Source organism: Labeo rohita, chromosome 20, assembly GCF_022985175.1.
Source record: "Labeo rohita strain BAU-BD-2019 chromosome 20, IGBB_LRoh.1.0, whole genome shotgun sequence".
NCBI lineage: Eukaryota > Metazoa > Chordata > Actinopteri > Cypriniformes > Cyprinidae > Labeo > Labeo rohita.
The window spans coordinates 2,190,807-2,251,754 of record NC_066888.1 but is presented as its reverse complement, the minus strand read 5'-3'; the positions used below and the strand labels follow the sequence as shown (position 1 = coordinate 2,251,754).

Sequence of the window (60,948 nt, the reverse complement as noted above, 5' to 3'; positions counted from 1 at the left end):
TGCCATAGTGACAGCAAGAATCTAGTGGACTGCCAAGTCGCTTTCACTCCAAGATAGTGAAATCGTAGGGCTGCTGCTTCAAGCGTTCAACATAGTTTATAATGCACATGGCAAAAAAACACTGTTAAAAAGAACCTTTGATTAAGTAGATGTACTGTGAAAACAACACTGTAATTCATATTTTCCATGATTAGTTACAAGTGCAATCATAACTGTGTTTCAACAGTTCTTCAAGTATACTAATTATTTAATATGCAAAGATGTTACCCAACCACAGCAGTCTTAAAGGAGACACACCTCTTAAAACAGTGGACAAACACCAGGGGGTCAAAAACAGGGTAGAAAATGGGCATTTATTTCTTTTTATCTTTTCTAATGGAGCTATAAAAAAAGATGCAAATACAATTCATGACCCCCTTAACCACCTAACATTATGGGACTGATACTCAATGCCATTATTAACAGGGTGAAAAGTGGTGATGATTCTAGTGGCCCTAGTTAGTTAAATGTTTTCGTAAAGTGAATCCTAATTCCTAAAGTTGGCGGTAGTGATAGCGCCTGGGCCCAAGCTCGCTGCTAGAAGCTATAGTTGCACTCTGGATTACATCAGTTAACGGCAAAAATAAATGTACGGAGTTGAGAAAAGTGGTTGTCATCTCCTCTGAAAAACTGGAACAGGTCTTTCTAACAAAAAAATTGCAGGCACATTTGATTTATGCTAGACCAGGGGTGTCCAAACTTAGTCCTGGAGGGCCACTTAGTGAACTTGTTTCATAATGAAAAAATGTTATTGAACTGAACCAACAATGACCTCTCTGGAACTGAGTAATGACACCATTGTCTTGCCATAGCTGATTTACAGCAGAATTGTCTCATTTTGGTTTGCATCATTGATTATAATATTTTCCTGTTAAACACTTTGAAGTTGATTGAAATTTTCCATATTGAATAGAGTGCTTTTTGAATAAAGGTGACTTGTCTTAAGTAAATCTTAAGTATGTACAACACAAGTTTTAAATTGTAGCACATAATGAATAATTTGGTGATAAAATTTTTCTGTAACTTCTGGTAAATCAATAAGTGTACTGTTGAGTCTCCACAATAGAGCTTTGATAGTGACTGAAGCACAATGTACAGTTAGGGGCATGATAATAAAACAGACAGGTCATTAGACACATTTTGAAACAATCCAATATTCAAATCAAGCTTGCTTAAACCCACTCTTGTTGGCTTTGTTAGTAATTTATTCCTCCCCAAATTTATCTGTTAGTGCTGGGCTTCTGCTGGTTTCTCTGGGGCTTACAACAGATATGCTGCATTAAGTTTTGTCCTTGTATATTTATTGCTTTTTCAGATATTTTGATGTAATGGACAAAATATTTAAAAAAAAAAAAGAGACAAAGGAAGATATTAACATGTTAAAACATTAAAGCATAACAGTTAAAATAAAGCATTTTCCAAACTATGGATAAACCCTGGATTTAATATAACACTGTAAATGCCTGGAACAGCCAATATTGACTGAACCACTTTACAACTTTACAGCTAGTATATTTCAGAAACATAGCATAGCATTCCCCCCCTCTCATGTATATTACAGCAATGTAATCTGGTCATCACTTCTTCCTTTTGACACTCTTAAGCTTTTTGGCATTTCCGAACTTTCTCTTGTTGAACATGGCCTTTTTCCGTCTGAGAGTTTTGACATCTCTCCCTTGGATCCAGTCATTCCGCTGAACTTCCCACTTCAGCTGCTTCACGTCTGATTGAAAAGACACAGGAAAATGAGGAAAGATTTCACTCCACAAAACCATCATGAGGCTATTGCACAGTTTGGAATAATGAAATATATAATTAATTATTATTGTGTATGAACTAATTTTTCTATTGGAAAATAAAACAAATCTATTTTCAGCACTCACTAGCTTTGTCCGTATTGGCCATGGCATTCATATCACAGTTGTCAAACTTCAAGTTTGTGTTTTCTTCCAGCAAACAGCCAAACTGTTTAAAAAGACAGAAGAAAGACATTTTCTATTCATTCACAGGCAATATAAGGTACTGTACGTGCAAACGTGTAATTTACTGAGAATTATTCACAAATGTACAATTTGGGCCAGTTTTACTAAACAGGGCAAATTAGAGCAAGAGCGCAATTCTAAAACGGCATTGATGAGAGGTGAAATGTCTGTAGGTGATTTACTAACAATGCGCAAATTAAAAGAATAGACGCAACATCTCATTTACATATCAACCAACACAATATACCAAGCACAGCACAAATTAGCATAGTCGCAAATAATGAATAAGAAAATAAAGAAGCCACTGTACAACGAAAAACAGAGTAAAAACAAATGTTAGTAAAACACATTGCGTGATTCATTTGAATACTCCCCTCCCATAAATTTTGCATCTGAAAGGGAAACTCCTACAAATGCATATTCAATAAGGTCAGGTTATTTATAAAAAAAAAAAAAAAAAAACAACAAAAAAATTCTTCAAAAAAATTCCAATTCTTCACTGCGCATCTTTAGTAAAACCTGACAGTACATTATACACAGTACAAGTATTGTTTTATTTTAATTATTTATAATTTGATTTTTATTTAATGTTTGAGAAATCTGAAATAATTTGAAAATGAATTATTAAAAATTAGTGTGTAAAATAAACATACTTATACTTAGATGACAACTTCCTGATTCTATAATTCTATTACAGTATTTTTCACAAATAAAGAAATATTCAGAATGAATAAAGAGGACGAATGTGAGCTATATGTGAGCATATATAAAATAAATGTCTTGAACATATAGGCCAAACAGAAAAACGTCTTGGCCAATGCCGATATTTGAAAAATATTAGCCTATATATTGGCTTTGGCGATATATCAGTTGACCAACTGGCGCAATCTGTTAGTAAAACGGGCCCTTCCTGTAAATTTGCTCATTGAAATACAGCATGCTTTTGAAGGAACATGGAAACTTAAGACTGTAAACTGACTGCAAAAATGGGCTTGGTGTAATTCAGTATTACACAAAGTCGTTTAGTATTTATAAAATACTATAGTGTTTTGAATAATGTATAAAGTGTAAAAATCGTCTCATTCAACCCATAAATCATCTACCTCTTCAGCTGATGCAAACACTGATTTGTCCTCCGTTTTTCCTTTCTTTTTCTTCTTTGCAGGTTGAGGACCTTTTGGGATGATGGGTGCACACACACACACACACAACAAAAAAGGAAACAGAATTGATTCAGTTGATTGGGGAAATTTAAGGGTGAATCTTACAAAAACACTCTAAATAATGAAAAAAAATTCCAAAGTCAATTTTTAGGGGTAGCCAACTCTGCTTCTTGAGTGCTACCATTCTGCAGAGTTTAAAGGAGAAGTACACTTCCAGAACAAAATTTTACAGATAATGTACTCACCCCCTTGTCATCCAAGATGTTCATGTCTTTCTTTCTTTAGTTGTAAAGAAATTGTGTTTTTTGAGGAAAACATTTAAGCATTTTTCTCCATACAAGGGACTTCTATGGTGCCCTGAACTTCCAAAATGCAGTTTAAATGCGGCTTCAAACGATCCCAGCTGAGGAAGAAGAGTCTTAACTAGCAAAACTATTATTTTTATTTTCATAAAAATAATACAATTTATATACCTTTTAATGTCAAATGTTAATGTCCTGTTTTACTCTGCCTGAACTCTGTTTTTGTTCATGACAGTTAGGGTATGTCAAAAAAGTCCCATCTCATGTTCTCGCTCAACTTCAAAATCGTCATATATCGCTGTTTTACCTTTTTTGTTAAATGTGTTTTGAGTTTTTCGACATACCCGAACTGTCTTGAGCCAGAATACACAGAGTTCAGGCAGAGCAAGACAAGACGAGTGTTTGAGATTAAAACGTATTGAAATTTTATTTTTTTTAAATGAAAATAACAGATCGTTTCGATAGATAAGACCCTTCTTCCTCGGCTGGGATCGTTTACAACCGCATTTGGAATCATTTGAAGCCACAGCTAAACTATATTTTGGAATTTCAAAATCAGGGCACCATATCAGTCCATTATATGGAGAAAAATGCTGAAATGTTTCCCTCAATTTCTTTACGACTGAAGAATGAAAGACATGAACATTTTGGATGATAAGGGGGTAAGTATCTGTGAATTTTTGTTCTGGAAGTGGACTTCTCCTTTAACTCCAACACTAATCAAACACACCTGAACCAGTTAACCAAGGTGTTTATATGGAGTAAAGCCAAGTTATGTCATCTACACATTACCACACATTCTACTTTCTTGACTTTTGCTGCCTTCTTGGTCATGTCTTTATTAGAAAGCCTTTGATTTGAATGTGGTCTTAAAAAGATTTCGTAACATTCACCTAAAGCCATTCTTTACTCTGCAGTTTACTAGATGAACTCCAGTAATCCAGCTGCTTCAAATGGCCTTTTTTCCTTAGGTTATTTTCTTCCCCAAGGAAATCATTTCCATTTCTCATTCTGTGTTATCTTTGAAATTACGAAGGCATATTTATTTTCAACTCTGATCATGAAAACTGCAAAGATTTGACACACCTGCATCGTCATCATCATCTACGTCTTCATCTTCTAAGTCTACGAACTGTCCACCTTCGTCCTCAAGTTCGTCAAGTTCAAAGTCTCCATCCATGCTGCCCAGAGAGACCTCCTCATCATCAAGATCATCATCATCATCATCATCATCATCATCATCAGAATCAGAATCTTCTCCATCCTGATCACGACCTTTCTTAGACTTGGGCTTCACATTGCTGCAACAACAAAGATAGTTTGGCCACTTTAACTGCTAATAATATTACCAGATACAAATTTTAAAATAATTTACACAGATTTAATTGATTCACTGTTAAATCAAGACCTCACCACAGCGCGCAACTTCATACAATACTTCCATTGAGAGACCACCCTAGAATGTCACAGACCCAACTAATCCAATACTAATACCAAATGTTTGATCTATGAAGTGACACCACCAAACATTATAAAAAAAAAAACAAAAAAACTTAAGAGCAAAAGTATTTAATTACTTTTAACAGAACAATATATGATTGGGCAATATATAGAGTTTGCATAAAATATTTTTATAAATGATACCAGATGAGGCAGTACCATTTATATTGAGCCACAAAAAAAAACCAAAAAAACAAAACAAAACACAACAACACATACTTCAGGTATCATGGAATAAAGGAGTTAAAAAAAAAAAAAAAAAAAATAATTTAAAAACTCTGACTTCATTCTCACAATTCCGAGATTATATCCCACAGTTCTAATAAAGAAAAAACAACTGGTCATTCTCTTTTTTCCCCTCGGCTCAGAATTGGAGTTCATCCCACACTTCTGGCTTTTTTCCCTCAGAACTGACAAATTCACTACTTTTGAGTTAAATCGAGTTATAAAGTCCAAATTAGGAGATATAAACTTGCATTTGCGAGAAAAAAAGTCATAATTTTGAGGTAAAATAAATAAATGTTATGTAAAAATGTTAATAGTAATAGGTTTAAATAATATTTCATGCTGTAACTGTAGGGCTAATACAATACATTCCCTATGAACAGCATATGTGAATATTATGTAGACCTAATTGTTTAAATCAAATTTATGCTTTAAAAGTAGAGTAATCATAGCAGCTTTCATCCATAGTATGTTTGTTTAAACATCTGCATTTAGCTTCAAATGGCGTCTTTGATGGCAGTATTTGATAAAAATTATTTGCATTCCGATTTTGGCATCAAAAGGCACAATTTTTTTTTTTCTTGTTCTGTGGATTTTACACAATTACCTCTACTGGTTACCAGTGTTTTTCTGCAACCACTGCAAGTGACGTAACTGTGACGTCTACTCCAAACTGGTCTATAGGAACATACCTTGCTCTGTCTAATGCTCTGACAGATAGTTTTGCTGACAAATGTAATTTCACTAGAAATAATGCATCAAAAGGGTCTTTAATTTTAACTGATCCCTGCCCCCCTTTTTTTTCTTTTCTTACATGCTAGCACCTTATCAACTAGCTTTTACCAGGCTTGCAATTACAATACCACACATGATAAAGTTGCAAGTCTAATAGTGTAAACAGTGCTGGACATACCCTGCAAAGTCCAAGTCATCATCGTCGAACTCCATGAAATAGCTGTCTCCTTCATGAGCATCTAGGAGACAAAATTTTGGTCAGTTTTCTCACAAGAAAATGTGAGAAAAAGATAAATTGTGTCAATTTTAGAGCCTACCAAGCACTCTCTCAAATTCATCATCGTCAATGTCTTCCACGCTCTCGTTATCCTCGTTTTTGTTCGTTTTTTTCCGCCGATTCTCTGTATCTCGCTTCTTAAAGTACCTGAGTGACACATAACAGTGTATTTACATTATTTTAGTCCTTTCTTGAATGACAATAGTAATTTGTATTTGATTGATAATTCTACCAACCTGTAGAAGAACACCTCATCCACAGGTATTTGACTCTCCTCTTTGGCCAGATATTCCTCACAGTTTACTGCACAAAATAAATAAATAAATAAATAACAGAAAGAAAAAAAGCTGTTCTGTTGTTCTTTCTCATAGCCTGTTATAAAACCAATAGTTCTGGCTCTAAAATGTTACAGAACAAGTTGTTGATCTACCAATAATGTCCAACCCACTCCCTTACCCCCATTTTATGATGCCTTCATCACCTTTTTACGATTTGGTTGCCTGCACTTTCAATGGATGGACAGAAAGCTCTCATCTTTCATTACAAATTCGAGAAAAAAACAAAAAACAAAAACATAACCATAGCCATAAGTCTTATGGGTTTGGAACAATTTGAGGGTAAATAAATTATGACAATTTTAATTTTTAAGTAAACTAATCCTTCACATTTAAAGATCTATCTTTTAGTCTAAGCTGTTTTCAGTCGATGCCTGAATTAAGTTATTTGTTGCACTCCTCCCATCCAATAACTGTGCTTTTGATAAGAATCAAAGTCTCAGCTTTCAGATTCGGTTAATTTTATTGAAAAATTCAAACAATAAATACTGTTTTAGCATTCTTTAATGTGGCATTACAGATGTGGCATTATAGCCGCACCGGTTTAAGCAGCAGCGCAGAGCACACATCAACCAATCATCTCTTACTCTTCACCTCCTAACTCTTTACTAGTTACAGCACAAAATATGAGAAACAAATGTTGTATGTCAAATGCGACCCTGGACCACAAAACCAGTCATAAGGGTCAATTTTTTGAAATTGAGATTTATATATATATATCATTTGAAAGCTGAATAAATAAGCTTTATAGGATAGAACAATATTTGGACGAGATACAACTATTTGAAAATCTGGAATCTGAGGGTGCAAAAAATAAAAAATAAAAAATAAAAATAAAAATAAAAATAAAAATAAAAATAAAAATTCTAAATACTGATAAAAATCACCTTTAAAGTTGTCCAAATGAAGTTTTTAGCAATTCATATTACTAATCAAAAATTAAGTTTTGATATATACGGTAGGAAATTTACAAAATATCTTCATGAAACATTATCTTCACTTAATATCCTAATGATTTTTGGCATAAAAGATGATCATTTTGACCCATACAACGTATTTTTGGCTATTGCTACAAATACACCTGTGCTACTTAAGACTGGTTTTGTGGTTCAGGGTCACAAATAATACAGTACAACTTACTGAAATGCATCATGTAATCATTTAATCTGTGTTTTAACCACAAAAATACAGCTTGTGAACAACAAAATGTCATATAAAGCGACATTTATCTTGGGAAAAATATCCAGTGTTCATAGTTCTGTTAGCTGGAAAAAAGATCTCTAGATCTCTAGCTTATTTACTTGACTTCTTAATTACTGATGCAGTAAACAATCTGTCAAGTTTTTATGAAAAGATTTGCACACAAGATTTGCAGCTTTGTTTTTGTTTTTTTCATTGAAACATTTCAGCTGTCAAGTTTTCAAAATTCATAACATTTCATATTAAATTAGAAAATATTGGGAAATAACAGAACACAATGCCTAAAATTTTTGCTCATCTGATAGAACGACATGTAAATTTTGTGCATGTATGGTATAATAGTCAATAACTGTACCCCTGTGACTACACACCAGCTGAATTCTATAATAATGCAACAGTTACGCCAAATAACACTTTTTGGGCACAACACACAACAGGACTCACCAGGTAATGACTGAATATTGTTGAACGTCCTCCTGTGTTTGGGCTGCATCACTGTGGCATCTGTGTTTTCTAGAATATAAAAAATAAACTGAGCAAAATAAATGAAGTCCTCAGTTCAAGAGCACTAAGTGTAATTTTGCAGTTTGCTTACGTTTTCCCTTTGTTTGCTTTGGATTCCTAAATACAAACCGATCTAAGAATCGGATAAGTGTGAAGTCCTGCAGTGGATCCCCTGTGTACTGGATGAACTCTCCCTGTGGGTCAAATGAACAATAATAACAATAACAATAACAACAATAATAATAATAACAAAGTTTGTCAAGACAAACGTCTGAAAAAAATCTGAAATTGCTTAAAAAGTTGAAGGTTGCGGATTTCAAAGTCATGCTGTCTAAACCTCATTTCTGGTTTTCTAACAGGATTAAGCCCTGTTTACACCAAGACAAATGTTTGTTTCGATCAAAATTTTAATCAGAATAAAAAGCTGTTAATGCACCTGTTCACATAAACACTGTTCGTTTAACAGAGAAGAGAAAACTATGACAGGCAATTGTCTCATTACTCATCTTGAATAATTACTAGTGGTACATCAATTAGGAAATTCGAGGCTTACACCAATCACCATTATTTTAGCACCAAGATCAGCCAATGCTGATTGATCAGTGAATTCCTAATTAGTTCATTTTACTAGAGCTACTATATTAACCGTACAATTAGTTTGAGCTGTGAAATCATTTGAATGAATTACATTTAATATATTAAATATGATCATTATAAGCAAGTAAAACTACAGGCAGTCATGTGCCATATTATCTGAGATAACATACAGATTTGCTAGCCAAGTTTAATATCTCATATTCCATCAAGATCTCTTCGTACTGTTACCTTGTTTTAAGGTTTGTTATAATCTGAAACATCTGCTATTTATTAGTAAGACAAAATTACTTTGCAATTGATCAATGTTTTGATTTCTCTTGTATTAGACAGAAAGTGGCAAAACAAACAAGTTTGAATCGACATGAGGGTGAGTACATTTTCATTTTAGGTGAACTATTGGCAAAAAACAAAGACTGTATTACTAACAACAGCAGCATAAAACAATGTCTGAATAGCCATCTGACTACTGGTTTACCAAAAAACTTTTGCTGCTTTAGTCGTTTCAGAGGTTAGTCAGGTTACGGTTTTAAAGGAAAAGTACAAAAGACATTTTTGTGTGTGTGTGCAATGATTAATTGTGCAAAATAAGACCAGGAGTGTGTAACAAGATATAGTACCATTTTGTAACAAGTGAATAGTACCGTTTTGACCTCTGAGGCTGAATTTAAACAAGAGAAAGTTGTTACCTGCAATAAAGTCTTCGCAAAAAGAGCCACGGAGGGATGAAAATGAAAGGACAACTGAAAAAAGAACATGGCGTCAGCGCACAGATCGCAGTAACAATGAGAAGAATGGAAAGACAGTAATAGCCTTAGTACCTTCTGCAGTTCCCAGAGGGCCGTGTGATCAGCCCCGCAGTATAAAGGGTTTCTGTTCATGGGGTCATAAGTCACCTTATTTAAACTACCTGAAGAAATGAAAGGTTTGCAATAAAGAAAAAAGGTTTATACAAAAATGCATGTGGAGGCAGCTTTATGAAATGAATAGGCCTGTCACAGTAACACAGACAATAAATTGCACCAGAAATAATTGAGATAAACAACATTACTGTTATTTTAAGACCATTTTATGTCATGAATATAATGACAATGTAACAGCATAAGAAATCAAGTTCACCCTTTCAAAGTAAAATGAATTTTTAATTCTTAAGTAAATTCAGACATTGAAATCGTAACGTCAAAGAAGTAAATATTTAAATTAGTGGCATCAAAATCAGCATGTTAGGCGATTAATTTTTTCACTTTAGCGCAATTAACGCAGGGGCGGGGCTAAGTTTGTCCACCCCACTCATAACTGCTAAAGAACTGTGTTTATTTAGAAGCGTAATATCTTTATGAGCACATCAGAAGGAAGACTTTTTAGACACATCAGCACCAGGTGTGAATTATGACATGAAATTAAAAAGAGGAAAATTCTGTAGCTTAAAGCTTTATCTTTATTTAATTTAGAATTTACGGTTTGATAACTATTAAATTAGGCTTATTTATTAAAATTATCTATATTTTTTCCCCTTTTCTATATTTTGCTAAAGGGCATTTATTATTGAAGATTGTTTTAAGTTCACTTAAATTAGAAATTATTTTTTAAAGTCTAATAAATATTAAATTGATGGCTCTCAATTATAATGTAATGCTGAATGGCTATAGTCAATGGTTAAATATTAGAAAAATAAAATAAAATAAAAAATCATAGTGACATCAGTTGGTATCAAAGTTACTTGCCTTCGGTCATAGAAAAAGATGGCATTAAACAAATATTAAAAATATAGTTTTAATGTTTCTACATTAATTTGAAGATTGAATGTGAAATTATTGCAATATAAAAGTATAATTAAAAACTTTAATATCATGTGGGATTCATCGCGATTAATTTCAGAAAAAATGTGCGATTAATTAGTAAAATGACACCACTAATTTAAATCTATGTATGGGCAGGGGTACCTATGTACTCAAGTACTTGGAAGTGCCAAAAATGATCGATCAGGAAAATGTTGAAATATATAAACATGACTGGCTAAAACGTTGGTGACATTCCTTTTCATGTAAACAAACACAAATTCAAACACAAATTTAAAAAAATACATTTCTAAAGTAATTATTCTGACAAGCATATATAAACGAGGCTCACCTTCTATGTTTTGATGATGTACCCATGATGCAGTGGGCTTGGTCTGGCATTGTTTCACGCTCTGTGTTTTTTCATCTTTGACTGCATCCACAAATTTCTCCTCGTCATCATCGACATCCTCTTCGAGGTCCTGATACACCTCTTCCTCCTCATCCTGCAGAGAGACTTTTTGTTAGAAGAAGCAAGAAACAAAACAAGAGCTTGTCCATATCTAAAGTTAGCTAAATAAGCATCAACACAGTGGTACACAAGTAAGCAGATAAGACCTTTTTTTTTTTTTTTTTTTTTGTTATAGATGTCAATGCAGGGGAGGCTGAATAAACAGCTTTTATGAGGAAACAGCTTATTGCTTAACAAGCTGGTACCCTGTCTGCTAATCTTCAAAGTGTTTTCAGAGGTAGAGTTTACAACAAAAAATGCTCTTTCATTAGAGGAGTTTCACAGAATTTTGCTTACAGCAATAGTCATTTTTATGGTATCCACAAACTGTGACTGATTGTAGTAGAATTCCAAAAGCAATTTAATGACTAAAGTTAAGGCTATAATGCCATTGTTTTACAAAGCACAGTTGACCGTCACACTTTCTCTAATAGTAGAGGTTGTCATCTCCTCATATAAAAAAGAACATCTCTGACTAAGTACAACACAATGCGCAGGTTGTGAGGGTACGTGTAGACTTACCGCTTCCTCCTGTAGCAGTAACTTGAGGCCTGGCTTGTTCTTCATCACCTCCGACACAAGGAATAAAGCACCACATGCAAAGGCAGGGGTCTGTTCACAACTGACCTGAAGTAACCTTTTCACAAATGCCTTCACCCGTCTCACCACTATATCAGCTTTTAGAGACTTATATAAGAGGTTAAGAAACATGCTCTTTCTTGAGCTTGACGATAACCCCGGATCCAACAATTTTCTGTGTAAAACAAACAAATTAAGACATTAATTATAATGCTGTCTGTGCTGCTTTTCCAGTGAATATGAAGACTTTTTTTACTTAAACAGGGTAGGTCATACATTCACCTGTAAAACAGGTTTTTATATACATTTTTTGAAACTTTCAATACATAAGTATTGAAATTTATATAGGACTGTCAAACGATTAATCATGATTAATCACATACAAAATAAAAGTTTGAGTTTGCCTAATTAATGTGTGCGTACTGTGTTTAATTATTATGTATATATAAATACAAACACATTAATGTATATATTTAAGAAATATTTAAAAGTATTTATGACAATTTTTATATACTTTATAGTACATATAAATAAAAATATTTTGTACATAACATATTTCTCTTAAATATATACATTAATTTGTGTGTATTTATATATACCAGGGCTGTCAAACTATTTATCACGATTAATTGCATACAAAGTTTTGCCTAATATGTGTGTACTGTGTGTAATTATTATGTGTATATATATTATATATATATTATACACACACACAAATTAATGTACATACTTAAGAGAAATATGTTATGTACAAAATATTTTTATTTATATATAATATAAATTCTATAAGAATTATCATAAATACATGTAAACATTTCTTAAATATATACATGAATGTGCTTGTATTTATATATACACACAATAATTACAGTATACACACACACATATACAGGGGTTGGACAATAAAACTGAAACACCTGTTTTTTTAAAAAACAATTAGTACGTTGTTGAGCCTTTTTGTGCCCAATGCAGCATCATTTCATCCTGGGAATAACAAATATAAGTCCTGCACAGTAGCCAGAAGGATTTTAAGCTATTCTCCTCTTGCAAAAAAAAAGAAAAAAAAAGTGGCCAGGTCACTACGTGATGCTGGCGTAGGACTTTTCCTAACTCGCTCTTCCAAAACATCCCTCAATAATATTCAGATCTGGTGACTGTGCAGGCCATGGGAGAGGTTCATCTTCACTTTCATGTTCATCAAACCACTCTGTCACCAGCCTTGTTGTGTGTATTGGTGCATTAACATCCTGATACAAGGCACTACTTTCAGGGTACAATGTTTGATCCATTGGGTGCACATAGTCAACCTTCACTCTCTGCTCTTACTGGTGCAGTGTGCAATCAGTGAAGATAGGCCACCAGGCTGTGCAAACATATCCATGAAACCTCCAACACTATATTGGCCAGTGTTTCAGTTTCATTGTCCAACCCCTGTATATATTAGGCAAACTCAAACTTTCATTTTGTATGCGATTAATCGTTCAACAGCCCTAAAGAGTGGGGGGGAAAAAAAAAAGAACAAATAAGGCAGGGGTTCTATTTATCCTCAGCTAGCTTCCTGTCAATTTTTACTGTCCTATCTATAATAATAATAAAAAAAAAAAAATATATATATATATATATATATATATATATATATATATATATATTGCAGAAAACAACCCCCAACCCAAAAAAAGGAATAACGCAATGTCTGAAATGCATGTTTTGGTGCACTTCCTCACAACACATTCCTGAAGGATCACATTATATGAATGGGCAGCGAGTAGGCAGCGCTTCAATACATGTTCAATATGACCACACACAGTTTTGTCTACTTCCATATGTAGTACCAACTCAATACTAAAATAAGAATCATTTTAATGTTAGTTTCCTTCAGCAGTATTGATTCCATTTAAAGATTTTACTTTCCCCTGTACATTCCATTTTTTTCCCTTTCAAACTGAGAATCATTACTAGTGTTTTACTAGAATTGATACGGACTACTGAAATGTTAGTAAACTGACAAAGTGTACATAAAATGAAACTGTGCAACTACTAATAAAAAGTTGATTTAGGTAATTTTTGTAATTCATCAGAAAAACGAAGAGTGTTGGTTTACCTGTAGAGTGCTACATAATAGCGATCTGAAACGGTCTGTTGGGAGTCCATGACCTGAAAGAGCAACATAAGGGCTTGGACAGCAGTGTTGAATTTGACAATGTGCACCACTTTAAAAAGCGTGTCCAGCTGTTTGCACACATCATCATCCCCAGTCTTTGCATATGGATATGCTCTGTTCACTCCTGTCAGCAGAGCGCTGAGCATTTTAGACTCAATATCCTTCTTCTTAACACATGCGTTGAAAAACGTGATGTAGATGGTGATAAGTTTGGCAGCCAAGTCAGCTTCGTCATGGCTCAGAATGACTTGGTTTAGGAAACATGCGGCATAGTATTGGGCTTTGGAACTGATATTGGGTCTGAACATGAGGCGCTCAACCTCACAGCACAGCACTGTCTTCATGTTGGGGTGTTTGTGAAGAACCGTTTCCAGCAGGTGCGAGGCTTTGGAAGCAATTTTGTATTCAGGATCCCCCAATTTGTTGACAATCTGTATAAGAAGCACTTTCTCCTGCTCTGGCTGACTGCACAGCAGCTCGTAGGCAGTGGTAAGCGCACGCATTTTGGTAGCCTGAACCGTATCGTGAGCTAGTTCGTCTAGTGCGGCAACAAATTCTGCTACCCGAAGTTTCAGCTGGTGCTCGAAGTACCATAGGATGAGCCTGCGATCCCGGGTGTCTCTATTTCCACTGGCTTTTTCCTCCAGCTGCTCAAAAGGATGCTGGGAGAAAGTGTGAAGCTTGCGGTGATTTGGAAGAAGGTCAGTAAGCAGCAGGTCCTTAAGGGTATCCGAGGCCATGAGGCCTTGTTTGCGACTTCCTTTCTTTTTCACCATAGACACAAGGTTCTCAATGTGCTCGAGACTGTGAACCGGAGCATCCTGAATTAGCACAGTCATAGCTGCCATCCTATCGGTCAAGGTTCCTGTGGACACTACACTCTTCATCCAGGCAGAGTTGGCGCCCTTCTGGAAGTTCTTCTTGTTCTTGTAAAGGGCAATTTCATTCTCATAAAGTTTCTGAGCCAAAGCCTTGTACTGCAAGACCAGTGACTCGTCCTGAGCCACAGACGTGCTCTCTGAGGTGTACTCTATATCGAACCACTTCCCCCCAAGTTTGATTAGCAGAGTTTGTCGTGAAATAAACTCAAACACGTTTATGTGTTTCTGTTTGGCCTTCTTTCCAGTAGCACGGCCAATCTCTGTAGACTGAACAAGGGTTTTCATACAGGGTTTAACAGTATTTTTCACATCAGACTGTGAATCCTCTTTTGTTTTGGAGCTTTTCGCCTTTTTTTTCTCCTTTTTCGATGGCTCTGAGGATGTTTCATCCTGTTCATCTTGAATGATTTGTTGCTCTGCATAAGCACGGATGCCCAGCTTTGTTATGAAACCTTCCAGCTCTCCCTCCTCCAGATCATCAATTGTATTTTTCTTTCCACCATTGATGAGCTCGGCAGAGTCATCGATGCAGGCCAGCATGACATAATCTGCCTGTGACAAGACAACAACATGATTTATCAGACAAAAAAATAAACATATCACCACAGTACTTGTAATTAGTGGTGGCAAAAAAAAAAAAATCCTTGAAAAACAAAGAATTTCAAAGCAGATGAAACAGAAACACGCATAAAGATAATAATACCACTGTTTTCACTAGAAAAACTATGCACTAAATGACAACTATGCACTAAACTACAAAATGACTGGATTATGTTAACTAGATATTGATTTATATGCCCTTGCTTAATGTTTGAGTGGATTAATTACTGTTTAGTGTGAAATTGAATGAAAAGATTTTTTTACACCGTTTGTATAGCAAACATTTGTGTACGAAACGTAAAAGTACAAAAATGCATCACTTGAGTTCAGCACAAATCTCTCAATCAATCTAAATGTATTTTTACATTTAGATTGAGTTTCACATTCATTTAGAGGTTTCTTCAAAATGAAGCACGTTTTAATGTTTTAGGGGTTGATCTTTTGCAATATGGATGTCACTGTCTTTGGAAACTTTTCACTAGGGATGCACCATGCACGATATTATCACAGATATCAGAAATGGCCGATAATGGCTTTAAATGAAGAATTCAGATGCAAAACCCTCTAAATTCTATCTGAAATTTTCATCTAAAATGAGAACGTCAGCAGCACCACATGTATGCGCCTTGGTACTCTCAATAATGGCATATTTTTCTTAGATATTTGTCTTTTTTTTTTTTGCACAAAAAAAAGTATTCTCGTAGCTTCATAAAATTACGGTTGAACCACTTTCCACGGTACCTTTCTGAGCCTTGAACATGGTAGGACCCTTGCTGTCCATGGAGAACCAGAAAACTCTTTGATTTCATCAAAAATATCTTAATTTGTGTTCCAAAGATCTGAGTACTCTACAATCTCTGCTGCACACAGGTGTGCTGTGCAAATTACTATATATGGAGTTCCAATTATTTTAGGATTCATCATAGTCACATCAGATTATTTTATAATTTTCCAATGATTTTATTGTTCTATTTTTTGTAATTAAAAGGTTACTAACAAACACGCACCTTTACTATTAGTTTGTAACTGAACAACTCACTAGATTTTGACTAAGAAGCTCTGTCTAACTAACTAAATACATACATACGCCCACACACACATACATATATACACTACCAGTCAAAAGTTGTTGAACAGTAAGATTTTTAATGTTTTTTAAAGAAGTCTCTTCTGCTCACCAAGCCTTCATTTATTTGACCCAAAGTACAGCAAAACAGTACAATTTTGAAATATTTTTACTATTTTTCTATTTCTATTTGAATATTTTAAAATGTAATTTATGTGATTTCAAGGCTGCATTTTTTACTCCAGTCACATGATCCTTCAGAAATCATTCTAATATTCTAATTTGCTGCTCAAAAAACATTTATTATTATTATTATTATTATTATTATTATGCTAAAAACAGCTGAGTAGAAGAACAGTTTAGAAGTAGTTCAGATAAACAGGAATTAATTATACTGACTCCAAGCTTTTGAATAGCTTTCATATAGTGTTACAAAAGCTTTTTATTACAGATAAATACTGATCTTTGATTTTTTTCATCATCTATTCATCAAAGAATCCTGAAAAAAGTACTCAGCTGTTTTAAGTATTAATAATAACAATAATAAAAATTTTAATTGAGCAGAACATCAGCATATTAGAATGATTTCTGAAGGATCATGTGACACTAAAGACTGGAGTAATGAAGCTGAAAATTCAGCTTTGATCACAGGAATAAATTACATTTTAAAATACATTCAAAGAGAAAACAGTTATTTTAAATAGTACAATCTTACTGTTAAAAAAAATTACTAGTAGCGTAACGTTATGTGTGTGTAATAAAAGACATGAGTTATTTCTATCCCTGTTTCCCTCTCCACGTCTTGCTTGTACGTCATTCATGCTATAAAACAATTAAATATGCCCCGAAAATGTCAGTCGTGTTCTTTGAAGAATAACCCTTTGTATACGTTCTTGTATAAGTTTTATGAAAAATCAAATGAAAAAGGAAAAAGGCAGCTGAAGTGCCTATTGTTGAAAAACACAATTCATCTACAAATATATACATGAGAGGATTTACAATAAATGTTCGCAGATTGTCCCTTATGTGCAGTTCTGTTCCAATCTAATGATTAAATGAAGACTGACACGTGTGGACGAGACACGTTAAAAACTCACTTTTGTCCCGCCCAAACGCAATACATCCTCCAGTGTGAGCTCGCCTTCATTTTTGTCATTCTCCTTAGTCTGATCGCAGTCTTCATTATCAAAATCACTGTCACTGTTAGTGTCCATGCTGTTGCTGTGCTCCTCCATGATGCTTAAATGCATGTTTCCGCAGCCCCACGTGCACACAGGAACCAGAAGATAAAATAAAAGTCTCTACTTGCTGCTGTAGTTGCTGTTGCTGTAGTAGTTTCTTCTTTCCTAGGTTGTCCTGGCGGTTGCGAACGAGCTAAGAGGTGCATACCGCCATCTACCGTAGAGACCTGTGAATATAAAGGCTGCTTCTTCTACTTTTTTTGAAAACCCTAATGAATTTTGATGCTCTATGCACTGTTTTCCTTGTTTCTGGATCAATATTTAAGATGCTGGATATTTTAACAAATGGCTGACATCCTGTGATCCTTTCTGTTTTCTGTCCTTTCTTGTTCTACAATTTTTGCTTTATGATAGTCGTTACAAACTTTTATGCTTCCCCATGATGCGTAATGTAGAATTAGTTTTGAGTATTTCAAGTGTGAAAATGATCACTCCCTCTCTACTGATGGTTTTACTTAATTTTATGTTCCTTTGTTATAAACGATTTGTCTTGTCTGGCATGTATCTCAGTACTTTTGTCGTTCGTTATTACAAGCTTGTATAATTAGGCTAATCATCAATTTCTTATTTATTATAATGGACTACGGCTCAGTTATTTCCGGTTATGTACATTTTCAGTGTGTTGTAATCATCTAGTTGACTTAAACGCCTAATAAAATAAGACTTCGCGTGATGATTTCAAAATCCGAAAATATTCAAAGACAGGAGAAGACATAATTCTGATCATTACTGTGTACATAATTTTCCAAACTCAACGGAACGTTAAGTTTTAATCCAACATAACCCGATCTAAGAAAGCGGTGGCTGCAATCATAATGTGATTGTTTCACTACAGGGTGTCAGTGCTCTACACTAATGGCCTAATCGCGACGCTGCAGTGTTTGTGAGATCTGATGAGTAAGATCATAATGAACCTTTATTTATCTGTATTAAATATAATAATAACAATATATTATATTAAAATAAATCTTTATTTTTTGAAAACTGGTTTTCAGCAGGCATAATACGGATTAGTCAATTATTAAATCAAGAAGGTATGTTACTCACTTACAGTTTCTAGCTGTCCATGGAATTGCAGTAACACCAAAAGAGTTTTCTGTTCCCCCTTTGCATTTGATCTGTTTAATACCAATATTGGTAAACTTTGTTTTGACCCTGGAAGTACAAATGTTAATACAACGATTCGTTCTTTACTTCAAAAAGATATTGTTTCTACTCCAAACTGTATAATTTATTGGAACAAATCCTTGTTTGTAAATGAAGTGAAGGAAGTAACCTTAAAAATTTTACACAGATACTATCCAGTAAATAATTTTCTAGTTAAATTTAAAAATGATATTGATTTGAATTGTTCCTTTTGTAATATGATGACTGAAACTTTGTTTCATTTATTTTGGCATTGCTCTCATGTAAAAAAAAAAAAAAAAAAAAAATGAGAGCTTACTAGATTTATAATTGATAACATTGGCCCAACTTTTTCTTTGTGTTTAGGACATGTTTTATTTGGTTTTACTAAAAAAGGTGAACTCCACTTTCAGAACAACAATTTACAAAAAATGTACTTACCCCCTTATCATCCAAGATGTTCATGTCTTTCTGTCTTCAGTCATGAAGAAATTATGGTTTTTGAGGAAAACATTTCAGGATTTTTCTCCATATATAATGGACTTCATTGGTGCCCCGATTTTGAACTTCCAAAATGTAGTTTAAATGCACCTTCAAAGGGCTCTAAATGATCCCAGCCAAGGAAGAAGGGTCTTATCAAGTGAAACTGTCAGTCATTTTTTTTGGAAATTAAAAATTTGTTTACTTTTTAAGCACAAAAGTTTGTGTAGCACAGGCTCTGGGATGCGCGTCTTATCTAGTGAAACGATTGGATATTTTCATTAAAATAATAAAATTTAAATACTTTTTAATCTCAAATGCTTATCTTGTTTCACTCAGCCTGAACTCTGTGTATTCTGGCTCAAGACTACAGTTAGGGTATGTCGAAAAACTCCAATCGTATTTTCTCCCTAAACTTCAAAAATCATTTCAAAATCATCCTGCATCACTGCAGACGTACCAACCCAGTCTTTGCAAAGTGAATATTCAAAGAAGATCAAACAGCCCTAACAAAAAATGTAAAACAGCGTTACAGGGCGATATTGAAGTCGCCCTTGGCTGGGATTTGGGATCGTTTGAAACCGCATTTAAACAGTATTTTGGAAGTTGAAACTCTCCACTATATGGAGAAAAATCCTGAAATGTTTTCCTCAAAAAACATAATTTCTTTACGACTGAGAAAAGAAAGACATGAACATCTTGGATGAAAGGGGGTGAGTACATTATCTGTCATTTTTGTTCTGGAAGTGGACTTCTCTTTAAAATTAAGCAACCAAACAAGAAATAAACAAGCAGCGCCTGAACTGAGTACTCAATCAATTAGTAACTATAGAAACGAAACAGGCAATATATAATGTGTGTGTGGCCCAGACACACACAAATGCTAGTGCGATTATAGATAGTCCAGTGCTCTTTTGGCTGAGTTCTGGGGCTGGAGCGGACTCTGGAAAACTTTCAAAAACACGTTGATAATAGAAACTTTTGGCACTCTCCAGACAAATGTAGATATACAGGTGCACCTCAATAAATTAGAATGTCATGGAAAATTTCATTTATTTAAGTAATTTAACTCAAATTGTGAAACTTGTGTATTAAATAAATTCAGTGCACACAGACTGTAGTTGTTTAAGTCTTTGGTTCTTTTAATTGTGATGATTTTGATTCTCTATGGGGTTCAGGTCTGGTGAGTTTGCTGGCCAGTCAAGCACACAAACACCATGGTCATTTAACCAACTTTTGGTGCTTTTGGCAGTGTGGGCAGGTGCCAAATCCTGCTGGAAAATGAAGTCAGCTTCTTTAAAAAGCTGGTCAGCAGAAGGAAGCATGAAGTCCTCTAAAATTTCTTGGTAAACGGGTGCAGTGACTTTCATTTTCAAAAAACACAGTGGACCAACACCAGCAGATGACACTGCACCCCAAATCATCAAAGACTGTGGAAACTTAACACTGGAGTTCAAGCAACCTATGAGCTATGAGCTTCTCCACTCTTCCTCCAGACTCTAGGACCTTGGTTTCCAAATGAAATACAAAACTTGCTCTCACCTGAAAAGACGACTTTGGACCACTGGGCATCAGTCCATTTCTTCTTCTACTTAGCCCAGGTAAGATGCCTCTGACGTCATCTGTGGTTCAGGAGTGGCTTAACAAGAGGAATACGACAACTGTAGCCAAATTCCTTGACACGTCTGTGTGTGGTGGCTCTTGATGCCTTGACCCCAGCCTCAGTCCATTCCTTGTGAAGTTCACCCAAATTCTTGAATCAATTTTGCTTGACAAGCCTCTCAAGGCTGCGGTTCTCTCGGTTGGTTGTGCTTCTTTTTCTTCCACAATTTTTCCTTCCACTCAACTTTCTGTTAACATGGTTGGACACAGCACTCTGTGAACAGCCAGCTTCTTTGACAATGAATGTTTGTGGCTTACCCTCCTTGTAAAGGGTGTCAGGGTGTAAAGGGTGATTGTCTTTTGGACAACTGTCAGATCTGCAGTCTTCCCCATGATTGTGTAGCCTAGTGAACCAAACTGAGAGACCATTTTGAAGGCTCAGGAAACTTTTGCAGGTGTTTTGAGTTGATTAGCTGATTGGCATGTTACCATATTCTAATTTGTTGAGATAGTGAATTCATCACAATTAAAAGAACCAAAGGCTTAAACTACTTCAGTCTGTGTGCACTGAATTTATTTAATAAACGAATTTCACAATTTGAGTTGAATTACTGAAATAAATTAACTTTTCCATGACATTCTAATTTATTGAGATGCACCTGTATTTTATTGGCTGTTTTTTTCTTTAAGTAATAAATGGAAAGCAAAGTTATGCAGTCTCTTTTGTTGTATATCACAACAGGCTTTGTTTCCGAAATCAGCTCATTTTGTTTGTCAAATGATGCCCAAGTGCCACCAACAGGCCTATCATGTGAACTGTGAGTAGTACAAGTCCAACACTCAAAGGACTTATTATACTTATTATATACCATTTTACTATAGTAATATAAAGCAAAATGATTTTTTTTTTCCATTTGAGCTCTTGCCCCTGAGAAATTACTACTACTAGTGTACTACTAGGTACTAGTGTTTGAGGCTGGATCCTGTCATTCTCTGCAACCTTTGGAGATGTGGAAAACTTTGTCTTCACTAAACTCTTTCTCTGTTTAAACATCAACTTTGATACCTGATCTTCATTGTGCATATTGGTCTGATCTCTTTATGGGGTCAAGGTGTGTTCTCCAACAGCTTATTTTGCTCTTTCTTTTTGTCTGTATACATGTGTGCGAACTTGATCTTCGGAGAACTTTGGGTGCGGCAGCTATACATTCAGATACTGCTTTATGGAGTCATTGTTGTATTGAATAGCACAGTTGGGCCACAGGGTTCGATTCAAAGTTCACTCCCTTTGAAAGAATGATTTTACCTTTAAAAGGTTAAAGGAAGTGGCTGTACAAAAGGAAGTACATAGTAAAATAAGCCAGTGTTTTAGAAAAGATTTTCTCAGCTCATGGGTTTGCAAACACCAAAGTCACCTGTTGGGTGGGTTAGCAGACAGAAAACCTTGTGTAGTAGTTAAGAGCTGAATCCTGGCAGGAAGCAAGACATGACTGCATTGTTTTCTTGAGCAAGGCACTTAACCTAAGGCTATTCAGTGTTTAGTTAATTTCTAACAACATGGAAAATCATGGAAATATTTTTTTCCTTGCCATGTGATGGGTAAAACACTTTGATTGCTTGGTTTCTTCAATACTCATTCAGGTGGACTGTTTTTTGTACACAAGTTACCATTAAATTCAAAACAACCATTTTTACTTTACTGATGATATCACTTGTTCAGACTTGGTGAGGTCACATGACAACGTAGCATGCCATGGTCTCGTGTGTTTGTGTTACATTTTAGTAAACTGTATTTTAGTAGATTTTTTAGATATACTGATTAACAATCAATAATTACCACTCATTTCTGGGGAAATGTAAGACAAAGAGACAAAATTCAAATTTCATTCACATTTATTTTGCTTTTAGTGTGCTCACATAAAATTTAGAACACCTTCAGCAGAGAAGTTTATTATCAATTTTGTAAGCAAAGTTACATTCAATCTCTAACGTAAAAGCTTCTCCAATATTTACAAAAGAAAGAGACAAGATGCTACACAAACATTGCATCTGATAGGTTCCTTAATTTTGTCAAAAGACCACTGAAAAAGCATCATCTGTTGTAATCAAAAACCACAGTATAAACAGGAATACGTGTCACAGCTTGGTTTGAGTTAAAAAAAAATGCTCTGATGGTCTGAGGATGATTTACAAAAACAGACTTGGTGATAGAAGAGCTGCATGTGCTTCTTAAGATCAAGATATCATTTGTACAATAATCACAGTTAAAACACCCCTTCTATACATACTTACACTTTAATAAGCTCATAGAACCAGCAATACACCATAAAGCATATGCAAATTGTTTTCCTACTGAATTCACAGAGTGTTACAGCTAAAAAAAAGTGTTTAAAGTTCCCAGGACCTTTAAAATTGCTGTTTTAAACTTGGCATTATAAATTAAATTGGTTTGTTATTAGAAAAAAAAAAACACTTTAGTGTTGTAAACTGTAGTGGATGAATTGGTCGTTCTGTTTTTGTGTACACTACTACGTGGTAGTCTGTGGCACAGCGCTAAGTCATCAAGGTGCCAAAATGTAAAAACTCCTATTCCCAATCCCCGCACCCCTTCCACAGGCATGTCTATACATGTTTACATTGTTTTGTATAAAAATGCAAAAATAAAAACAACAAACAAATAAAAAACCGTTAATACTGATGCAAAAAAATATATGAAAGACAAATTCTACATTTTCTGTATTTTTCAACTTAGCCACCCATTTTCACAGCTCCAGGAATAACCACAAGGGCAGAGTGAGATTTGGGGAGAGGGTAAATATAAAAAAGTAAAGACAAAAAAGATTTAAAATATTCCTTGTTGCAAGTTCTCCAACATCTCATAACCTGGGACCACTCCACTGCACAACAGGGAAATATGCCTTGATTATCTTTTTTTTTCTCTCTTTTTTTTTTTTTTTTTAATCTGCACTGTGCACATTACTCTGTGGCAGATTCTGCTTGGACCTCTGGACTGGATTCTGTTTCCTGAACAGTAGGAGCAGATTCCTCTGCTACAGGTGCTTCATCCTTAGAAGGAGCGGGCTCTGTCTCCGCTGCTGACTCTGCAGGTTTCTCCTCCTCTTTGGACTCCTCGCTGGCAGGACTGACAGCCTTGGGCTCCTCTGCTGGTTTCTCCTCTGGTTTGGATTCGGCCTCCTCTGCCGGTATGGCGTTCTCTTCTGACACACCTCCCTCAGCAGCTTCAGCTCCCTCAGTTTTGGCCTCCTCGCCGCCATCTCCATCACCTGTCTCCTTCTTGGTTTTCTTAAAAGAGAAGCCACTTAACTTGAAAGACTTCTTAAAAGAGAAGCGCTTCTTCTTCTTCTTAGGTGTCTCGTTGCTTGTGGACGGAGTTGCGCCATCCTCAGCTTTCGCGGCTTCCTCTTCAGTGGGTGCACTCACTTCTGTGTTCGCTTTATCTTCCTCCACAGCCTCCTTTTCAGCTGGAGCTGCCTCAGCCTTCTCCCCCTCCTCAGCTGCTGCGCTGCCATTAGCCTGAACCTCTTCTTTCTGCTCAGCTGCAGCTGGAGATGCATCTCCATTCACCTTCATGTGGCCATTTTCCTGAAGTAAAACACAGACCATCATTACACAAACATTATTAAGCTTTAGCACCACCAAGACAGTACACAGGGCAGGGTGCACTCTATGTACTGAAAGGGGATTGATTCCATTTTATCGACATATGATCAAGAAAGACCATCATCGTACGCGACGCACAGCCACCAGTGGGCGTCGTTTGTCCATTAACCCTTCGAAAGAACCGACGCGCCAAAAAAGCAAACGCAAACTGATCAGCACGTAATTATTGAACCTCATCACGCACACCACAACAAACCTGTAAAAACACAGACTGTATCAATGGCCGTTACTGCACAGCTTAACGTAATAATGAATACAACCGTTTTAGTTGCTGTTATGTGGTTTCCGCCAGTGGATGAGTTCCATTGTGATACTAAAGCGTCTTTCGAGCATCTGTGACTAAAGGCGTGGCGAGCCATTGTTACTCCAACAATCAACCCCCACTTCTCCCTGAAAGATCATTTTCAAGACGGCAGAAACAGAAATGCTAATACAAACGAAATAATTCTCCGCATCTCTTGGTTTGTTTAGATAAATCATCTTACTAATCATAATTCTCCACTAATACCCAACGCTCATCAATTCTAAACAAAGGCTTGTCTAAAAAAAAAAACAACAACGCCAAAATTTAAATTTTTAGAAAATATTTATAGAAATATCTGAATAACATTAAACATATTTTACAGTCATAATTATATATAATAACGTTACTCGGCCTGGAAACTGACAAAGCATCTGGGGTGCAAAAATGGTTTAATTCGTGTGGTTGCTGGATGCGGGGCGCCAGCAGAACTCCGCGTGAGTATTCGCATAACAAACACCATACATGAATTACTTATCTTAATAAATTCCTGGGTTTTTTACCTGCCCGTTAGCTTTGGAGGGTGAAGCTGCAGCCTCTCCTGGTTTTTCTGCAGCCGTTTCTCCTTTTCCAGCTGTCTTAGAGAATTGCGCTCCCATGCTTTCACTCCAACAAAGAGCTCAACAGATCACTATACAGAACAAAGAGCAACAAGCCTCTTTCTTAGAATAAAACACCCGGCCAGCGAGAGCACCAAAAGCAACGATCAAATCCAATCTCTGAAAAGAAAACAGTCGGAGAAACCCTGGAAAACGCAAGTAAAATTTTTAATTCCCAAATTTGTGCCCGTGACACCTAGACAGCTCAGAAAATGGAGAAATTTCCCTGGTTACTAATAAGATGCGAAGTCCAACGCCCAACTGCCCCGATGAATGGGCATTCCACCCGATGACGTCACTCACAGCCGTCGTCTACCAATTAGAATAGAGTCTTGGAGAGAGAGGGCGCAACTTAAATCTAAACCAGCCAATCAAAGCCGACCGTGTGAGTGTGGGCGCGTCTTAAAAGTCTGAAGCAAACAATAGCAGGGGGCAGATGGTTGTAAATATAAAAACGCTCAACTGAATAATTTTAAAAAATTCTTATTTTTCAAATCGCGTGTCCTATGAAGGGTCGCGGGAATGTTGAGCTTATCTCAGCATCACAAATAGGGTCTCATTTCTCATTAGGTTTTTATCAAAACTATTTTAAACTTAATTTGTACATAAATAATGAAGCAACTTTTTTATACTCGTAGTTTTTGTGGGATATATACATGCAAGTTTATTTATATAGCACATTTCATACACAAACGTAATTCAAAGTGCTTTACATAAAAGGAAGTAGAATAATCATAAAACAATAATAAAAACAATAATTCACAGAGAAGCAGTAGAATAATCATAAAAACAACAATAAAACAAACAAAAAAATTAAACTTTTAAAATGATTTAAAAATTGATTTAATAATTATAATAATAATAATTTAATAATAATTAATTAATATAAATATAAAAATAAAATTTAAGACAGTTAAAAAGGAAAAGGGTTATACATAGTGCAAGTATGCAGTGAGTATATGGAATGAAAGTCTGAATATATGGAAAGAAAGTATGAATATATAAAATGAATGTCTGAATATATGGAATAAAAGTTAGAATATATAGAATGAAAGTCAGAATATTTGGAATGAAAGTCAGAATATATATAGAATCAAAGTCTAAATATATAGAATAAAAGTCTGAATATATGGAATAAATGTCTGAATATATAAAATAAATGTCTGAATTTATGGAACGAAACTTGTAGCTATTGAAGGGAATCTGATGCACTAAGAATGTTGCAATAATGGAAATATGATCCTCAAGATGTAGACTCCAAACTGCACTGTAAAAAAAAAAAAAAAAAAAAAAGAAAATCTTTCAAAAAGTTGTTTCAGTTGTTTTTTACCCTAATGCCTTAAAAACCTTTTGTTTAGTCAACTTGAAATTTTAAGTTACTTAATGTTAATTTAAGTGACAATTGGAATATTTTAATATATTCCAAATATTCTGACTTTCATTCTATATATTCTGACTTTTATTCCATATATTTAGAATTTCATATAATCAGACTTTGATTCTATATATATTCTGACTTTCATTCCATATATTCAGAATTTAATTCCATACACTCAAACTTCTTATTATAAATATATAATATATATACAACAATATACAAACAAAACAAATACAACAATACAAAACAATGCATAATAAAATTAAAAAATAAAATAAGGAAAGCAATAAAATCACATATCCATAAACAAGTACAAATAATTATAAATTATTCAAAAGAATATATTCAAGGCTTTAAAGAATTTTTTTCTTTGATATTTTTTGTTTCTTTTAATGTATAAAGGTAGTGAATTTCTATTTTAAAATGAGTAAAATTAGTTTTTTTCACTGCCCATTTACATTTGTGAGTAAAGAATTTTCCGTATATAATGAGTAAACACACAATATACCAAATTTGAAGTCAACAGTATACTCATAAAAAACAAAACATCCTTTTCTTTGAGTTGCAATTCAACATTAGTACTTTGTTTAGTGATACAAAAATGTCTAGAGGTCTTAAAGGTTTTTTTCCAGTTGACATCTTGAAATTGTGATCTCCAAAAACCAATGGCTAAAGGAACACTGGAAATTTGGCAAATCTTTCTAAGATAATTATTATTACATTTTTTTTCTTTTATATTTATACCTTCCAATTAAAGACCGAAATCTAAATTTGTATGTGACTGTTGAATGTGTACTGATTGGTTCTAAAAATACATCTCCAGTGCTAACTCTCTGTAGGCTTGCTGTAGCCTCACATTTAAACTTTCTAAATGACAGAAAAATAAAGAGAAACTATTTCAGCACAAAGAAAGTAAAAATCACTAAATTGCCCAAAATAATGTTATTTGTCCATATCGTAACCACTTGTGGACTTTATCATGGTCTCCAGGGGGGCTCCATTTGCAGTATGCCATGGCTTAAAAAAGTTACAGGACAACATCTTTGTGTGTGCAGAATGCTTTTAATCATGGATTTTTTTCTCCCATTATAAATATAAAATATAAATATAAAATATTATAAATATAAAAATTCCCATTATAAATAAAGTACACATCTGTCAACAAGTATTCTTTTTGTTCATTTTGAAAGTTACACAGTGTTGTTCATGTAAATAATTTGCATGTTTGACACTACATGAAAAAAGGGGGGGCAGTACAATATGTAGTTTAATAAATAAGAAATATTTTTCACTCGTTTTGATGGTACGTCAATGGAGCACAGATAACACTTCACTTGAGATCTTGCTAGCTGGTTTTTATAGTATATACAAAGACAGCAAATGGAAACAATCATTTCTTTTCCCACTGGATACTGAAGAACCAGGAGTGGTACAGTTTCCATGGTGATGCCTCAGACAGGGCTAGAAAGAAATAAAGACAGAATTAGGGAGAAAGAGAAATACTGTCTGAAATGGGTTGAATTTTATAGGTAATTTTCGACTTACATTTTGCTGTGGCTCCTCAAGCACAACTGATTCTAATTTGGTACCACTTGCATTGTCATCTGAACCAGTTGTAATGAATGAACTAAATGTCAACCATCTAAAACTTTTTAAACAAGATTTCTGTGAATCTGGCTATTTGTTGGCTAAGAAAAGATATTTCACCAGAAAAATATTTTAAGTAAAAAAAAAAATGACGGAAATGGTAAGGCATTTTGGTGAAATCCTCGTTACCACGGTACATGGTTTCTATAAATATCAGTACCAATGTGGATACCGCAATACTAAACTGATTTTTATTAACAATTCTAACTTAACATTCTATTTAAAAAAAAACAAAACAAAACAACAACAACAAAAAACATGTTTTTAACATCCATAAATGCAGATTATTATATAATGCTATTGTTTACACGATTTTGTCCAAAAAACAAATAAACAAACAAACACAACAAACAAACAAAAAAACAGTAACATACTAAAACTGCACCTAAAAGTTACACCTTTGTACCTCCTCTACCCCTAAAGGATCCATATTAGTACCCTAAGATATAAGTATGCACCCTTTAAAGGTAGGGTAGGCATATAATTTTTATTTGTTATACTGTATAATTTCTTACTGTTGATAGTCTCTTTGCAGCCTAACAGCAATTAATACTTAAAGTGGTCTATATATATTTAATACACCATTATTCAAAAGTTTGGGATTAGTACAATGTTTTTTTTGTTTTGTGTTTTTAAAAAAAGAAGTTTCATATTAAATTTGCATTTATTTGATTAAAAAATAATATTTAATATTAATATTTTAATATTACATATACTTAATTTTTTGGTACTTGTAATACTTTTTTCAGGATTATTTGATGAATAAAAAGTTAAAAGGAACAGTATTTATTTAAAATATAAATCTTTTCTAACAATATAAATCTTTACTATCACTTTTTGTCAATTTAAAGGTGACATATCATGACAATCAGATTTTTTTCAGTGTTTAAGTGCTATAATTGGTCACGGTGCATCTACCAACCCAGATAACGTTAAAAAGGACAACCTAATAACTTTGTTTTGGTAAGCATTTCTCTGTGAGCATGCGAAAAAAACGAGCCGCTTAGATTTCACTCCCCCTGTATATCACAGCCCTGTCATCAGCTCAGTCACTGAACCACATCAAAGGGGTCCTATTATGCTTTTTTACAAAGTCTTGATTTTATTTTGGGGGTGTACTAGAACACGCTGTCATGCTTGGTGGTTCGAAAAACACATTCGTACCTTCAGTACCTTTCTCCCAGCCCGGCACAAATGGCTCGATTAGTTCCGGGTTTGATGAAGGCCCGCCTTACGAAAAATGAAATGTGTTGTGATTGATTAGCAGTTCCAGTGTGTTGTGATTGACAAACAGCTTAGACGGTGCTTCAGTACTGCCACGCCCCTTGCCAAAGCAGCTTGTGTACAGCTGGACTAAAGTGATTCTTAAGTTTTAAATATGGATAGTTTTCTTCCAAAAACTCATCAATGTCCTCCCCCGGCGCCGTGTGCGGTACTTTTTATCATGGATGGATGCACTTTATTGGACTTGTTTTGGACTGATGACGAGAAACACTCGTCTATGACGTTCTAAAGCTTGGGAGTGCCAGGATAATTTTTAATATAACTCCGATTACATTCGTCTGAAAGAAGGAAGTCATATACACCTAGGATGCATGGAGAGTGAGTAAATAATACGCTACAGTAGTGTTGGGTCCTATCGTCAGCCTGCCAAATACATTATATTATTGTGCTAATGTATTTAATTATTTACATACTTAGTTTCATTGCCCGAAAACCAGCTCCAGCATAAGGCTAAAACTAGCCTAATGTTTTTAATATGACTTAATTTGTATTTAACATGACAACAAAATCCTAACATTTCTATAGTTATTCAAAAAGCAGCTACAGAAAATGAGCAAAGAACAAGTTTATGTATTTTAAAAAACACTTGCCTTTAAGTAAAGCTACACTGTATGACGAATAAATCTCTTACCACACATTACACACGTCTGCGGCACGGCTCCGACGCGGCCACATGGAGATGATCGCAGTCACGCCAGTCAGTGCTTGTGTTTACATCAGCCGCACCTCTGCATGTTTCGACCCCCCTATACTGCACACGTCTACGGTGCGGCTCCGACACAGCTACCGGATATGATTGCAGTGACTCTAGTCAATGCTTGTGTCTATACCCGCACCGCAGCTCGTTAAAGCATCCCAGAAGTGGCTCTCCGCGCTGCATCCCTAGAGTTAGGCTAATCCCTCACCTCGTCCCTACCCACCCCCTAACCATTAGGATTTCTGTAGGCGGGATTTATTTTAATGATATTCTAATAGGCCGTGTTGTGACATCATGGCATCAGGAAAACAAACAATGTAGTCCAAAGGAGCCGTTCATTGTAGTTCTTGGGATTTTATTTTTAAAATGAATATCTCCTTTTGGTGTGGACTTTGAGATTTGCAACTTTGTAGATCTTTTTTATGCCCAAACATGCACACCACACACAGACTAAAATGCAAAAAGTGAAAAAGCATAATAGGAACCATTTAAAGACTCCATTTCCCAGCATCCCACCTGCTTCACGACTGCACCTATTAGCACACCTGCCACCATTCACTTCATTACCTATCATATAAAAGCAGTCACCTTTCACTCCCTTATTTTCTGGTCTTGTTGTAAGTATTCCCTACACGTTGTGGGATAAAGGTTTCCATTCTCCTTACCAGCTCTACTTACCTGAATCATTGTGTCCTGACCTTTCCTCCATTGTATTCTCAATTGTGTGTCTGTTCTCTGAGCCAACTAACCTGGAAAGGACTTTCAACTCACCTGAGTTTATGCCTGATATTTTCAAGGACTGCTTCAGTTCAATCACATGTGGATAAAGAATAGTTATTGAGATAAGTTCAGCTATCTTTCCTAAAGACTTTCTGTTCACCTGAGTTTGTGCCTGATGTCTACAAAACCTACTTCAGTTTAAGTTACCTTTGGATGAAGAAAGAATGTTTACTTTCCCTGTTTCTTCGTTAAGTGATGAGGTTATTTCTGAATTCTGAACTTACCTGAGTTTCTGTTCTGTCCCAGTGTTAATAAACCTGCTGAACTCAATTGCCTGTGATCTGTTATCTGACATGCATGAAAACAGCCATTTCTGCTTCCACTCCAATTAGGCATTTTCTAAATGATATAATACATGATCTGTGGGGTATTTTGAGCTGAAACTTCACAGACACATTCTGGGGATATCTGAGACTTATATTGCATCTTGTAAAAAGGGTCACCTTTAAGGGTCAATACAAGCTCAGTCAGGACCCACGGTCAGAACGTCCAACACAGGACCCTCAGTCAGCAGATCCATTACAGCCCAACCAGGACCCCCAGTGAACAGGTCCACCTCTTACCTGTCAGTTCTCACAAGTAACAGAGAAATGTGAGGACACAGAGGAATTATTTTCAGCTGCAAATTAGCTGATGCTCCCCAGTCAACCCCAGTGAAACCACATCGCATCCAGATTTCTATACAAGATACCCAGGATTCAGTTGTCAAAACTTCTGTTGGTGCTATAAGTCTAGAAAGAGCTGAACAGCATGCTCATCCATCGACATCAGGGACCTACTACGCCTTAACTTTATATATATTTATACTTTATATACTTATAATGTCATAACTGATTGGTTGTTATAAATCAAATCTGTACTTTTATAAGTTCAAAAAATTTACAATAACATGTCTTTTTTTACTATTTAAAGTTGTATTTGTTCTTTAGAGGGGTCATCGGATGCGAAATACACTTTTGCTTGTTGTTTGAACATAAATGTGTGTTGGCAGTGTGTACATATCCACCCTATAACAATAAATATCCACACAGTGGTATTTTAATCCCTATAAATAATATCCCCCTTTTTCAAATCAGGCCATTCTCTGATTCTTGTCTGTGTGACGTCACACAGACCAAGGCCTCTCCCACGATAGTTGGTTGACATGGCTGTCTTACCTTAGACCTGCCCTGAGTGGGCTGTAAGCAGTCTGCCATTGTGTCGACTTTGGTGGACTCAGGGTAAGACAAGAATGGCTCCTAAACGATTGAGGTGTTTTGTTGTTGGATGTAATAATGATCATAACAGTCGTCATTTACTCCCGTTGTTCACACGACTCATTCGTGATCCAGCTTCACCTCCAAAAAAAGTTAGTATAAGGGGTTTTATGAATCTTTACAAATTGCCTTTTCTAATAATCTGCATGTTTCGCGGCTAAATGTAGTTAAATGCAGCTAAAGTAAACAGTCTCATTAGAAAGGCTCGTCACCCCAAAGAAGTGAGTGGTGGGGTGAGCAGAGCTCATTAGCAATTAAAGATGCATGCAACGAATCAATTGCTGTGAAAAGAGCTGAGATAGACAGCATGTGATAGACTTTTCATTATGACCCTAAAGAGTCATATCAACTTTTGGAAAATGGGCATCCGATGAGCCCTGTAATTTAATTCAATCAAGCTGTACAATTTTAGTCAGTACTTTTCTTCATGTAGGATGAACAAACACATGCTGAAAACCTGTCTGTAGAGCTTAGTTTGGATGTCAGCATGCTTTCCCTGGGTCCTCCAACAGACAAGAAGGACCTTAGTGTGGACCTTTGTTTAGCTAAGTTTGACCTCCACATCAACTCCAACTGCAGAGGACAATGAAGACAATACAAATAAAGAAAATGGATGGTCAGTGAGTCCAGTTCGATGGAGCAGTTAAGCAGATGCCATCAATGTGAAGCATCAGTCACCGACACTAAAAAAACAACTTTTGGTAGCCTCATATGTGTTCACTGGGAATGTTCAAGTGGTCATCAAGGAACATGGATGTTGTGCAACGAAACTCGAGGAATGCCAACTAATAACCTTCTTGTGGCAATGTGTGCTCTGTTCACTGGTGTGACATACTATGTAGACCATACTGAATAGGGTTGCCTTGCTCAACCTGCAAATCCCAAAGAAAACAACATTCTGCGCTATCCAGTCCTCTGATCTAATCGCTGTTGTAGATGTTGTGTACAAAGAACAACAAGCAAAACTGATGGAAGGCTTGTGGATGCAGAACATACTACAAAAAGTTATATATTTGTCAGGGGATGGGAGATCTGTAGGTGTAAATAAAAATTGTGTGTAAAAAGTTAAACATTGTGGAAACATCATGATCTTTGTAACTTTTTGCATCTTTTTTTGCATCCAATTGTCTGTGAAGCCCTGCTCTGCATTTCCCAAAAGCATCAAACCCATTGAAACCAATGGAGCTACGGTCAACTTAAGCTTACAATGCTTATGGGAAACGCAACCCTGGATTCTCAGCCAAATACTGTACAATCAGTTTATTGGATGATTCCAACAATCAGGTAGTCCACTTGGTCAGTGTGCACAAGGATAATTGTACTATTTTATGAACATGCATATTTAATATTGTAGAGCATATTAGTTCACTTAAAATAATTTATTATTAATATTTGCAGTTACTCATGACCATAAGATATTCAGTTAAGCTGAAACAACAATTGCGGTTGTAATTATGTACGTTTTATAATTTTTTTTAAAGGTTACAGTAGCATTGACTCTGTTGCCATGGACAGATCCCTGTCGATACACAAGACTATGAGGGTTGATTATCCACACATTCATCACGAGTTTGACATATGGCATGTAGTGAAGGGTATGTACCTCTTCAAAAATGTACCTTTTCAAAATTTACATTGTAAATTATTTTTAGGTGTTGAAAGAGAATTGGAAATTCCTTCTCTAACAAATTTGTGTTGTACACAGTTGGGGAGAAAATGGACAGCAACATTGTTGGAACATCGATGACCTCTTTCCTGACCAGAAGCAAAGAAAACAATGGCTACAAGAGGAATCGCCTGCATTGCGGACATTGTCATCTCTTGTGTTTAATCAAAGTCTCCTGAAGTACCTGAGGCAAATGGCCTTATTCAAGCATACAGGCAAGTTACTAATATACCAGAATTGATTAGATTTCAAATAGAAAGGGAAAGCCTGTGAGGTCTGTAAAACATGTGCATTTGTCAGTGCTTACTTTTAGGCTCCTCCCTAGACTCTGCCTTCCTCTTTGAACCTCCCATTTTCACCTTCCTTATCAGCACTCATATTTTATACTTTACTGGTAAACTGTCGACCTCAGATTGGAAACAATTGACCTAAGCATGGCAGGAACGTTACCTTGTGCACGTGACAGAGAGTAATTCTCCACAATGTTTGCTGTAGATGCTTACGTTTAGGCTGCTCTATTGACTCTGCCTTCCTCTTCACCTCTCCCCTGTCTTCTCCTTCCTTATTAGCACTCATTTTCTATACTTTATTGCTAAACTGTCAACCTCAGCTTGAAAACAACTGACCTAAGTGTAGCAGGAACATTAACTTGTGCACGTGAGAAAGAGTCATTCTCTACAATGATTGGCCGAGAAGACATAAAATGGGATGAGATGGAAGACATGCATAACACCATGTTCACATTTTCCTCATAATCATGATGGTAGACGTAGGATCCACAGCTAGATCAATAAGTATAGAAGCCAGATTACAACAACCATTATTTGAAGTGCCACAAAATTTTGAAATTATTGTACATTATGGTATTTTTTTCATTATTGATTGTACAGAGGTCAAAATAATCGTAAAAATGCTTACAGACATAATATTTGAATAATTAGTTACAACTGATATTTACAGGTGCATCTCAATAAATTAGAATGTCATGGAAAAGTTAATATTTCAGTAATTCAACTCAAATTGTGAAATTTGTGTATTAAATAAATTCAGTGGACACAGACTGAAATAGTTTAAGTCTTTGGTTCTTTTAATTGTGATGATTTTGGCTCACATTTAACAAAAAACCACCAATTCACCATCTCAACAAATTAGAATACTTCATAAGACCAATAAAAAACATTTTTACTGAATTGTTGGCCTTCTGGAAAGTATGTTCATTTACTGTATATGTACTCAATACTTGGTAGGGGCTCCTTTTGCTTTAATTACTGCCTCAATTTGGCGTGGCATGGAGGTGATCAGTCTGTGGCACTGCTGAGGTGGTATGGAAGCCCAGGTTTCTTTGACAGTGGCCTTCAGCTCATCTGCATTTTTTGGTCTCTTGTTTCTCATTTTCCTCTTGACGATACCCCATAGATTCTCTGTGAGTTTGCTGGCTAGTCAAGCACACCGACACCATGGTCATTTTACCAACTTTTGGTGCATTTGGCAGTGTGGGCAGGTGCCAAATCCTGCTGGAAAATGAAATCAGCATCTTTAAAAAGCTGGTCAGCAGAAGGAAGCATGAAGTGCTCTAAAATATTTTGGTAAATAGGTGCAGTGACTTTTGTTTTCAAAAAACACAGTGAACCAACACCAGCAGATGACATTGCACCCCAAATCATCACAGACTGTGGAAACTTAACACTGGACTTCAAGCAACTTGGGCTATGAGCTTCTCCACCCTTCCTCGAGACTCTAGGACTTTGGTTTCCAAATGAAATACAAAACTTGCTCTCATCTGAAAAGAGGACTTTGGACCACTGGGCAACAGTCCATTTCTTCTGCATAGCCCAGGTAAGACGCCTCTGATGTTGTCTGTGCTTCAGGAGTGGCTTAACAAGAGGAATACAACAACTGTAGCCAAATTCCTTGACACATCTGTGTGTGGTGGCTCTTGATGTCTTGAACCCAGCCTCAGTCCATTCCTTGTGAAGTTCACCCAAGTTCTTGAATTGATTTTGCTTGACAAGCCTCTCTTGGCTGCAGTTCTCTCAGTTGGTTGTGAATCTTTTTCTTCCACACTTTTTCCTTCCACTCAACTTTCTGTTAACATGCTTGGATACAGCACTCTGTGAACAGCCAGCTTCTTTGGCATATAAAAAATTATTAATATTATATATAATTAATAATTAATAATTAAAAAAACTACCATAACTAAAATATATCTTCTGGACAGCTGGTACATAAGTACATAAGTCGGGATAATATTTTGAAATGTCATTAATTTCTTTAGGCTTCACTTTAAAGGGGTCCTATAATGCTTTTTCACTTTTTGAATTTTAGTCGGTGTGTGGTGTGTATCTTTGGCCATAAAAAAAACATCTACAAAGTTACAAAGTCCACTCCAAAGGGAGACATTTCGTTTTAAAAAATCTCTTTTCAAGAACTACAATGAACGGCTCCTTCGGACTACAGTGTTTGTTTTCCACATGCAGTGATGTCACAACACGGCAATTAGAATATCATTAAAATAAATCCTGCCTATGGAAATTCGAATTGTTGAGTTATGGGTAAGGACGAGGTAGGGAATTAGCCAAACTTTAGCGATGCAGCACGGAGAGCCTATAAACACAAGATTGACTATAAAGGCCTTCTGTAGCCAATCGATGCATTTTTGTAAGAAAAGTATCCTTATTTAAAACGTAAGAATCACTTTAATCTAGCTTGCGCTAACTGCTTTGGCAAAGGGGAGTAGAAGGACAGAAACACCATCTAAGCTGATCGCCAATTGCAATGCAGTGGGACAGCTAACCAATCACAACACATTTAGTTTTTTGGAAGGCGGGCTTTCATTAAACCCGGAACAAATCGAGCCATTTATGCCAGGCTGGGAGAAATGTATTGTAATAATGTAAATTATGTGAAAAATAATGCGTTTTTCGAACCACCATGCATGAAAGCATGTTCTAGTACACCCCCAAAACAAATTCAAGATCATAATAAAATCATTTAGACATAATATCTACATAATTAATAAAGTGGTGCTCATTCGAACACAGAGACTTACTTGGTACACAATACACAATGACAGAAACATTCTGTGGCTCATTTTTGAGCATAAATGTGTCATTTTGACTAGAAAAAGAACTCCAGATGTAACAAAATCACAACAAAAACAATCATAAAACTGTGTACATACAGCTGTGGGAAAAAATAAGTCTTATTATTCATGCCCCAGTGCATAATGGGAACACTAGTATCAGAAAAGCTAAGTAGGTTTTACTTACTAATTTAATAGTTTATATTTACGCTTTAACTTCTACAAGCTTGAATTAAGTGCCAATATAGAATTTACTTTTTTTTGTTTTTTTTTTTATTATTGCCTGAACTAACTTTTCCAAGTAGAAATTGCATTTGTTTGTTTTGAAGTATTTACTACACCAAAGAATCATTTTTATCAGTGTACCCTGGCCTGTCTTTTTCCCAATTTCAAAAAATTTAACTTGAGTGCAATGGGAAAACCAGGTTTTTCTGATTCTTGTATTAGCATTTTTTTTTTTTTTTTAGTTAAGTGAAGATATAAGCTCTCTTAACTGGTGTAATACGCTTAGTTATCTATTCTATCAGTATAAACAAGCAATTCTAAGTATGTAATGTTAATTTGTAAAGAAAAAGACAATTTCTATTGAGGGACAAAAAAGAGAGCGGGAGAAAAAAAAACTCAGCAGTTACCATTACAACCCTAAAAACACAGAACCTTACCTATATTTGTCCTAAGAACTGAGACAAAGTGCAGGCCGTCATTACCCATACCCCCTCACCCCGTATCCCTCAATTTACATAAAGCCATTTGTACCCCTAGGGGGCGCTCCAATCATCTGAAATGTTATCAGTGTGTCAGAATGTGATTATACATGAAGTTTTCTTTGCTTAACAGAGTACTCCCCTGCATCAAAATGTACATTTCCATCCAAATGGTATCTGAGATTAGAATAAGTGTGTCTGAAAGCAAAGTATGTTGAAAAGACTATGCCAAAAGTCCCCAGAAGATCTATGTGGATTTATGTACACTCAACTAATTCAGCTGATTCAGTTCAAAACATGAATAAAAGGCACTACAAACATAGTGGATGAGTGTGAGACTGATGGTTAAGTAGAGATGCCCTGAACAGGGTTTGAGTTAATAAAAACAATTAAACTGATGAAAAATATATCTTGGTTATATTTTGGGTTTTTTATCTGTCAACAACATTGTGGACTTTGATAAAAAATATTATTGCTATTGAAGATACTGGACATTAACTAGTAAATATATCACTGTAATACATCACAAAAAATTGTTCTAATGTTTGCCAACTTCTCTGCTACAGTCAAAAGTATATTTTTCGCAAAAAGAGTACATAGTTTTATAAATTGTGCAACAATTAAACAATGGAAAAACAAGCCATATAATCTAAGTGTCTATAAAAAAACAAACTGAAACTGACATTAAACATTACATAGATACTCAAATTGGCAGATGACCACAAAACTAAGTGTACAAACAAAGAATGAACATCCCCATAAACAACACACCTCTACCCTAGACATCCCCACAACAACTTACTTCTTACAGCTGATAGAAATATTTAAAATGAATACACAAATTACACAATTTAATATTATTCCACTGATTGCTACTGGCTAAAGATGCAGTACCATATTAATATTAAACTTGCCTGTCACTAAAAAAGTGTTTCATTAGATAAACCCACAAGACAAATATTGAATTCCACACCATAGTTTTAAATATCTGTCTCACTGATAGGTGAACCAGGCTGTGGGGTTAGAGGTCAGAAGTTGCAGAGGGGAAGGCTGGCGTCAGTATTAAAATTCAAGGGCTGCTACAGAGTTCCTCCCTCTATGAGATCATTTCATGTAATACAGTAGGCACAATGTACGTGACAGCAGCTGCGTGTTCATGGTTTGACCTCTGACCTTGAAAACTGTTTGCTCCTCCAGATGAATGGACTCATTCAAAGACATATCAAGGCATTCTTCTGTCAGTCTACAATACTGTCGGTTCTTTATTCTGTTACTGTAGTCACACACACACACAAATAAATGACTTACTGTTGTGCATTATGGTCTACTCTCTCTTTTTTTCTGATCCCTCACATCTGCTATTAATTAGAGCAGACAGTATCTAAATTCCTGGTCCAATTCCAAAAGAAAAACAATTCCAGGCCCATGAGATTGAGTAAAGCAGAAAGTTAACATTCCATCCCTTCAGATCAACAACAAATCTGAGCCTAATAACTGAATCTTGCCACGGAACTATACATTTCAGACTTTAAAAAGTGTGTGGTTGGAATTTCTAATTTGACTAAAATGTCTGGGATTTGGCTTTGTTTTATTATCAAAGTACTCTTTACAGACATCATTATTTGTAAATACTTGTTTTTAGAACATTTTGGAACCTTCTGTCACACCCCTGTGTACTGTTTCTTTGTTTTTTCCCTTTGTATGCCCTTATTTGCCCTTATCTCTCCTTTGTCTCCGCTGGTCCCGTCCAGCCCTCCCAAGTCTCATCTGGTCCGGTCCAGCCCTCCTAAGTCTCCGCTGGTCCCGTCCTGTCCTCCACAGCCTGAGCGCTGTCCAGAGCCCAAGCGCCATCCAGAGCCCGTGCCGTCAGAGCGCCCTCCAGAGCCCGCGCCGCCAGAGCGCCCTCCAGAGCCGGCGCCACCAGAGTGCCCTCCAGAGCCGGTACTTCTGTACTCGGCCATGGCTCCCTGAGCTCCCTGATCTGCCCTGGAGGCGTACCTCCTCTCCCTCCTGTGTCTGCCCTGCACGAGACTTTTTTTTTCTTTCACTTTTCTCCCATTTTTTTTACTTCTACAATAGTCTGTTATGTGTCTACTTTAAAAAAAAGATATACAAAAATGGTGTACAACATGCTCAAAAAGTGGGACTGGCCATTAATATATTTTAAATGTACAAAATGTACCTCTTCACTACAAATATGTAATTATAAAATATTTAAATTCGTGATGTAGGTTTTCATGCAGTAAGAACAGAAATTAATTATGGATTTACATATAAAGATATACTTAAGTCCATAAAAAAACACTCTAAAGTTGTTAATTGTATTTAATCTTACATTTAGTTAGCACTTTAGTGTATTCTTTTAAAGTGCATTATAAAATAAGCACTCCTTTTAAAAGTATGCTAAAGTGTACATCTTTTTCACTTGGGTGCAATGTATTTAATCTAGCAAAACTTAAATACATAAATATTTAAAACTTTATAAAAATATGTCTGTCAAACAACAACAAAAACAGCCCATCCTTTTGTTGTTGTCACATCCGGCTGCAGATTCATAAATCAATTTCCTGTTTTTTCAGGTTTGCAGAGAAGCATAAGAAAAGACTCTCAGATCTATATAAGGCATATTACTAATCTAATGAGACACAGGAAGTTCTCTTTGTGTGAAGAGGTGGATACTGCTTGTGCTCCACCATCTATTGGAAAATGAGTCCTGTGAAATACAGGAAAAACCCAGCTGAAACTGTAGACCCTGAACACAACCGGACTCAACAGAAGTTGTTGTACATTAAAGAAGAAATCCACTTCCAGAACAAAGATTTACAGGTAATGTATTCACCCCCTTGCCATCCAAGATGTTCATGTCTTTCTTTCTTCAGTGGTAAAGAAATCATTTCAGGAAAACATTTCAGATATGATTTCAGACTGATATGGTGCCCAAAATGCAGTTTAAATGCAGATTCAAACCATCACAAATGTAGTTGTAAACAATCCCAGTCGAGGAAGAAGGGTCTTATCTAGCAAAACGATCGGTTATTTTCATAAAAATAATACAATTTAAATACTTTTTAATATCAGTCACTCGTCTTGTCTTACTCTGCCTGAACTCTGCCTGTTTTGTTCCGGTTCATGACAGTTAGGGTATGTCGAAAAACTCCCATCTCATGTTCTCCCTCAACTTCAAAATCACCCTATATCGCTGTTTTACCTTTTTTGTTAAGGGTGTTTGATCTTCTTTGCCTGTTCACTTTGCAAAGACTGGGTCGGTACTTCTGCAGCGATGTAGGATGATTTTGAAATGATTTTTGAAGTTGAGGGAGAAAATATGATTGGAGTTTTGACATACCCTAACTGTCTTGAGCCAGAATACACAGAGTTCAGGCAGAGCAAGACAAGACAAGAATTTGAGATTAAAAAAAAATTTAAATTGTATTTTTTTTAAAATGAAAATAACCGATCGTTTTGCTAGATAAAACCCTTCTTCCTCGGCTGGGATCATTTACAACCGCATTTGGGATCGTTTGAAGCCGCATTTAAACTGCATTTTGGAAGTTCAAAATCAGGGCACCATATCAGTCCATTATATGGAGAAAAATGCTGAAATGTTTTCCTCAAAAGACATAATTTCTTTACGACTGAAGACAGACATGAACATTTTGGATGACAAGGGGTGAGTACATTTTCTGTAAATTTTTGTTCTGGAAGTGGACTTCTCCTTTAAGCAGTCCTGTAGAAAATATCTATAAGTTTAATAGTCCCGTAGTAACCTGACATTAAGTGTTTAGATCAAAGTCAAAATGGTGATAGCTCACTTAGCCTACGACCATCTAATTATTAGTCTCAGCCTCAGACTACAGCAATAAACATCCCATAGTCTTTTTACATGTCAGCTCAAGTGGCATCAGTGGTTCTCAGTTCTGGTCCTTGCGACCCATCCCTCTGCACATTTTGTATGTCTCTCTTATCCAACACATCTGGTTACACGAATGAATGAGACATTTATATAGCCAAGTAAATTACTGTAACGAGGACGCTGAGGCAGAGGTAGAATCCCAAAGGGGTCGTTTATTACAGGAATCAGAATACACAAAAGCAGGCAGAGGGTCAATACCGGACGGCAGTCCAATAGCAAACACAACATGAAACGTAATCCAAGCAGCAGAGAGTATAAACAGGCAGTGGGTCAAATACCGAGCAGACAGTCCAATAAGGCAAACTTGACAACAGGGGTGATCCAGAGAGCGATAGTCAAAAGGCAGAATACGGTCAAACCTTGAAATCAGTCCAAACAGGTAAAAAGAGTAATAGTAAACGCTCGATAAGGCAGGTGAAACTGGCAATACTTCGAAGTACTAAGCACATGGCCAGTCTTTATATAGTGACAAACAGGAAGTAGCAGTAGAAGCAGCAGAGGGAGCGTGCAGGCAGTCCTAGGGTGAGGGCTCCCTCTGCTGGCTTGGCGTTACAGAATCCCCCCCCCCAGGAGCGACTCCTGCCGCTCTAAACAGCAACAGTCCAGGTGGGTGGAAACAGAGACAAAACAGGGGGTGGGACGGAGGGCCAGGTCCATGTAGAGCAGGTGGGTCTGGATCGTGGAACAGGGACAGACAGTGAAGCACTGGAGGACCTGGACTGTGGAGCTGTGGCAGACAGTGGAACCTTGGAGGACAAGGGCCGTGGAGCTGTGGCAGACAGTGGAACCCTGGAGGACCTGGGCCGTGGAGCTGTGGCAGACAGTGGAACACTGAAGGGCCTGGACCGTGGAGCTGTGGCAGACAGTGGAACACTGGAGGTCCTGGGCCGTGGAGCTGTGGCAGAGAGAGGAACACTGGAGGTCCTGGGCCGTGGAGCAATAGCAGACCGTGAAACACTGAAGGGCCTGGACCGTGGAGCAATGCCAGACAGTGAAACTTTGGAGGACCAGGGCCGTGGAGCAGTAGCAGACCTTGAAGTACTGGAGGGCCTGGGCCGTGGAGCAATGGCAGAGTAGGGGGCCATGGTGGGGCAGGCAGAGCAGGTAGAGCAGGTAGAGCAGGCAGAGCAGGCAGAGCAGGCAGAGCAGGAAGCCATGGCGAGGCAGGCAGAGCAGACCGGAGCAGAAATATCCACAGTGGGACTAATGACATGCATAGCAGAGCGGAGTGTACTTGAATGATTTCTTTGGCCTTCTTGATTGCGACATGGCAGGCAGAGAGTTCATCGTGGGACGCCGCCCCCATAGGAGGATCTACAGCTTGCGCTGACACCTCTGGGGGCATGGGCGCAGATGCTTGGGCAGGTGTGGCAGGGAAGTTATAAATGGCCTTCCTGGCCGTGACAGGACAGGCAGAGAGTCCGTGGGGAAACGCCGCCCCTTTAGGAGATTCTGCAGTCGGAGCTGCCACTTCTGGGGGCATTGGTGCAGACTCATAGACAGGCGAGGCCTCTAGCGTAGACTTGTGGACAGGTGAGGCCTCTGGAGCAGACTCGTGGACAAGCGAGGCCTCTGGAGCAGACTCGTGGACAGGTGAGGCCTCTGGAGCACAGTGTGCAGCCCACACACTGAAAATGGCTACGGCCATTACAGGCAGCACAGTAGATAGTGGGATGTCTGGTGACTTTGAGGGTGTGGATGTTATGGACTTGTGGCTTGGGAGCGTGGGCTCTGCGTGGCTTGGGAGCGTGGGCTCTGCGTGGTCAACTGATATGTGAGGTGGTTTGAGAAGGTCAAAGGGGACCTGGTGAGGTTTTGGTAGGGCAACAGTTTCTTGCCTTGATTCAGGGAGGCCTGCCGTGGCCGGACTTGACTCATGAAGATCAACTGTGGCTTGGCTTGGCTCATGGATGACAGCCGCAACTTGACTTAGCTCATGAAGAACAACCGTGGCTTGGCTCATGGACGACAATCGCAACTTGATTTGGCTCATGGAGATCAATAGTGGTGTGGCTTGGCTCAGGAAAGACAGCAGCAATTTGACTTGACTCGTGAAGATCTGCTGCAACTTGGTTTGACTCAGGAACAACATGGCTTGGCTCAGGAACAACAGCTGTAACGTGACTTGACTCGTGGGGCACAGCTGTGACTTGGCTTGACTCGTGGGGCACAGCTGTGACTTGGCTTGACTCGTGGGGCACAGCTGTGACTTGGCTTGACTCGTGGGGCACAGCTGTGACTTGGCTTGACTCGTGGGGCACAGCTGTGACTTGGCTTGACTCGTGGGGCACAGCTGTGACTTGGCTTGACTCGTGGGGCACAGCTGTGACTTGGCTTGACTCGTGGGGCACAGCTGTGACTTGGCTTGACTCGTGGGGCACAGCTGTGACTTGGCTTGACTCGTGGGGCACAGCTGTGACTTGGCTTGACTCGTGGGGCACAGCTGTGACTTGGCTTGACTCGTGGAGAACAGCTGTAACTTGGCTTGATTCATGGGGAACAGCTGTGTCCTTGCTTGACTCATGGAGAACAGCTGTAACTTGGCTTGATTCATGGAGAACAGTAGCTTTGGCTTGACTTGACTCTGTTGCTTGGCCGGGCTCTGGAGCTTGGCCTGACCCTGGAGCTTGGCCTGACCCTGGAGCTTGACTGGACTTGGAAGCTTTGGACTTTGGAGCAGCAGCTGTAGCTTGACTTGACACAGGAGACACAGCTGCAACATGACCTGACTCTGAAGATGCACCTGCAGCTTGACTTGGTTCTGCGGTTTGACTTGGCTCTGCTGCTTGACTTGGCTCTGCAGCTTGACTTGGCTCTGCAGCTTGACTTGAATCAGGGGTAGCTGCCGTGACGTGAGGGAACGCCATTTTAGCTGCCCATACAGCCATTAGGGGTGAGTCCAGCACGTGGGCCATCATGTGGCATGGCTTGGGGTCAGCGACCATCTTGTGGAGTGGCTTTGGGATGGCGGCCATCTTGTGGACTGGCTCGGGGATGGCGGCCATCTTGTGGACTGGCTCTGGGACGGCGGCCATCTTGTGAACTGGCTTGGAGATAGCAGCCATCTTGTGAGCTGGTTGTAGGAGGGTAGCCATGACAGGTGCAGACTCCAGACAGGCAGGAATGGCATGAGCAGCTCTTTGAATGGCAGGCCTGGCGTGAGCAGGCCCTGGAGCGGCAGGCCTGGCGTGAGCAGGCCCTGGAGCGGCAGGCCTGGCGTGAGCAGGCCCTGGAGCGGCAGGCCTGGCGTGAGCAGGCCCTGGAGCGGCAGGCCTGGCGTGAGCAGGCCCTAGTATGGTGACTACTGGAGGATCACGGGGTCCCTCATCCACGATCCCCACAGTAAACGTGGATCCACTTAATAGCAGGGCATGATCAATATATTTCTCTAGTGACCAATGAATCTTTCCCCCAGGTAGCCATGAACGAATGGGATCGTTTAAACCCACCCGAAAAATGTCCTTCAGTGCCACGTCATTAAAGTCAACCAGGTGACACAGTCCACAAAATTCCCCCACATATTCCTCTATAGCCTTGTCACCTTGACGAAGGCAGAGGAGGCGAGATACTGCTGGGTTCATGTTGGCTGGTCGTGTACTCTGTAATTTCCGCTGGATTCTTGGTAGGCGAAGTATTCTGTAACGAGGACGCTGAGGCAGAGGTAGAATCCAAAAGCGGTCGTTTATTACAGGAATCAGAAGCAGGCAGAGGGTCAATACCGGAAGGCAGTCCAATAGCAAACACAACATGAAACGTAATCCAAGCAGCAGAGAATATAAACAGGCAGTGGGTCAAATACCGAGCAGACAGTCCAATAAGGCAAACTTGACAACAGGGGTGATCCAGAGAGCGATAGTCAAAAGGCAGAATACGGTCGAACCTTGAAATCAGTCCAAACAGGGGTAATCCGTAAACGCGATATCCAGGAACAAAGCAAGACGGCAACAGGTAATCCAACAGAGTAATAGTAAACACTCAGTAAGGCAGGTGAAACTGGCAATACTTTGCGAAGTACTAAGCACATGGCCAGTCTTTATATAGTGACAAACAGGAAGTAGCAGTAGAAGCAGCAGAGGGAGCGTGCAGGCAGTCCTAGGGTGAGGGCTCCCTCTGCTGGCTTGGCATTACAATTACTTAGCAATACAGAGATTGAATTACAGCAGAAAGTACACTGAAAGATAAAATTGCATGAAAAAACATAAAACACAAAAATACCCCAAAAATATAACAACACAATTTCCAGAACATTCAGTAATAATACTCCAAAAAATATATACATTTAAGATATAAGATATATATTTGCACATATGTACATTTACATCTGTTCATACATAAACAAAATATACAATCATTCACACACACACATAAAGATAAAAAGTTTTAAAACATACAAGTGTAACTGCAAAAAGGACCCTAAGCATCCACATTACATTCATTGAACAGTCTAATACCATAAGTTTGAACTAGCGTAATGTTTTGTCCTTGCTTTAAATAATGTCAAATTATTTTGCTTCCTGAGAAGCTGACCAGTTTTTTCATCCCTGGTTGGTGGTCATAAAGAAGATGATCATTCTGGGCCATCTCTTGTATTAATTTGATAGTGGCTTGCTCTCTCCGACCTTGTAAATCAGGTAGATGTATGGATGTCTTAGTAAATCTCTCAGTGATTCACTGTGCTCTCTTTTGCACACTTTCCAGCAAAGCTGCTTGCTTTTTTGTGCAGCCAACTAATACCACATTTGCATACTCCAGATAGGGTCTGATTAAGGAGAAATACATACTGACTAAGTCATCAGCAGAAGCATCATGTTTTGCAAAAACTGTCAAAAAGTGAAGACGTTAAGATGCCTTTTTTACACACTCATCAATGTGAAGATTTCCATTTACTGTAACTGATTGTCAAGATGATACCCTATACATATTTTGACTGTAATAGCACAGGAACCTCCTGACCTCCCAGTATGAGTGGTGGTGGTTGTATTGGATTTTTGTTTTGCAAAACATATCTTTATTTTGACAGATTTGTTTCCATTTAGGAGCATGTTGTTATTTTGTGCCCAAGTTTCCAAAGCAAGTGCCTCCATTTCCATCTTTTTGTCTGTTGTCTTTTAACTTTACAGTTTGTGATATACCAATATCATCTGCATAAATTGTGTCCAATGTATCACCAAAAATGACTTCACAGTTGACATATGAAGTAAAAACAGATATGGTGACACAACTCCACCTTGGGGAACCCCTGATGACACAACTTTCCATGCACTGCTTTTATCATTTGCAACCACCCTTTGTCATCTTCCTGTTGTGTAGCTAACAACCAAGCCAACAACTGTGGACAGAGGTTAAGTGTTGTTAAATGCTGAAAAAGCCTTGCATGGTTGACTCGATCAAATGCTTTTGACATGTCTGCCATTGACACGGACTATAGTTGGTTGTTGGTCTGTCTCCTTTAGCCATGTATGTATATTCTTAACCAAAGCATTTGTCATGCTGTGTTTAGGCATACTGCTTGTTGTATTCTTTCAAAACTGTTGGCATAAGTTTCTTCAACACAAACCTCTCTTGTACTTTACCAATGCAAGAAGTTAAGGAAATTGGTCTCCAGTCAGATTTTTCATTCGTTCGGGCAACCTGTGGGACTGGACAGACATTTGCTTCAATGTCATTAGACATTAGCTCTTTTATTGTGTGTTGCTATACACCCAAATTGCTTTATGATCATTTGGGGGGTTTCTCCTCAACCACCACCAGTGTGAAGCATCCACTTGGATGGCAGCCACAGTACAACAGTGCAATGCGCTCACCACACACATTGTTTGCAATTCAGTTTGATTTATTCGGACAGTTCACTCATGCATGGGATAGTTTGAAATGGTTTCTCACACCGCAGTAGTAAATTAGAGATTTTATAAGAACAGAAACAAAAAGGGCTGGAAAAGGTGGATATTTACCTACAATCCACTGTTTGAAGCAAAATTTGCAAATGTCTTCTCTCATTTGTCATCGACAAAGCAACTCTTTTATCACTATTGCAGCTCTTTATGAAAGACGATATGCCATAGTTAAAGACCATAGGCAGAGCTCATGTAAGGCTGGGCAAAGTAAACCTTCCCCTGGCCACAGGTCAGAAATTAACAGGGGCTTTGGACAAGAATGCCCCTGCACAATTCAATTAAATTGATTTGGGTTTTGCGAAAAAGTGAAATGAATTGAAAAGTGCCAATTGCATCATTAAGTTTAGATCTGCATAAAGTTGCATCATATTTCTTTTTACGTTTTTTTTTCTTGTGCATTAATTTATAACCAATCAGTTATGAATGCACTGCCCAATCAAAGGCATTCAGATTAGCCATCTCATGTTTGTTGACTGAATTCTGCACTCTCGTGAATTTTCTCATCATAAACAACAAAGTGCATGTACTTATGATGTAAGTAAGAAATTCAGTCATTATACAGTGTGGGCAGCTTCACTGATTATCAAAGGCTAGAAACATCTGTGGTTCTAACAAGGTCAATGAATTCAGTTGTTCCAACATTCCACTTCCATTAATATCAGCACAAAAACTGTGCAGTGGGAGCCTCACGGAATAGGTTTCCATGGCTAAGCAGCTGCATGCAAGCCTCACATCATCAAGTACAATGCCAAGCATCAGATAGAGTCGAGTAAAGCACACTGTCACTGGACTCTGAAACAGTGGAAACCTGTTCTGTGAAGTGATGAATCACACTTCTCTGTTTGGCAGTCTGGCAAACTGCCTGACTGGATGTGCCAACTGTAAAGCTTGGTGAAGGATGGGTAATGGTATGAGGATGTTTCTCAGGGGTTGGGCTCTAGTGAAGGGAAATCTTAACGCGTCAGCATACCAAGACATTTTGGACAATGCTATGTTTTCAGCTTTGTGGGAACAATTTGTGCAAGCCTCTTTTTAGTTCCAGCAAAATCCATAAATTCATTTCATATTCATTTCAATCCATAAAGTGGTTGGATGAGTTTGGTGTGGAAAAACGACTTTCCTGGACAGTGTCCTGACCTTAATGCCATCGTACACCTTTGAGATGAACTGGAATGGAGATTGTGAGCCAGTTCTTCTCAAATGCTGTGCTGATCAGATTCTCTTTTGATCATATTTACACTAATGAGCCGTTACATTATGACCACCTATCTAATAACCTGTAGGACCTCCTTTAGCCCACAAAACGGTGGCCACATGGCAAGGCATTGTATTGACAAAGTGGTGATAGGTCTGCTGGGGTATCTGGTACCATATTGTCAATTACAGGTCTTCCACTTCCCATAAATTGAGGGGTGATAGTGGTGTAGCACAGACCTATTTTTCAGTTGGGTTCCTGTCAGGTGAATTTAGAGGCCAAGGCATTAACAGAAATTCACAGCTATCAGGGATTGTGCTATTGTGATAATAGGGCCTAAAGTGCCCTAAAAAAACATCACTTCCGCCGTTGGCCTGCGTCAACCCAACAGTGCATTTAGGTGCCACAGCCTCTTTCGGTAATCGGTAAAAAGTATGCGAGCGGAGTGGAGCGACAACAATTTCCCCTCCGCGCTCCGAGCATTCTATAACCGCTCCCCTCCAGCTCCGCTCCAGGTTCACCGTTTCCCACTCCCGCTCCACTCCTTGCTCACTGATACCAGAAACACTGCTCCGCCTTTGCTCCGCGTCTACACTATTTTAGTATGTTTGAAGTACCACAGTTCTGTTCATAACATATATTAAAAGAAGAAAATCACAGAAATGAAACATGCAAGTGTGCAAAGTTTTCTCCTCATGCCAAATTAACATGGTTATCAGCATTAAAAGGTATAATTGCTGCCTTTTGCAGTGCAAATGTTTGTGATGAAAATAACAGTACGTTTCATCAGTTATTTTACGTACAGATCGCTGCATTTCTTACAGATTTCTTCTCGTTCGAAATCGGATACAGATGAAGTACCACAGTAAGTTTACATTTGTTTGAATGAATAATTGAGAGAGCGATTGCGTGTGAATAAGTAGTGTACTTATTTAAATCACGCTTTCACTTAAAAATATACAGTATCTTGAAGGAACAAACTAATTCATTGAAAACTATAACTTTCTCCTCATGTCCATTGCCGTCATCCTAGTCTTCACATCCTAGTCTTTCTGATTTGAGTGATCCATCTCTATCAAGCTATCTAAATGGGCTATGTTTAGCATGTGAATTCTTGCTAAATATGCAGTTATATTATGGGTTGTTGTCATGAATTGTACTCGTGATGGAGCGATGCTGGAGCGCTCTTGGAGCGAGTAAAAACCACAATGCTCCGACTTTTAAAATTTCCGCTCCTCGCTCCATTAAAAATCACACCACTCCACTCCGCGCTCCACTCCCACTCCGCTCCACTCACATACTCTGGATGGCATGTAGTTAGCAAGGGGACCCGGCTGGGTCGTTGGCTGCTCAGGCCTATACGCAGAAGACTCTAATGAACTGTGTGCTGACACACTGCCCTGGTCACCACTACTAGCTGCTGGTGATTTGTCACACTGTAGATCTGCAGTCACTGTGGACATTGCATTAAAGTCTCTGCTGCCCTCTGGCAGCGACACACGGCTGGATGATGGTTTGTCTAATGGCCATCCGTGCATTTTGATATGTTCACACTATAGCAACATGTGAACAACCCACAAGGCGTTCCCAAGACTGCAATTCCAAGATGATGCCAATGCCAAGTGCCTCCATCATAAGAGAACATGTTTTTACTCCACATTGTCAGTCGAACGTGAGAAATAGTTTTTTGATCTGATGCAGCTTCTTATCACAGAATGAGGCAAAATATTCTATGCTATAATAAATAACTATGACGACTCGCAATGGATTATAAATATACATAATTGTTATAAATATACCCAAGATGGCATGAAGAGCACAGAGAAGCTATACAAGTATAGCCGAGTGTTTCTTGTCTTCGTGTTTCATGATTCAAAACAATAGCTGGATGCCTTTGTCCACTAGGGGTAAGTGGATCGATCCTAATATCGATAGTATTGATACCAACGTTGGTATTGGTATCGGATCGATACTAGCCTGATGAGATCGATACTTTAGGTTAATTTTTTATCCTTTATGCGTAATACATTCAACAAGGAGTTGACATGTCTGTGTGTGTATATGCTGCTCTTTTCACGTCTCATATGCAAACATTGCTGCTCCTCCCCTGCTATGCTGTTTTGTTGTCATGCCATCACGTGATTCAGCGGCTCCGAGCACAAGTGGATACTTTAGGCTACAGTGAGAGATTGAACAGTAGAAATCCACTACTGTTGTAACAACTTATCCACCTTATTTTTCAATGCTAAAGTAAGCTTTTTTTTCTGTGAATGTGCGAAGCTTCCGCTTCATTAGGCACAGTACGGTAAGGAAATCATGAGAAAAATAACAGTGCAATAAACTGTAAAATTGCTGTCCAAAAACATTTTTTATAATTAAAACAATACATTAAAATTACATTACTTAAAAATTATATTTACTGAAATGCAGTACCTTGCCCCATAGATTTCTGTTGTATTTACAATACTTCAAATACATACTTGCTAAGGGTCAGTGTTAAAAATATTTTCTGCCACATACCATAGATACTGTTGATACAGCTTAAAGGGATAGTTCATCCCCCCCTTAAAAAATGTGTTACTATTTACTCACTCTTATGTCAAGAACAAAAATATTTTAAAAAAATGGGCATGTTGTTTGGTTACCAACATTCTTCAAAACATCTTTTGTGCTCCAAACAATAAAGCAAATCATAAAGGCTGGGCATGAGAGTAAATGAAACAGTACACGTATGCTGTTTTTTTATGTGGACATTGTTTTTCAGTTTCTTCCTACATATACATATATGTGTCTAACTCCAAAAAAGTGCCATAATAGTATTCTATAAGCTTTATGCACTGCTGTCTACAGATATATTTTGTATAGAAATGTGAAGAATTTTAATGACAGTAAATAATGACAGAATTTTCAGTTTTGCATTCATTTTAATTTAGTTTTATTGAATTTCTTAACCAAAATAATACAAGTAAAAATAATACAAATTTACACTTTCCATAAGTGATCACCAATGGTTTTCAATTCCAGCCCTGGTGACCCAATGCTTTGCACTTTTGTATGTCTCTCCCTTTTCTTACTTGATTCATCAGCTCATTAGGAGAGTGTCAGATAAGAAAGAATATATTGTCACGCTTTCATCTAAATATGTGTGTGTTGTGGGCAATGGTGTTTCCAGTGTGTTAGAAATGTTACGAGACATCCACAGGGAGGGGGAGGGCCACAGCCAAGGTCAAAGGGTAGCGTAATGAGCAAAGAGCCATCAGTTACTCACTCTCTGCCAATCTGCTGACATTATACTTGCATTAAGAGTAACAACAGCAGAAGTTACAAGAGAAAACACAAAGAGTTTTTAGAGATTTTACTTCTTCGGTTTGGATTGTTCAAATTGATTTTTCTCAGCTGCATGTGATTTCCATGCAAGATCTTGTGAGGAAAATGTGTGGTGAGGAAAAGGGGGGCCAGGGGTAAGCGAGGGAGGAAGTCCAGCTTGGCAGGGCAGGGCGTAAGCGAGAGAAGAACAGAACAGCAGCTCAGGCTTGAGTAGGGACAAAAAATAGCCAAGGGAGAAGTAGATGTGAGAAAGACTACAGCAGGGAACACAACAACACATACTGCCTGGGCATTTAGAGCTGTTGCGGGGGGAATCATGGCCTCTCTGCTGTTTGGATCTATCTGTGTTCTCTGCATCTTGTCAGCACTCTCGCACACAGCTTCCTCGCAACATTTAAACACAGTCCACAGGGTAAGTCCTCTCTTTATGGCTGAGAAAAGAATATTTGAATTAACAACATATGCCAAAAGTTTTAAATAAACAACTAAAATGTCGATTTTAGTTCCTGTACCACTTGTTATAGCCTACTTGTTGCAGATGCTGCAAGTATACTTCTGTCCAGAGCAGTTTTTTCAAGTGTTCCATTCTTTTTAGTGCTGTGTGTGCTCTGAATTATCAGAAACGAAAGACGGCAATCAAAATAAGATTTCAATACACTCAAATATCTCTAATCTAATCGAATCAATTTCAGCGTTCTTGTTATCGGAGCTAGGCTATGCTAGTACTTACTGAATGTCAGTGAGTGCCTCATATATGTTTTTGTTTCTTCTGAGGAATTATAGAAAAAATATATATAAATAGACAGAGACAGTCGCTTTGAAACAAAGTGTATTGTGAAAAGTGCTACGGTATGTAAACAGATCTTAAAATGAAACATATTGGACCTTCAAGAGCAACTTTAGAGCAATATCACTTTTCTCTGGGGTGTTGTTACTGGAAATATTCAGATTTGTTAAAAGTTGCTGGGTCAGGATGAAATGTTTTACATGGCTGTTTGGGTGTGAACTTCTTGTATTGAATTTAATGCTAAAATAATCATCAGGTTCAGTGTTAAATATGCTATGAAAAAAAGCTGTTTAAAAAGGTCTTTACAGAGAGAGGAGTTTTTGCGTCTCACGCTCTGCAAAACTGCCCACCCCAAAACTCCCTGCCCTCCCCACCCCCACCTACCCAGCCAGCAGCTGTTCAGAGTCTAGATGGTCTAATAGTCACTCCCCACCGGAAATGCAACAGAGGCGAATGGAGGCCATCTGTTGGGGAGACATATACTGCTCCAATGGGAAAAGTGAGAATACTGTACTGATACATTCCCTGAGGATCAGAGAAGATTCAAGTTGTGTTCCAAAGCCTAGAAAGCTCCCTAACTAAACATTTTTTTAGACATGTTCACAAGTAACAAAATAATGCTGCTTCTTGTGGGAATTTGGTAGAACAAGGTCACTTAGTTCATATTAAATATTTGATACATGATTTTACTTAACACACACAGATATTGTTAAAATATCTTTGTGGTGTGAGGACCCTCTTGTAATTGCTCTTCTCCTCTAATATGAATTGCATTTTTGAGGTCATAAACATGCTCGAAAACTCATGAAACTATCATGAATCTGATATGGCTTTCAGAAGTGGGTGTGGAAAAATGGGAAGTGTCAAAGAAAGTGCCCCTCAAGCTATGTTTCACATACATGTACGAAATTCGGTAGACACATGTAACACGCCAATACCTACAAAAAAGTCCCTCAGTATGAAGTTCGAGACCCAGCAGGAAGTCTGTTATTTCGAAAATTCTCTGCAAGTTTTGTGTCGTTTGTGCCATTTTCAGGTGTTGTATTTAAACAAACTCCCCCCTAGAGATTTAAACGGATCAACACCAAATTTGGTCAGTGTAATCTAAAACCCTTTGTGTTAAATTGCGAAGACTTGAGTTTTCGTTAAAGGGCGTGTCCGTGGTGGCCTAGTCTCAGCCTCAGATGTCACGGCCACAGAACGTTGGCTAAACGTCTAAAGCATAAGGCACACTTAGCTGGAAACACTTAAGGAGTTTCAAAGTCGTCACTCGATTCGTTACATTATACAGGATTTCCGGGAGACGTGTGTGTTGCGTTTTTTAATGTTCTGCCTGGAAACAAAAATGCTGTGGTGCCAAACCCTCTCACGAAAGAAGAAAGCCGCCGTCTTTACAACTGTGACAACAAGAGCTTATCAGGATCAACTAAATGCTGGATTTTCAAAAGTATGTGAAAAATAAAGTTTGTGGCATAGAATCTTTAAAATATGTCTGAGAGTCTGTTATTGTGCCAACATTTCCACGTCCCTAAACATGATGCGGCACAAAATGAAACATGATTGGTTGCTGTACCTGTCAGTCATATGGCCTCTTTGGCAGGCCCTGGCCATTCTAAGCAGCCAAAGTTCCCAGACCTTCTGCCGTCAGTCTGAAGGTCTGGCTACTACTGGCGGCCTGACAAACATTCACCACATTAAAAAAGGAAGTTGTTATAACTCAGCCATACAATATCTGATCTGCCCCAAACTTCACCTGCTTAATAAGAGTCCTGGCCTGAACACATCTAAAAAGGCCAATATTCTGTTATAATCATAACGCCGCCTGGCAACAGTAAATGACTTGTTTTACACTACCTTAATGTCTTACATGCAATGTCTAATCTGCACTAGACTTAACATGTTTGGTAAGAGTCCTGACCTGAGCATATTAAAGGCCAATATTCAGTTATAATCATAGCGCCACCTCTTGGTAACATGATATGTCATGCTTTACACCAACTCAAACATACCATGTTCAGTCTGCACCAAACTTCATATGTTTGATCAAAGTCCTGGATTGAAGACATCTGCATGCCAATGTTCAGTTATAGTCAAAGTGCCACCATCTGTCAGCAGGAAGTCTGGCACATGACTGACATATTTCTCCTATATTTACCACTTTAAAAACATATTGTTCCTAAAGTCACTGGGTGGCTGTGAGCCCGGGTGCGAGGGCCCTTTCAACGCTGCTTGCAGCTTTAATTACCATTTAATTTCCGTCAGCAGCTTAGTATTGGTGTACTGTGTATTAGATTATCAATCTGTTAGCTAAGCAACATTACCATTTGTAAATGGCAGAAGCTGTTACAAATGATGCAAGATGAAAGCAAATGCACCAGGGTTGGACAGAATTAAGTCTAAAATCAGAACAATGCTGTGGGGGCGCTGGGAACAAGCTTGGACTCAGACTTCAGCAAACATGCCCGTTGTGAAAGCTCCCTAAATGTATTCCATATGTAGCATGTAAATCATGATTTATTATAGTATTTTTAACTGCAAACTCTTTTTAGTTCTTAGTGTCTTTATTTTAACAATGGATGGTTTACATTTTGAGCGATCCATGATCAATACTACTCATTTTCTTGAGGCTACAGGCTTTCATCTTTAACTGCTATGACCTTCCATCAAATATAGTTGTTTGTTTGTTTGTGTATTTATTTATTTATGCATATTTTTTCAGTTATTCTTTTCCAATTGTAACAGTTAAGACAAAAAGCAAATACTGAAGGTTTGTGTTTTCACCATGTAACACAAAGAATGCTGGTCTAGAATAGCATATATGAATGGAGCAGAGCAACAGATATTCCACTCACGGCATTCTATAATCACTCTGCTCTACCTCTACTCCTGGTTGTCCAGTTCCTCAGAGAAACATGCTCTGCGCGATCATGGATATAACATTTCCTTCCATTCAGCACTGCATACATATTCTGAATTGCTCTGAACACTGACAAGCATTGAAATGTCTCAGTGTGCTTTTATATTCTATATCAGAACTCTTAGAACACTGCTTGGCCAATCAAATGTGAGGACCAAAACTAACTGTTGCACTCCTATACTGTTGTCCAAATAGAAGTGTTGTTATGATCTGGTATGCACTGTTGTGTGTTTCTTAGTTGGTGTGTAGTTTCACTAAAATAATGTAAACAGTGTAAGAGAGAGAAGGAGAGAGAGGGGTGGGTTACAGCCAAGGACGAAATAACTGTTGCCATTTCACAGAGTGGGAACCCCTGAAATGGGACTTGTGTTTATTAACATTTATCTGTTAAGCAAATATTTTAACCAAAGCAGCTCACATTGTACATTTACAAGTACACATTTTATGAGTTCATGCATTCCTTGAGAATCAAACTCACCAGACTAAAGTCTGGTCTGCTTTGCTGTTCATTCTGAGCCAAAACACATATAAATGATTTAAAAATAATAATAATAATAACAAAAATTTAGTGGAGTCACTCTTATGGTTACCTGTTATACTTCGGAATATTCCTTATTACTTAGCTGTCCATAGGGAACTGTGCCAAGAGCTTGTCTGGTCATTGAGGTCTATGTAGAAGAGACAGATTCATCATTTAAAACACATTTATTGTATTTTTTCCCACGTGTCTATATCTGTAATTATAAAATGATGAATGTATGAACCCATCCATTTTTCTACTGAGCAGAAAACTTAAATTGAAAACATTATTTACTCCACTTTTAGTCGTAGTACATTCCAGACAGTTCAGAAGTAAAAAAGTGAGAGAGTGTGATGTATGAAGGTCAGCTTTGTTCTGGCTTGCAGTGGGAACTGATTGAATTAAACAGTTCTCACTACACTACAGCATACTACTAACAACACAGCTACTTTCATGCCACTCATTTAAGGATGCGTTCTTGCGGTGGGCGTTTGGATATGTGGGGTGGACAACAGAAGTCAATATGCGTGGAAATAATATTCATGATGTGGATGTCATTCTGAGACTTAATGTCTTTAAAATGTTTAATCTTCTGCAAGCACGTACATTTGATCTTCTGTTTACCATACACCACACCATATGTAATTTATATATTCATAATCTTCAAGAACAGTATTTTTATTAGTGAGAAATGACATGTAGCTTTTAATTTGCTGAACTAAAATTGTGGCAAAGACATGGAAATAATTTGGGGAGTTGAAAATAATGAATTGGGAATATTTTAGAGTATGGGACATGCTTGGCTACGTCACATTACTTTTTGAAATGTAATGCAGTTAAGATCTGCCTGGAACTACTTTTGCTGTGCATTTACCTGAAAATAATTGCACACTTTAGAACGTTAGTCATACATTAAACAACATAACAATAATATGAACCACAAACATCATGAATCATAACTGTCAGATCTCATTTATACAAGCACACACTCAAAGTGGATGTTTGGTTTCTCAGGCTTCTTCTTTTAAGCAGTAATGATGACTCAAACGGGAAGCTTCAGCTTCCCACGGTCCTTTGCTCTGAGAGTCCCATGGGTGTCTATTGGCAGGATAGCCATTTGGGTCATATCACATTACACACACAACAGTCTTGTATAGCTGAACCTAGAGAACTGTCACAATACTGCAAAGCTTACCCTGTCTTTTTTAGTAGGTGTCTTTTGGAATGTATTGAGTCTTGTTGATAGCATGGAAATGACATGTGGTCATGTTCTGACATGAGGAGGCAAAATCTTCACTCTGCCGGAGTTGTTTAGTCCAATGTAAAATCACGGTCCAGATTCATTATATGTTTAATCAGTTTATAGGTGGGTAAGTAAGTAAATATATTAATAAATGTCTTTAAAAAACAACAATCAACAACCATGGTAATATAGATAATTCTTTCACATTTCTTCAAAATAGCTGCAATAATACAGTAACAACAATATTCTGAATATATTTTCTTTACAAGAACTGATGTTGATGTTAAGACAGATATTTTTTTTTTCATAGTCAGTAACTTATTTTTGAAACTGCCATTAAATGCTTGGTAAACACTATGTGAGCATCTTACAAGTAATTTCTGGTTAATTTTCATGCCAGTCTTACCATGATGGAGGCACTGTACATTATCTATTCTAGTCATTACTCTTCCAAGAGTTTTACTAGAAATCGTTGGACCGAAAGGAGGCAAAAGAGAGAGGAGAGAGTGAGTGGCCCCAGAATGAAGTGTGGATGATGGGATCTTTCATGCCTTTGACATATGGAGATCCTTTTACTTTGACACATATAGCACACTGAATTAAATTTGAGCAGTAGAAGCCTATATCGCATCAGACACGACGAGAGGAACTGGTTGGTGTAAAGTTAGTCAATTTTTAATGTTTAGCATGTTTTTAGCATGTCATTTTGATGAAATATCTTAACCTTGGCTCCTGTTTTTAATCAGTGTGTTGTTGACATGATTTAGTCTCATATCTATTTATGAATGTCCCAGCCCCCACTGATCAAAGAAAGGCAGATGAGATGAACTGTTGTTGTTTTTGTTTGTTTCCTGTTGGAGGTGTTCTAACTTTGGCTGATCTATCAGCAAAGAATGTGTGCTAATGTGAAACAGCTGTGAACCCATATTGCTTTCAAGCACGATGGTTTGAAACTTCATCTATTCTGTGTTATAAATTAGGGCAAGTTCAGCTAATCATTTGCCTATAGATCCTTAATGACACTGGTTAATAAACAGAAAAGACACAGTTCTAGGGCTAGGACTGAATATTTTTGTAGTACAGGTCCAAAGTGCCACAAGTGTCTATGGGGACATTTGCGTATCTCAAAAAAAACAAAAACAAAAAAACAGCCACCATTGGCTGATAAAATTTGAGCACCTATAGACAAGGTTAACAAAGGCTGTTCGGAACAAAACTCGGTGGGCATGTTTGACTCACAGTCCCAAAGGTCTGTGACAAATTTGAAAGAAATCGGCCAGTATTAAATAGGAAATAGTGTGTCAATAATGCAAAAGGACAACAGTAAACACTCAATTTTCAGTTAAAGGAAGTTCATCATTGAATTCAGTTGATGTCATCATCCAGCTCAGTTGAGTTCAAATAGTATACGATATTGCTGGAAATTAAGTGTCCCCAACTAAAGGAGACTAAGGGCACAGCGGCAAGGAACCAAAACTCCATCATTGACAGAAATGGAGAAAAAAAAATCCTTGGGAGAAACCAGGCTCAGTCAGCATATAGGAAATACCAATAGGAAAAAGTGTGTCTGTTTTAATAAAAATCAATATCTGATAAAAAAAAAGAAACACTCACATTTATTAGAGATATGGCAGATATCATGACTATGTTGATGCTTATGTTTGTCTATTTCTGTATTGTAGGTATGTGCACGAGGTTTCTTCCGGAGTGAGCAAGAAACATGTCTCCCTTGTAACTGTAAAGGCCATGCTGATAGCTGTGAGGACATCACTGGGATATGCATTGTAAGTATTAGTTTCAAAACTTCTGTCTTAGTTTAAATCATCTGTCTTTTCTAACAGTATTCCATGACATCAATAACCAGCCATCTATCTGTAAAATGTAAGCAAAACCATATGGAAGAATTTTTTTTGAACACCAAGAAGAAGATGGTATTTGGATGAATAACTGAATGAAACAATAAATGAAACACCTTAGGCCACAAATACATAATTAGAAGGTCAGTCAACTTTACATTTTAAATTCTAAATATTTTTAATTAAAGCTGTATTTTGGCGGTCTAGCGATTAATAAACATAACTGCATGCGTCTTGTGGAAGAACACTGTAGCTGGAGCTACTTCTCTCTGTTTATGTCTATGACGAGTTACTCCACAGCAGCTCCTACCAGAACCAGTCAAAAGAATATGCAAACTTATTATAGGCGTACCATAGTGATTCAGAATTCAGAAATTCTTCTATGTGGTAGTTGAAAGCATGCACATATGACAGACCTCTTCCAACCATAACCAAACACCCTGGAACAAAGTGTTCAGTATTACTGGCAAATTAAAGTCAGATGTGTTTAATTTGGGATGGAGCTAAAGTGTGCAGGACACTGGCTCTCCAGGACTGGAGTCAAAGTGCCCTGACATATGGTGCTGATAGAGTTTAACATTCCTGTAACCTTCCTGTAACCTTGCCAGTGTAACCAGCCTTTGTGTTTGGAACATTTGGCTGAAATGCACCTCACTTTTTCTGTGTTTCAGGAATGTCAGGACCACACCGTTGGAGATTTCTGTGAGCAGTGTGAAGATAGATATTTACCTGTGTTTCTTCCTGAAGGCACCTTTGTTTGTAGACCATGTGCCTGCCCGCTGTCACTGGAATCTAACAAGTGAGTCCAGACTTCAGCTCTGGCTAGACAAAGCATGCTGACACAAACCATAACAGCAACATGAACAAAATATATATATAACTGATGACTTTAGTTTTTTTATTCAGTTTTGTTATATTATATGCATCAACAAAGTTATTTTCATTACTAGTGTTGTTACTTGTGCAACTGCATCTGGTTTACATTTTAAGCCTGACATCAACTGTGTACATAACAACATGTTTGGCTGCAGTCCAGAGACCTCCATGTGGGAGGCTTTTATTCCTCAAGTAGGTGGAAAACTCCCAGTAATTAACTACATAGATGCAGTGAGAGAAAGACACGACAACGGCACAAAGTAGATATCAGACTTCAATTCTAACTCTGCTTCAACACACCTGCCTGTAAATATCAGGTAACCCTGAATACCTTAATTAGCTGGTACAGGTGTGTTTGATTAGTGTTCTGCAGGACAGTATACCCTGTTGAAAAAAACAGCATATGCTGGTTAGGTAGGTTTTAATGTAGGTTTTAGCTGGTCCTTTGCTGGTTTATGCTGGTCC

The 60,948-nt window shown here is 37.6% G+C and overlaps 3 protein-coding genes across 3 annotated transcripts in view; 1 reads left to right on the top strand and 2 right to left on the bottom strand.

Annotated features, from left to right (window-relative positions):
- Positions 1 to 214: 214 nt before the first annotated feature.
- On the bottom strand, positions 215 to 17,742 carry cebpz (CCAAT enhancer binding protein zeta). Its single transcript, XM_051139332.1, has 15 exons — positions 17,530 to 17,742; positions 13,826 to 15,318; positions 11,668 to 11,899; positions 10,987 to 11,140; positions 9,678 to 9,766; positions 9,546 to 9,599; positions 8,354 to 8,456; positions 8,203 to 8,271; positions 6,460 to 6,526; positions 6,264 to 6,370; positions 6,125 to 6,185; positions 4,573 to 4,787; positions 3,125 to 3,195; positions 1,923 to 2,004; positions 215 to 1,762 (listed from the first exon to the last, which is right to left on the bottom strand). Exons 1-15 carry the CDS (start codon positions 17,680 to 17,682, stop codon positions 1,617 to 1,619), a joined length of 3,096 nt encoding a protein of 1,031 aa, XP_050995289.1. The 5' UTR covers positions 17,683 to 17,742; the 3' UTR covers positions 215 to 1,616.
- A 6,061-nt stretch (positions 17,743 to 23,803) lies between these two features.
- On the bottom strand, positions 23,804 to 25,732 carry marcksa (myristoylated alanine-rich protein kinase C substrate a). The gene is made up of 2 exons (XM_051092130.1): positions 25,366 to 25,732; positions 23,804 to 24,483 (listed from the first exon to the last, which is right to left on the bottom strand). Exons 1-2 carry the CDS (start codon positions 25,459 to 25,461, stop codon positions 23,857 to 23,859), a joined length of 723 nt encoding a protein of 240 aa, XP_050948087.1. The 5' UTR covers positions 25,462 to 25,732; the 3' UTR covers positions 23,804 to 23,856.
- Positions 25,733 to 52,412: 26,680 nt separating this feature from the next.
- The window catches only part of lama4 (laminin, alpha 4), a 15,066-nt gene continuing 6,530 nt past the window's right edge, over positions 52,413 to 60,948 (top strand). The window contains exons 1-3 of the mRNA XM_051137771.1: positions 52,413 to 52,696; positions 59,434 to 59,535; positions 60,279 to 60,406. Of these exons, the coding sequence (XP_050993728.1) occupies positions 52,601 to 52,696; positions 59,434 to 59,535; positions 60,279 to 60,406 (326 nt within the window). The 5' untranslated portion in view covers positions 52,413 to 52,600. The remainder of the gene's footprint in view (positions 52,697 to 59,433; positions 59,536 to 60,278; positions 60,407 to 60,948) is intronic.

What these genes read in the sequence shown, in the direction of transcription:
- cebpz (XM_051139332.1), bottom strand. Translation starts at nt 17,682, where the DNA reads ATGCATTTAAGCATCATGGAGGAGCACAGCAACAGCATGGACACTAAC. An exon ending in CAATATTCAGTCATTACCTG is followed by an intron (nt 6,527 to 8,202) that starts GTGAGTCCTGTT and finishes TATTTTGTGCAG; the next exon opens with TAAACTGTGAGGAATATCTG. An exon ending in AGATGATGATGACGATGCAG is followed by an intron (nt 3,196 to 4,572) that starts GTGTGTCAAATC and finishes TCATCCCAAAAG; the next exon opens with GTCCTCAACCTGCAAAGAAG.
- marcksa (XM_051092130.1), bottom strand. Translation starts at nt 25,461, where the DNA reads ATGGGAGCGCAATTCTCTAAGACAGCTGGAAAAGGAGAAACGGCTGCA. An exon ending in CCTCCAAAGCTAACGGGCAG is followed by an intron (nt 24,484 to 25,365) that starts GTAAAAAACCCA and finishes GTTTTACTTCAG; the next exon opens with GAAAATGGCCACATGAAGGT.